Below are 66,930 nucleotides of genomic sequence, written 5' to 3' on the forward strand. Positions count from 1 at the left end.
AATTTCCTGACAAATGAGATCCATACCAGAAGTGACATCTGCCATGTTGTTGGTGGGGGCGGGGGAGGAGTCACGACATTTACATGACTTCTTCCATTGCCCAACATTCCACAGGTGTAATTACTGCAAGCAATATGCTCCTAGGGAGGTATATTGTGTGCCGATGAGTCTGGTAGAAAAATGCTTCTCCCTTTGGGTAAGGAAGGAGTAACAATGCACTGACTGAAAACTGAATGGAATCCTCCAATAAGTCATGATGACAGCCTTCCAGAAGAGATGTCAATCACAGTCAAAACCCTTTTGGTCCGGGGGGGGGTTAATAATAACAACAACAACAACAACAACAATAATAATAATAATAAATCACGCATCCTGATTAGGCATGGGTAGGCAAACTAAGGCCCGGGAGCTGGATTTGGCCCATTGTTCAGCCCGGACACTGAGATCCAGCGCCGAGGGCCTTTTGGCGGTTCCCTCATTGCGAGAAGTGAGGTTACAGGGAACCAGACAGAGGGCCTTCTCGGTAGTGGTGCCCGCCCTGTGGAACGCCCTCCCTTCAGATGTGAAGGAAACTTTCTGCATTAAAAAGAAAAAGAAATAATGACACTTGGATTTGAGGATGCTTTATAGAAAGTGGCTTTGAAGGCAGTTGCACTGGAGTGGTTGAAGTGAATATTGTTTATATACAGCAGTCAGATTAAGAATTGGAAGTTGTTTAATTTCTGAACTTTATTTTTATCTCTCTTTTTAATCTTGTCTATTTCTTTTCTCTCTCTCTATATATATATTTCCTGCTCCCCCCTCTTTTTCTCTGTTTTTATTTTATTTTATTAAGATCAATGTTTTAGTTCTGGACAAAAAAATGGTATTAAGCTTTGTATTTCTCTATATAAATTCTAATGAAATGTATTCAAAAGGAAGAAATAAGGAAATAAGGAAAGAAAGACAGCCCTTTTCCTCTGTCCATTCGCTGCCGTTCAACAGTATCCCAAAATCTACTACCTGAGGCAGCCTGTCTTGCTTTACCTACTGGTAGCGCTGGCCCTTAATTATGTTCTAATATCTTCTACAATTAAGCCCTTAGCTCAGGAATCCTGATAGAAGAAAAATGGTTCTGAGTTCTGTCACAAGAGCTGGGAAAGTGCCAAATCATCAGATAGTTGTTTCACCCTATAGCTGAGCAATCATGACATTTCTTCAGTCAGAATGACACAGCCTTTTTTTGTGTGTCCCAAGATACTACGAGTTGCGTAACTGCCACATAATCACCTTTGTGTACAGAGGGTCAAGTGCAGGCTTGCTTTGTCACAGTGCTCTCGTCCTGAGAAAAAGGTGCGGAAGCCAGAGATATTTCGACTGCAATCCTTAACTTGCTTTCTTAGGAGTCACCTCATTTTCCCAGAGGGGTAGGCACACATTTTTAGTTCACTGTATCTTAATGGGCCTGCCCTTCACGCCCCAGCTCTGCAACATTATCTTCAACGTGCACATGTAAAAACAAAATAACACATGTTTCCATTTATGCAAAGGTACAAAGTACATGTTTTTACCCCACCCAGCAAGCGGCCTTTGGCATATGCATATAAAAATAACTACCATGCAGCCAGATCCCTGTAGGCCTAACTTTTTCAAGTCTTATTAGTTTCTGACATTAACATTGTAGTTGTTGTTCTGATTTTTTAGTTGCTTGGATATACAATTTGCTCTGTAACTTTCTGCCTCGTCCCTTTCCCTGACGTCCTTTCTCCAATAGCCAGCAGCTTATCGTTGCTGCCGTTTCGTAACTGATCTCCTATCATTGCACTGTCGTAATTTCATTTGTATGAGGAAATTCTCATATCAATTTTTTTTTAAAAAAAATCCTTATAAAGGTAGATAGATAATGCATAATCCTATACTGAAGATCTGCCAGCGGTATTCTTCGTAATGGGCATGAGAGGGGATACTTCCCCCTCTTTGCTAAGTGTGGGGTTGTACGCTAGATTTGATTCTGGGAACTGCAGTGTGTAACGCATGAGCTATTCCACTCAGCTAGACCTCCTCCTGGAGTTTCTCTGCTTCTGGCATCTGAAACCAGATGTTGGGGCAGCAGGGAGACCAATGCCCCATGATGCGCCTGCTTGCTGTCTGCTGCTGCGACTCAATGGTTAGGGAACTGTTCTGTGGTGTTTGTTTGCCTTGTGGGTTTGAATCCCCAAAGGACCTCTCCTTTTACCCCTGATAATGACTGTTTTTTTAAAAGTCCGTACAAAGGATAAGAATCTTTTTTTTCACTCCCATTCCTCTGGTGGGGGCTCAAACCCCAGCTTATTCAGTTCAATGCCCTCAGGAGTGAACCACTGGAGGCTGTTGCTACCACATCTATCTGATTTATTATTATTATTATTATTATTATTATTATTATTATTATTATTATTATTATTTTGTCCTTGTGTCCTAGCACTTCTCCATTGGCTACTTGTCAAAATAATCTTTTCCTGGGTGACATCTGAACCTTTGTCTCAGGAAGGCTAAGTGCGCTCACTTCCAGTCATCTTACCTAGGCCACATACCTAGGGAGAAACTAGGCTTTATTTCACCCGGGTCAAAGACCCAATTTGGCACACACTTAATTGCATCCCTCTGGAGGCTCCCCCCCCCCCCCGGAAAAAAACCAGCTGGCCCCTCACCCCACCCCATAACTCTGGCTCTGCCACATGCACACCATACACTGCTGATATTTTATGCTGCCTCAGATATAGCTCTTTGGAGTGTATACATTTTATGGCATCACTTTAAACAGTCATGGCTTCTTCCAAAGAATTCTGGGAGTGCGTTAACGATCCTCAAGTTGCACTGCTGGAGCTACAATTCCCAGAGTGGGCTAGCAAGGGATCCCTCTTCACAAAGAACTCTAGGGATCCTGTTGATGACAACAACAACAAAAACGGCCCACAGGCTTTTAGTTATAATATCCAGTATGTGTAGTGGCGCCCACCTTGTTGAATGCCCTCCCATCAGATGTCAAGGAGATGAGCTGTTATATATTTTTCAAGAGACATCTGAAGGTTTTTTAAGGTTAAATGTTTTTCCAGGGACGCGGGAGGCGCTGTGGGTTAAACCACAGAGCCTAGGACTTGCCGATCAGAAGGTCGGCGCGACGGGGTGAGCTCCCATTGCTCGGTCCCTGCTCCTGCCAACCTAGCAGTTCGAAAGCACGTCAAAGTGCAAGTAGATAAATAGGTACCACTCTGGCGGGAACGTAAACGGCATTTCCATGCACTGCTCTGGTTCGCCAGAAGCAGCTTAGTCATCCTGGCCACAAGACCTGGAAGCTGTATGCTGGCTCCCTTGGCCAATAAAGCGAGATGACCGCTGCAACCCCAGAGTCGGTCACGACTGGGCCTAATGGTCAGGGGTCCCTTTACCTTTACTTATGTTTTTGCAAATGCTGGAAGCTGTGCAGAGTGGGTACAATTATTATTATTGTTATTATTGTTATTACTACTACTATTATTAGATCAATAAAGCAACCTATTCTTTGCAGGGGGCTCGAGGGGGTGGGTGGGAGAAGAAAAACAGCCACGCAATTTCGATTTCCCTTTTTCCTTTCAGGGAGGCGCGCGGACCGAGCCGAGGCGTCGGAGAAAGTGCTGAGTCACCGCCCCCGGCGCGCCGACGGTCTCCCGCTGCGCTCGCTTCCCTCCTCCTAGCCACACACACGGGCGCGCGCCTCGCCTCGCCTCCCTCCCTGCGCCCGCCCGCCGGGGACAGAGGGCGCGCGCGCAGATTGCACGCACGCAAACGCCCAGGCGCGCGCGCGCACCGAGAGCAGCCTCCTTCCCCTTCCCCCTGATCACGTGCCCCACTGCTGCCGGGACGGTCACCAGCACCACCCCCTCCCTGCATCTACACACACACACAACACACACAGAGCCGCGCAGCTGGCCTCTCTCGCTCCGTCCGCAGCCGGCACAGGCGCTTCCCCTCCAGGAGCCTCGCGGGGAAAGAGGCGCGGCGGGGAGGAAGAGAGAAGTAGCAGCCGCAGCCGCCGATCTCCTGTTTCTCCACCGGCGGGGGATCCTTCTCATTCCTGCCGCCGCCGCCTGGAGGTAGCTTTTCTCCTTGGCGCTGCCCCGGCCGGCTCTCCCCTCTCCCTTTCCCCGCCGCGCGCCCTTGCGCCGCTCCCCCCCCCCCCGGGGAGGCGCCATGGGGCTCCTGTCGCAGGGCTCCCCTCTGAGCTGGGAGAAGACGCAGCGCCACGCGGAGCACGTGCGCAAACACGGCATCCTGCAGTTCCTGCACATCTACCGGGCGGTGGGCGAGAGGCACAAGGACGTGCTCAAGTGGGGCGACGAGGTGAGTGGGGGCCGAGGAGAGGGAGCTGGAGGCCGGATCCAAGAAGCTGCTTTCCTTCCTCTCCTCTCCTTCCTTCTTTCTTTTTTTTCTTTTCTTCCGTCCACCCACCATGGCGCGCTTTTGCTGCTGCTGCTTGCTGCTTCAACTTCAACACAACAGCCTTGGCAGGTAGGCCGCTGGCCGCCCTGCCCTCGCCTAGCACCCTGCACGGTACACATGTTGCATGGGGGGCGAGTCGACGGGGTTTGCTCCTGAAAGGGAAAGTTTGGGGTTGTTTTGGTGTTATTGTTGATATTTGTTAAATTTGTTTGCTGCCCTTGGATCAGTTCAGGACATGAAAAAGCACCTCATACCGGTACATAATACGGTGGTACCTCGGGTTAAGTACTTAATTCGTTCCGGAGGTTTTTTCCTAACCTGAAACTGTTCTTAACCTGAAGCACCACTTTAGCTAATGGGGCCTCACGCTGCCGCCACGCCGCCGGAGCGTGATTTCTGTCCTCATCCTGAAGCAAAGTTCTTAACCCGAGGTGCTATTTCTGGGCTAGCGGAATCTGTAACCTGAAGCGTATGTAACCCAAAGTACCACTGTAAAAAGAAAAGCAAACCAATAACACACACACACACACACGTGGGTTCCCTTGCACCCCCAATTCTGCTCGTTTACACTCAGCCGAGAACATTTATAGCAGTGTGAAACCTGTGTCACCTTGGAAAGCCACAAGCGCTTCCGATTTAAAGCTTGTGTCTCTCTCAGTCGGTTTCAGAAGTGGTTTAAAAGGCTTGTATAGCATCCCTTATGAAAATGCCCTTTAGCTTCCCTCATGTATGTAACAGATTGTGCCTGGGTCTTCCCACATTGTGACTATTCAGTAGGCATGGTGCTTGTTTACTAATTAATGGGTTTGTATATGCTAGTCCTATCAGAAGGGCCAATAGGTGGTTGTAAGTGTGAATCCGTTCATTTACACCAGTGCCTATTATCCCGAGTTAAAATGATTGAAGTAGTGTGTGCCTATATTTGCTACAGCAGTTAATACCACCAGCGTTATGAATGAGGTGAGGTGGGGAAAGAGATAAAGACAGGTTTCCCTACACTTTTCACTATCTTGGGTCATTTCATGTTTCTGTTATCAAAATGCAAACAAAAATGGTTTGGGGCGGCAGTAGAAAGAGTTTTCAATATTATGATTTCCAGAATTTTGTTCATTAACCTTTTCTAGAAATTGAGTGAGTGTAACCGATATACCTCTTCCAAAGTGTATGATGTCAAAGCTGAAGCTTTCTGTGCTCTTGTGTTTTGGCACTCTTTGAGTAATGCTGGAAGTTCAGGCAGCAGAAACGAAAGTTATGTCATGAGGAGTTGCACAGCATTACTAGTTTATTCTTTGGATCTGCCTTAAGATAGTTCTACTGTACATTGAAGCACCACCGTATACATAATGTTCAGAATGTAGATGAATGTCATATGTAAACCAAACCTTTATACACACTGGGCTGGACTGGGCATGGATTTCACTTCCATCTTTGGGATGCTTCAATGTGGTCGCCCCAAGTACAGCTTCTTAGTTGCTGGCCCAGAGGATGCTGGACTCTATCAGCAGCAGCAGTTCTTGAAAATTGTCCTTGAAACAATGTTGAATGATGGCACGTAAATTGTGTAAGAGAAATAAATACAATGACCTAATAATGAGTGGCAGGTTTTGTATATTATAAATCCTTAAATAGCCTTGAAGTGAAAGTGAAGGGTGGAAAAGCGTTATACTTGAGATACAGAAGTGTGAAATGCATAGCTTGCAAAGGTTACTGTAGGCCAGGGTGATTTAGCAGACAACTGAGCAAGGATTTGCATTTTGTGCACCTCGAGGTGCACAAAAGTGTGCTTCATTGAGCCCAGCACATTTCTAATATGAATTTGTCAGGTGCTCTTAGACACAACAAACTTGAGTGTTTGCTCTGCCAACTCGGTTGCAAAATAAGTTGCAAGAATTTGAACACCAAAGACACAAGTCGATTGTGCCTAAGAGGTGCCCCCCCCCCCAAATAATAATATTCATTGTGCTTCTTCTCTACTGCATCTGGTAGGTTGGGCTGGTTGAGAACATTATGACACTTTTCATCCTCAGAGGTTCCAACCTGTTTTTTTTTTTTTTTTTTCATTTGCAAGCTAACGTGAGTATTTGTATCTGAGGAAGGTAGAAGAAAATGTTCAATGTGAGACAAGTTTTAATCTTTGCAGCCTACTTCGTATTGGGCACTTTGGCAGATAGATGTTGTTTATGAAAGGCATCACCCTGCAGTTTTTAAAAGGTAAAGGTAGCCCTGCCCGTACGGGCCAGTCGTAACCGACTCTGGGGTTGCGTGCTCATCTCGCTTAAGAGGCCGGGAGCCAGCACTGTCTGAAGACACTTCCGGGTCACGTGGCCAGCGTGACGAAGCTGCTCTGGTGAACCAGCACCAGCGCAGCGCACGGAAACGCCGTTTACCTTCCCGCTATAAAGCGGTACCTATTTATCTACTTGCACTTAGGGGTGCTTTCGAACTGCTAGGTGGGCAGGAGCTGGGACCGAACGACGGGAGCTCACCCCGCCGCAGGGATTTGAACCGCCGACCATACGATCGGCAAGTCCTAGGCACTGAGGTTTTACCCACAGCGCCACCCGCATCCCTTGCAGTTCTTACGAGCGTGCTAAAGAATTTAAATTAATGGGAGGAATTGCCATGCAACTTTATAACAGACATTCCTGTGATAATTGCTCCACACACTGTGGATTTCATAAAGCATCTCCAGACTTGCGCTGCCTAGGGCCATGGTATCTTATAAAAATTGAAGATGATTGCCCATAGAAAGCTGTTATGTTGAAAAACATTCAAGACTCGTTTGTTAATTGTTTTTTATATATTGAAAAAAATCAAACTAATGTAGCATGTTCCTAAGTGGAGGATGAGATATTTACAAGTAATTTAACTCACCAGAAAGGAAGGTGGAGCTAATATTTAGGAGCTACTTTTGGCCTCTCCCATCTTCACTTGATGCTTGTGTAAAAGACTTTTATAAGAATATCCTAGGTTTGCTTCATTCTTAGTCTTAATTTTCATGAAGATTAGGAACATCTTATATTGAGTGAGACCATTGGTTCATCCAGCCCAGTATTACATTTGACAGCCGCTTTCAAGGGTTTTAGACTGAAGGGTTTCTCCCCCCCAGTCCTACCTGAAGATGCCGAGATTCAACCTATTAAATGCAAAGCATTTTCTCTACAACTGAGCGTTGGCCATCACCCAAAATCTAACACCCAAGACCACAGAATTACATGGTTTCTTGAAGCTTATCTTGTATACTAATGAGCCGCATCCCTATTAAAAGTTGAAAAGTTACATATCATATCGTTATCTACACTGCATACAGTGTATGTATATGTTATGTAGACTCTTAACATGTCTCATCAGGGGAAAGACAGCTATTCGACACTATCAAAGTAAAAGTTTAATCTTGTCAGGTTTTATTTATTAACCAACCAGAAGAAACAGATCTTCGTTTGGTTAAATCTGTGAATCTGCTTGACAACAAACCATATTTGTTATTCTTGTTTTCTCTTGGTGGTTTGTAAACTCTGTATTTTGTTAACGTTTACAATTGTAGAACAGTATTGTTTAATTTAGCATGGGGGGGTCTGTTGTGCACTACATATTAATGCTGTGTCCAGCACACACTAAATTGTGTGTTAAAAGTTGAATCATAGAATTGTGGAGTTGAAGGGGCCACTAGTGCCATCAAGTTCAATCCCTTGCATCGTTCTGCACTAGGCTCTGTTCTTTCCAGACTTATACTACACACTTTTTTTACTTAGAAGTAAGATCCATTATTTTAAAAATAACAGGTACCCTAAGGCCAACTTTAATTTGTAGAACTGTAAGTCTGAAAAAGAAACAAACACACATCTCTGCCATAGTTGAGCACGTCAAATCCTACTGACTTCAGTAAGAGTTTTTGCCTCTGGGCTAATTTGGTTCTGGAGCGGCACTTCAAATGAGTCACAACTTTTCAAAATTAATTTAAAGGTTCTTACACTTTCTTCTGATTCTGGAAAAAGGCAGCTAACTTGAAGCTTTATGTTATATGCATTTATTTAAAGAAGTGTTTGCTTTTAAACATTATGCATGGTGTTTTGTAACCTGCCCGTCACCAAGTGATCCCAAATTAGGAGTACATACATCACGAAAATAATACTAAAATGCAGTACACATATACAAATCTTTAAACTAATAATTAGAAAAATGTGCATCCCTGTTTTATGGAAGCAGGTGAATAAATAATTTCAAATTAAGTGACTTATAAGAGTAAACTTCCCCTGACAGTATTAAAATACAAGTTTTATGAAAAGGGTTAAGGACAGCAATTAATGTTCTGTTCTCCAAGTAAAGATATGCGGACAACATCTTTCCGTAATGTTGTCTATGCCTTACATTTTCCTTTTCCAAATTTAGAAACATTTTCTTGAAATCTTACGTCAAGCTTAGAAAAGAAAGTATAATTTTACAAATGCTGATTTGATTTTTTTTTTTTTACATACTTACATTTTCTATTGCTTTTGAATAACAACTAATTATATTCCTCCTTCTCCCTTGGTCTGAATGTAAACATTTACTTCTCCTGTATCACTTTTACTTCCGTCGGAGGTGTTTGTTTACTGAAAGAAAGGACCTCAGACAACTGAAAGAAGAGGATAATGAGACATTTGTTCTTCTGCCTTGGAGAAGTTATTTCATATTATTCTACCTTGGTGCAAAGAAAGGGGTTTCGGCTCCTCCTCATGACACCCTGCCTGGGAGCATCCTTCCAGTCTGCAAACTCAGGCTGTGTGGAGGTTCCCATTTACTCTGCGTCCAGTCATCTCCTGCCACTAATTTGTGAAGCCATGTAGGCACAATATTAGTCACAATTCAGAGTTATCCCTTAGTTTCTTGAGTAATGCTGCATTTGGATTCATTTCCCCCAAAACCAGTTTTGATCTGATTTCAAAACAGATGCCATATGCGAACACCTCCTCTCTTGCCCACTGGTGTGGACAGGCAGCAGGAGATGTGGAACACACATGAAACTGTTCTGGTGTGGACAGCGATGTGCAGATGTGATACGAAACAGCAGTAAACAACCTTTGCTGTTCTAATACAGTAACGTGCGCACAGTCTTCGGTTGTGTGGTAAACATGCTTCATTGCCCACTCCTTTGGCCAAGGGAAGGGAGAAACATGACTGTATTTCTCCACAAAGAAGCTTTTGTTCTTCTCATGGTTATTTGCCAGCCTATGGAAGAGCCCTAATGAGTCCCCATTAAATAAGAGTTCTGCGGCATGGGTGTTTGGTGGGTTTGAGCCCAAGAGACACAAATCTGCAGGCTTTGATGTTCATGCATATCTGTGTGTGTTTAGGTGCTTCCTCTGAGCAAGGGGGAAATGCTCTCAACAGGCGGTGAGAAGCCCATGATGTACTTTCTCTTCACAGAAGAGAGCAGGAAACCTCTCTGTGTTTCTCCCTTTTGATCACACCCAAAACTGTATTACGAACAGACCTCCTAAAACTTCAGAAAAGATTGTCGTACTTTTCAGTGTATAAGATGCCCCCATGTATAAGACATTTTTTGGATTCCAAATAGAGAAAATGGGGGGAGATTGCCCAGAGTTGTTGACCTTTTTTGGGGGGGTTGCCGAAAATCACTCACCCGCAGGAACGCAACAGCCAATCGCACACACATCGGCAAAGACACCAATCGTCTGCACGCTCGCCAAGCACAAGCACCAATCGCCCACCTAATCGCCGCAGCAGCCAATAGCCAGTGGACCTTTCGGCACCCACCAATCGTCTGTAAATATGCCACGGACAATATCCTTCTCGCAGCAGCCACCAATCGCCCATCCCACCTCTCCACTATCCGTGTATAAAACAACCCCAAGTTTTTAGCACAGTATTTTAAGAAAATAACCTAGTGTACATGGATTTTATTTTTTTACATTTGAAAAATAGCAGCACATGCCATTTGGCTCCAAAGTTTTAGACAGTCATACCTCGGGTTACAGATGCTTCAGGTTGTGTTTTTTCAGGTTACGGACCCGTGGAAACCCGGAAGTATTGGAACAGGTTACTTCCGGGTTTCGGCAGCCGCGCATGCACAGAAGCACCGAATCGCAACCCACACGTGTGCAGACGCGCCGCTGCGGGTTGCGAACGTGCATCCCGCATGGATCATGTTCACAATCCGAGAGTCCACTGTATCTCGGTTTCTAACCCTGATCACAGTGTGCTATGGAAATCCTGGTGGACTATTACACTCCCTGTTCTTCTTTCAAAACTCATTGTGACAAAGCTTACATAATGCAAGAACTTCCAAAACATCATTCTGTTCTCAGTTGGTATCCTACAGCATTCACACATTTGAAGCTCAATCTTATGACTCTTGACTCAGAAACAAGTAGCACTGAAATCTCTGCAAAGTCTCTAGGATCACAGCCTTAGACCAAGGACTTAATAACCTGATTGTTATTAAGGATTTTGCAGCCTTTGCTTTCTGTTAGTTAGTTGGTTGGAGTAACAAGCTTTAGGTGCCGGGCTTTATTTTATACCTGCAATTGTGTGTCTAATATTGTTCTGGACGGAATAAATACATATATGCAGATGACTGGAAAAATAATGTTAATGCGTGCAACCAATTTCCACACGTCTCTAATATTATTCCCCTACCCACCCACTCCCCCCAAAATAAAAGTCACTAAGTTTGTTCCCTAAACACAGCTTTGGCAGAATCTGGTAGCCTTACCAGCGGACTCAACAAACACAAAAATATAGCCAAACAGTATTTAGGAGTTCAGTCTCTTACTACCACAGTTGCCATGCATAGAGCTTAGAGGTGGAGATGAAGATGCAGGGAGTTTGGAAAGCTTAGTGTACAGTTAGTTATCAAGGATTCCTATTTTAGAAAGGTGTATTGTGTTTTCAGTTGGACAAAGCAGTACTTCGTACTGAATTTGCCACAGGGATGCCACTGATACCACTAGCAGGTATTTTCCCATCCCTGCTGTGACACATAGAAACAGACTGGACAATCAAGTGCCATGGCTTGGTGAGTTTCTATGCCTGTGATCTGTCACTGAAACTTACTGTAGGATTACATCTACTCACTGTGGCTGGGAAGAGGCAAATGTACACTGTACTGGTGCAGTCATTCTTTAACAGATGCCTCTATCACAGCTTGCTTGGGTCACATAATGCCTGAGATTCCTCGCTTGTCAGAATTTTTCTAAAATGCAGATTCCTTGAATTAGACGTTTTAGGTTATTTCCCCAGTATTTCTCCTTTCTGCATTGTGTATATTTGTGTCTACAGTCAGTAGCTCATGGATAGTGACTAAATCCCATTTGGCTGAGAATATGTTTCAAATTAAAACCTCAGTTTAGGACTTCAATGTTAGTAAATTGAATCACATATTTGTAAATTGAATCACATGTTTGAAAAGTGAAGTAGGAAGAGGCCTCCCCCCCCTTCGTGAATTCACAAGGGAAAACAAATTGAAGCATAATAGAATTCTACAAAAGCACACATAAACAGTCCAGTTAAGAATCCCTTTTGTGTATTATGGGTTCAACCATAATAAACATCACTTTTTAAAAAATTGTCTGTTTTTATAGTATTGCCTTGCTTTGCGGTACACTGTTCAAAGAAAAGCACACTTTGTTCTCTATAATCTATCACATTTTTTCCCTTTAGTTGTGTACAAAATACTGTAATCTCTAGGTTTAGTTCTCTATAGTAAATCTAAACCCCGCTTCCTGGTTTGTGGTATGTGTTGCACATCCTTTAGTTATGTTAGACCACATGACACAGATTAGGGCACATTGCTCTGGTACAAATAGAGGGGAAATGGCTAACAGAAATACCTATGGCCCATACAGAATTGCTTGTACAGTGGTACCTTGGGTTTCAGACGCTTCAGGTTACAAACTCCGCTAACCAGGAATTATTTGCTCCAGGTTGAGAACTTTGCCCCAGGACAAGAACGGAAATCGTGCGCCAGTGGCATGGTGGCAGCAGGAGGCCCCGTTAGCAAAAGCACGCCTCAGGTTAAGAACGGTTTCAGGTTAAGAACGGACCTCTGGAATGAATTAAGTTCTTAACCCGAGGTACCACTGTACTACCATGCAATATATAGATTCATGTATGCATATTTACAGTTGTGTGTCTCACACCAGTAAAAGCACATCAGGCATTGAAATGAGTCTTTTCCCTTAGCCGTGTGATTATGTAACAGGCTAGTGCATCTATGAGGAAGCAACTCTTAGGCTTTTTCTGGTGTGTTTTTGAAAGAAACAATAATCTGAAAGGAATAGCATTAGTGCCAAATTGAATTTTCACAAATAAGGGAATGGAAGACAGCAGATTAGTTCCCCAGGGAGGGAAATTCTCATGGGTGGATCCCCCCTGCCCCCCCCCCCCCCGATTGAAAACATCTTGAGGATCCTGAAAAACTACAGTGACATCTGCTGAGTATTGTCGCTTGTGGCTTTAGGGATTTGCAGGTTTGTAATCTTATTTGTGATAATGAAAGTTCAATAAAACACCTGAGATTCCTACCTACAGAGCATTGCCTTGAACCCGTCAATGTGTTTACAAATGATGGCTAGCCTGCCGTATTCATCTAGTGTGCTAAATGTTGTGTGTTCGTGTTTTTGCACATAAGGTGGAATACATGTTGGTAGTATTTGACCATAAAAACAAGAGAGCGCAGCTGTCCCTAACTGGAGGAGACGTTCTTCATACTTTGCAAGAAAAAGGAGAAAGAGTAAACCCAAAGTAAGTAGCAACTGTCCTTAGAATTGGTCCACTTATTTCCTGAAATTCAGGTGATTTTCTAAGTCAGTATCCAAGCGGTGAGCAGAACGTGGTTTGTATGTTATTTGCCACGTGGCAACTAGCGTTTATCAAAGTGGTCAGCTTTGATACAGGTTGTCATTTTGCATGCCAGAATACTGTTAATGCTGATGTCTCTGAGCAGTATTTCTCAGTTCGGATGATTGGGACTCCCAATAGGCTGGTTTCACCGCCTGTCAGCCAGGAAGACAGGGGACATGTGACACACAGCAATGTGGCCCTCCAAATGTTTGTCACATGCTTCTGGGTCTGGGTAAAGGTAAAGGGACCCCTGACCTTTAGGTCCAGTTGTGACCAACTCTGGGGTTGCGGCGCTCATCTCGCTTTATTGGCTGAGGGAGCCGGCGTACAGCTTCCGGGTCATATGGCCAGCATGACTAAGCCGCTTCTGGCGAACCAAAGCAGTGCACGGAAACACCGTTTACCTTCTACTTGCACTTTGACGTGCTTTTGAACTGCTAGGTTGGCAGGAGCAGGGACCGAGCAACAGGAGCTCACTCCGTCGCGGGGATTCGAACCACCGACCTTCTGATCGGCACGTCCTAGGCTCTGTGGTTTAACCCACAGCGCCACCCGCGTCCCTCCCTGGGTCTGGGTAGCAGGAGTTAAACCCAGAATATTAGAGACATCTCAGCCCATGTAGAAAGAACCCTCACAGCAGCATTCAAAATTCGCCAGGCACATTTTGCACCTGGCTATCGGCTACTTGCGACCCGGATGCACCATCTCTAGGTGCATGCCTGGGGATGCTTGTATCTTCACTGTTTTCACACACTAACAACACATCCTGTAGAATCCTATCCATGATATTTTATCTGCACAGTCTGAATGGATTTCAGGAACCAAAAAGTTGTATTGAAAAATACGACTTTCAAGCCACCTGGCCCCAAATGGCAACTAGGCATTCCGTTTTGGCAACCATAACCCTGGTTTAAGGAGCCATTTGGTGCCCAGCTTAGATATCTGCTTCATGGTAGGTGGCCAAAATTCTCTTTCTCATAAAGATGATGGTCTTATAAACCTAAAGTAGACTTAGTCCACTGTGAGCAAACTGATCCAGCTGAGCAGGTTCATAAGTCTATGGAAGAAAACACATGATTCCAAGCTAAGCATTCATTCTTATATTCGCCCTTTATACCTGACTTCATTTAGCAATGTTTTCTTTCGAAATGTTTAAAGAATTTTTTGTTTTGTTAACTTTGCTTGTGTTAAATATGTGTTCTGCAGTTGACCTCCCTTGTAATGTTTTACTTTGAAATCTTTTAAGATAATATTTAAGTTGCCTGTTAATTTATGTTGGCTTTGACTGTATGCTTTATATTTGACTTTCTTCAGTAAAGTTTTATTTTGGATTGTTTTATTTGATGATTCAAATGTGCTGTAAATGGCTTTGAGTTATTTTAAAAATATAAAGCGGTATAGAGATGATGATGTTGATGATGATAGACTTACAGCAGTGGTGGCCAAACTTGGCCCTCCAGCTGTTTTTGGACTACAACTCCCATCATCACTAGCTAACAGGACCAGTGGTCATGGATGATGGGAATTGTAGTCCCAAAACAGCTGGAGGGACAAGTTTGGCCACCACTGACCTACAGTCACAGTTGTATGCTGTCCTTGCTGTTGGTCAAAAAGATTTCAAATGCACCATTGCTTCCTTCACAGCCATCCAACTCTGTGGAGGCCAGAATATGGAAGCTATATGATTGAGGGGACCCCTGGACAACCCTATGGAGGGACAATGTCTGAATTTAACACTGTGCAAGACAACATGAGAAAGCGACGCCTGGAGGCTGCTTCTGTACTGAAACAAAACGAAGCTGTTTGCACTGTGACATCATTTCCAAGGTTTGTCTCCATCCTTCTAATATGGGCTGAAACAGCGTTAATCATGCTGCCCACCAGGGCTGAGTGTGCCTTGCCACCTGGTGAGAGATTCACAGCAGCCTGAGAAGCCCAGGAATAGCAGGCATTCCTCCTGCTTTTTCTGTCCTCCTCCACGGTTTCTTGCAAGCCTGGAAAGCCATGGCCTCTTCCTCCCAACTCTGCACAGAAGGAGGATGTCTTATAGCTGGTGACTTATCTAACAGGGCTTTCGTCAAGCCCTCTATCTGCTTCCTAATCTGGAGATTAGTGTATTTATACAGTGTACCCGTAACTATTTCCACTTCTGTCCATGTGAGAAAGTTGTGCCCAACCCCGAAGTATTTTGTCTTTACGTTACTTTCCTTTTCGTTTTGTTCTGACGTGTTTGTAGTAATTTCCAGCTTTTATATGTTTTTGACTATTTTTAAAAGCCTTTCATGGTTTGCTTTGAAATGTGTAGACTGGGCTGCCCAGGATTTACGATACCAGAGTGTGTGCCTACCCCTGTTGAGACAGGAGCCTCCAAGTCTCTCTTCTTCCCGGACGAAGCCATTAACAAACACCCTAGGTTTAGGTGAGTACATTTCAGAACGAAGAGAGTTGTCCTTTCTCTCTGGATGTGCAAATCGTAGAATAGCATTTCCCTTTGGGGTGGAAAGCAAAACTTAACCGGAGGGTGTAGTGCTTTTGAAAACAAGCTGCGTACTGCCCTCCTTCTGGGTGCACACCAGAACTTCTTTTTCCTGTGTGCCCCCTAAAACTGTTCTGGAGCTTTTTTTCTGAATTGCTTTTTTCTGAATACCACCTGAATAAAGTGTACACTCATTGATACTTATAAACTCCTTCAGGTTTAAATTTCTTTGCTCAGTAGTATACTGTATTTTTCACTCTATAAGACGCACCAGACCATAAGACGCACCTAGTTTTTGGAGGAGGAAAACAAGAAAAAAAATATTCTGAATCTCAGAAGCCAGAACAGCAAGTGGGATCTCTGTGCAGCCTCTTGCTGTTCTGGCTTCTGGGATAGCTGCACAGCCTGCATTCGCTCCATAAGACGCACACACATTTCCCCTTACTTTTTAGGAGGGAAAAAGTGAGTCTTATAGAGCAAAAAATACGGTATGTAGAATATGTATATGTTGACTGTGGCCAGCTTCTGGTACAGTTTTATTGACATCTGATGAACGTTCCTTACATTAGGAGCAGGTAGTTGAGACTTGCACACCCCTTTCTCCTCAGAGGAATTTCTCTATTTATAAACTGGTTGAGGCTGTGCAGAGGTGTGTGTGCGTGTGGTGTGAAGACCCTGACGGCTTGCTGCCTCCTGGCAACTGCTGCAGCAGCAGAACATTAGATTATAGTTGAAGATAAATAAATTCTGCTCCCCCGGCTTTCTCGTACAGCTTTCTGTCATAGTTGTAGCAGAATAACAATGACTACTTGCTACTTTGCCAAACCTTTATATTAGGCATCACAAATATAGTCCGTCATAAAACATCCATATCTAAAATTTTAAAATATATACAAATAAACAGCCATGTAAAAATATGTCATAACGAGGATTTCCATGGGAGTTTCTTCCCGCTAAATAGTGCCATTCACTACTCTGAGAGATACTGTTGATAAAAATTTGCAGTTACTTCCAGGTTAATGTCAGACAGATAGAATCTGATATTTTCATTGTGCCGTGATGTTAGACTACCCAAAAAAAGGGGGAAGCACATGTTTGTGTAGTTGGTTGTACCATGGACAGTAGAAAAGAATATGTTCTGCTGTGTCCAGCACATTCAAAAAAACATCCGCAATGTCTATAGTTTCTGGGGATGTTTAAACAACTGCCCTTGACAAAAGTTGAGGGGAAAGCGTTCAGTCGGGCTAATTTTGAAATGTAAGTGACCCTGTTATCTGTTGTATTTAAACCATAGAACTTGGGGGAGCAAATTGTATTTACAGCTAACTCAATATTTTGTTTTTCAATGTCCCTTAATCTGATTGTAATATTACAATAATTGTACTGCTCACTTGAATTATACAAGAGTTCCAAGTCAATACCAATAGATCTGATTTTTCTATGTAAGAGTTGGAACCATCTGGATTTATAAGAGTCCTTAAATAAGTCAGAAATCAGACTCGAAGGCTGGAAATCGAAATTGCAACGCAACCAGTATTTTATAGTGCTAGCCCACACCCAATATTCCATCGTGTGTATACCTAGTTCTACACACATCGTCTCATACTTGATTGAACTTGGGAGCCCCAGGATATGTCTCAAGAAACTTGAGCGTTTCTTATCTAAATCACTATTGTATGCTTGTACAGTGGTACCTCAGGTTAAGTACTTAATTCGTTCTGGAGGTCCGTACTTAACCTGAAACTGTTATTAACCTGAAGCACCACTTTAGCTAATGGGGCCTCCTGCTGCTGCCACGCTGCCAGAGCACGATTTCTGTTCTCATCCTGAAGCAAAGTACTTAACCCGAGGTAATATTTCTGGGTTAGCAGAGTCTGTAACCTGAAGCGTATGTAACCTGAGGTACCACTGTATCTGTATTGGGATCCCAAATAGTTGCTGGGACACCACTTTAGCTTGAAAAATTTGAATAACGGTTGGTATAAATTTGTTACCTTTCTGAAAATAAAAGCAAGCTATATATAGTAGCAGAATATAACATTTCTGCTTCAGAGGATTCTTCATCCAGGGAGTCCTCTGAAGCAGCAGTGCTGTTCTGATACAAACCTAGCCGAGTAGGAAGATGGTCCGCAAAGGAAAATCCAGAAAAAAATAAAAATTAAAAGTTTACACCTAAGTTTAAAAAATAAAATAACATTTTGCTAATCGCTAAAAAGGGTGCGGCTGTTGTTTGTTGAGATGGCATTTCAGCAGGTTCCTTTTCCGTTTTAGTACTTTAACAAGAAACATTCGACACAGAAGAGGAGAAAAAGTAGTGATAAACGTACCAAGTAAGTGGGCAAATAATTTGCTTTTCAAAAAGGGAAGTAGGACCATTAGCAACGGGTTTAACTTTTTGTCACCCTGTCTAATGCAGTATTTAAAGACAAGAATACTCCGTCGCCGTTCATAGAAACATTCCCTAATGATGATGGTGAAGGAGCAAGAGCAGTCAAGCCTGACCATGTCTACATGGATGCCATGGGGTTTGGAATGGGCAACTGCTGCCTTCAGGTAAACTCGCGGAGACAAATGCTTTAGCAAATATATATATTTTTGCTAGTGCTTTTAAGCAATATTAACTTCCATATTAAAGCCTGCAGCTCCTGCTTACATAAAGTGATTGTATAGCCTACTGGCTAGCCATCCCTAGGAGGAAAGTGAGCAAGGAACTGCTTGGGAGACCATACTGGGATTTCCCATTACAATTGCGTCTTCATATCTGCATGAAGGGGTTGGTTGCAGTTGGTTAAAATAGTGCAAGTGACCATAGGCTTTTGCAGCTTTGGTGTCAGGGGGAAGTTGGTTCTACAGCTTGCTAAAGTGACCGTGCATATTTTATTTCTTTTGGTTTAATAGCGGTTGGCTTGATATCATCCTACAGGTAACATTCCAGGCTTGCAGCATCTCTGAAGCAAGATACCTTTATGATCAGCTAGCGACCATCTGTCCCATCGTGGTGAGTGAGTGGTAGAATTTATTCCGCCAAACATTATATAATTCATAAAGAAAATCAACATAAAGAAGGTCAAGTAAGTGTGTGTGTGTGTGTGTGCAGGTCAAGTGAAATTGTGTATAACTGAAACCCATTGAAAAATCCTGCAAATGCCCCACTCTGCCCTTTTAGTGACGTTTCAGTGATATCTTTGTGGGGTCACTTCAGGGTTCGGCACGATGCACATATGCACGGCCACACACATATTGAACGTGTGTGTGTGTGTGTGTGTGTCCACATTCTATTGAGTAGAACAACCTTTGAGTTTCAGGTTATATTGGCCTTAACGGTCATATCTCTTAATTAGATTTTTGTCATAAGTAAGGATAATTTTTGTTTTCAAACAAGATATTACAAAAAGTTAATGGCTTCCACCTAGCTTGTAAGTGGTGTCACTGCTGCGCTTACCAAAGAAGTTCAGGTAAAATAAGAGTTTGAAAAATCCTATTTTACTTTCACAGCATTTGTGAAACCGGCACTTAAAGTTGAACTCTTTGGTGCCTCCTCACTGTGGAAACAAAACGATATAAGGAAAGTGGCGCTGTTTTAGGAAGTGGTAAGGGAAGACTGGTGGTGAATGGCAGTAGTCAACAACGAAATTATGTATGAATTATTATTTTAGTAGATCATGCTTTATCTTGTGGTCTGTGTTAATTATTATAACGCATTTCGTATATTTTATAAATTTTATTTGTAAGGGGAAAAATCAGCAAGAGAGGCAGGGCAACAGAATATTTGTTGCAAAGGCCCATGTACCCCATAAGATCCAACCCTAACCTTATGGTGTTCAAATGCACAGGGCTCTACACAGGTTTTCTGAATACTACCAACTTGGGGGCACTTTGCAAGAACTGATGGAGGATGAGAACACAGGGGTTCAGAGAAGTGGTCCAACCACCCTAGAATGAGATTTGCAGAGCAATTGGTGCGCGATGTGTTGCGTTATGCCAATAAAATGCTCTCTTTGGAACTGGGTATGCTTGCACAACTTGCTTGCCTGGGGATAAAAAAAGCCCTGTCCTGATAGGTGAAGTCTTTTTGCCAACTGATGGGCAACACCGAACGAAACCCAGTTGTCATTTTTTAAAAAATAGAATAAGGTATTCCTCATAGGACTCCCTCTGTATATGCTTCTGAGAGCCAGTGTGGTGTAGTGGTTAAGAGCGGTAGTCTCGTAATCTGGGGAACCGGTTTCGCATCTCCGCTCCTCCACATGCAGCTGCTGGGTGACCTTGGGCCAGTCACACTTCTCTGAAGTCTCTCAGCCCCACTCACCTCACAGAGTGTTTGTTATGGGGGAGGAAGGGAAAGGAGAATGTTAGCTGCTTTGAGACTCCTGAAGGGGAGTGAAAGGCGGGATATCAAATCCAAACTCTTCTCTTCTTCTTCTTCCTGGAACATAAATATGCAGCTGTAGTACACTGAATGAGATAGTGCATGCTAGATTAGGAAGAGGGAGACTATATTAGAGAATGCTAACCGAAGTTCCACATTATATGTGTTTTATTAGCCAAAAATGTGCTGCTATTCAGTAAGATACAGCTCTTGTAAGAGTTCTCTGGTTGAAGGCAAGTTGGGGCGGGGGGGACGTGCCTTGTGTTTCGGAACGAAACATCTTTAGATTTAAATGGCGATACATTAGCAGCTTTCTGTACTTCCCGACGCTTTTCTTTTAGATGGCATTAAGTGCGGCAGCTCCCTTCTACAGAGGCTACGTGACAGATATCGATTGCCGTTGGGGAGTGATATCTGCCTCCGTAGACGACAGAACGAGGGAGGAGAGGGGATTGGAGGTAAGTGCACACAAGGACCTGAGCGATAATAATAACAGCCTGTGTAGCAAATGCTTCTGCAGTATGTATTAAGAGTTTGCGTTGCCTTGGGGCAAAGGCCAGGGCAAAACGTGAGAAGTTTTTTGGGCTTGCTGGAGATCTCTGTAAAGGAGCATGAGTCAAAGCGGGGACCTCTAAAGTGCTTTGTGGTGCCTTAGCTGTCCAGGCACTTTAAAAAAAGGGCTACAGGCACTCAGGAAAATGACCATAATCCACTCTGGATTGGGCTGTACAGTAGTACCTTGAGTTACAGACACTTCAGGTTACAGACTCCGCTAACCCAGAAATACAGACTCCGCTAACCCAGAAATTGTACCTCGGGTTCAGGATGAGAACAGAAATCATGCAGTGGCGGCAGCGGGAGGCCTCATTAGCTAAAGTGGTGCTTCAGGTTAAGAACAGTTTCAGGTTAAGAACAGACCTCCAGAACGAATTAAGTTCTTAACCCGAGGTACGTGTGCATGTGTGTGTGTGTGTTTATCATCCCTTTTAGCAAAAAAAACCAAAGCAAAAAACACTCAATGCCATTTTTTAGCTTTCTGTTAGTGAAGGGGAAGGAATGATTGGACCCCTTGAACTGGGTCTTCCAAGTCAATTTGGGCTGCTTTATGAAGCACCAAATTGGGATTCAACCCAAATGGCACGGTCAGTGCGCATTCCTAGTATATAGCCTTAGTTACAAAATGGTTGTTTTTAAAAATTCATTTAAAATCAAGTTTTAAATTGAATACAGATTTGGCTAGTTAACAAAGGTTTCACGTGGGTTTTTTGTTTTTTTAAAAAAACTCTTTTGGCACAGGAATGGGGAGCTTGTGGACCTGCACACCTTGTTGGACTACAACTCCCATCATCCCTGACCTGTTATGATGCTGGCTGACGACTGCTCCCAGCAGTTTTCCATAGATACTAAATAGGGTTTGTAATAAAGTAGTGCAGCCAGTTTCTACGCTCTGAAACCACCCCCTTGAAACCAAACCACGGTTTAGGATAATGCTGTTGTTGATGGTTCAAGAGCCGATGAGAGATCAAGCAGAATTAACAGGGTTGCGCTCCTGTTGTCTTGATAAAAGTCATCCATTGACAAAGGTCCAGATCACAAGCAGTAACCAAGGTTTGTTCTTGTGGGTTGCTTGGTAGAAACACCATGAGCATTGGTTCAGACAACAAAACATGCCAGACTGGGGACTGTTTCCTCTTTGTGGCGCAGCAGTGAGTGGGGAAAGAGGGGGAATTTTTAAATAGCATACACCAACTCAGTGCTTGTTCACGTGAAATCATTGTTTGTTGTTTAGTGTGGCGTGAACTGGGCCTGCTTTTGGTATCTATTGCCAGGTAACATTTATAATTACTAGATATGGTTACTATCACTAGATTCCCACCCCCCCCCCTTCTTCTTAAATTACACAGCCGTTGAAGAACAACCGCTACAGAATCAATAAATCCAGATACGATTCCATAGACAGTTATCTCTCTGAATGTGGTGAAAAATACAATGACATTGATTTGACGGTAGATAAAGAAATCTACGAGCAGTTAGTAAAGGAAGGTAAGTTTATTTGAAACTGTGTGACAGTGACGTTTATGTTGATTTCTGTCTTAACAATACATAATCTGTAAGAAGGGCTTCTTGTGATGAATTTTGCAGTAGCTGTGCTTGAAATACCATGGCGCGTAAAGTAGGATACTTATTAAGGAATTTTCTGAAGAGCACACCTCATCTAGAAAAATTTTGTTCTTAAGTAGTAGGAAATAATGGATTAGCAACAAATAGCAACACTACAAGCCACAAACCATAATTCCCTTTATATTCGCAAAAGCTCATAGGTTTATGGTGATTATTCCACTTCTCAAATAATTCTTAGTGAAGCAACTGCAGGCAAATATGAATTCACCTAGTTATCATATTTGACAGGCCAGTTTTCTTCTTAATATTGAAAAGTGTCCCAATTTCTTGATTTTTTTTATAGGCATTGACCATCTGTTGGCCCAACACATTGCTCATTTATTTATCCGTGATCCTTTGACTCTGTTCGAAGAGAAAATACATCTGGATGATGCAAATGAATCTGACCACTTTGAGGTTGTATCTTATACTAGTGTCCTAATAGTAAAAGCTGTATTTTTTTCTGCTTAGTGTACTGTGGACTGCTGTAGAGCATGCAACATGCAACTACATTCAGATAAGCCAAGTGATTTGCAGTAGTTTGTGGTCCATGGGCATTTCTTAAATTACAAGTGTATCCATGTTGGAGACATAGAATAGACTTCGTTGCCCATTGTCTAAATTTAAATAATCAGATATCAGCAGAAGCGCAGAGTGAACCAAAAATATCTAAACGTACGGGTAAGCATTCAGAGCAAAAGTCAGTATTGACTTGGAAAGACTCCTATAACTCATCTGGCACAGTGCAAAAAGCAAGTGAAAGGACAGACAAAGTGTGCTCTCACTGGAACCAGCATCCTGTCTGAAGAGCTGCATCAAACTCTACTGAAGAAACAATAGTTTAAAACGACAGAAATGTGCTCACAATCTTAGCTTCAAATTATTGCTCTTTTGTTGGGGTAGAATAAAAGCCACATGGTGTGCTAGTTAGAATTTTAGACTAGAACCGGGGAGGCCTGCGTTCAAATCATGACGCTCACTGTGTGGCAAAAACAGTTTAATTACCACTCTTGAAGCTGTTAGAGGTCATAGCCTTAATGTGTATTTATTGTCTCTTGCAGAATATTCAGTCAACAAACTGGCAGACAATGAGATTCAAACCACCGCCTCCGAATTCAGACATTGGATGGAGGGTTGAGTTCAGGCCAATGGAGGTAAGTAAGAAGGATGTTTCATAGATAGTACTGTTAAACCACAAAGCCTAGGGCTTGCCGATCAGAAGGTCGGTGGTTCGAATCCCCGCGACGGGGTGAGTTCTTGTTGCTCGGTCCCTGCTCCTGCCAACCTAGCAGTTCGAAAGCACAAAGTAGAGGTAGATAAACCTTCCAATGGGAAGGTAAATGGCGTTTCCGTGCACTGCTCTGGTTCGCCAGAAGCAGCTTAGTCATGCTGGCCACATGATCCGGAAAAACTTTCTGCGGACAAACACTGGCTCCCTCGGCCAGTAAAGTGAGATGGGCGCCGCAACCCCAGAGTCGTCCACGACTGGACCTAACAGTCACAGGTCCCTGCAAATGAAAACTTTACAGTCCAAAGCATAGAGTTTGAAGGGGTTGTAGCTGTCTATTCACATCTGTCATGTATGTCTTTTTAAAGAAACATCCACGGTTTTGATAAGGTGTGCAGTTCAGCTTCACTCTGATCAGTGGTGATTCTTGCCGCTTGATTTCACTGCCTGGTGTGTTCCACCCAGTCTCTGTCCAAACACAAGTAATAGGTATGGACATCTTAAAATCATGAAGGACAACTGCTTTTATATCATGGCTTAATTTCCCCCCCAGAATATAATCCACAAATGTTAGCTTCTGGGTATAGAAAATAAAAGTGAGTGCGTGTGTCACTACTTGGCTAACGCTACAGTAATGGAGACTGTTAGTCCTGGGAAGAAATTGTGTGCTGAGGGGAAGCTCTGATCTATAAATCACTTTCCAGCTTCTAACTGGAATTTCCTTCACTCTGGGGCAGAGGCCCCATGTTTGCTTGAATGCAAGATTCCCCCCCACCCTGCAAGGTAGAATCCACTTAATCTAATGGGTTGAATCCTTGCAGGCTCAGGGATATTCTGTGCCCGAGAAAGTATGGGGTGCCTACTGTTTTTGCTCCATTGTGGAAGAGGGCACAAGCCCAAAGGCCATTCCCAGTCTCCTCACTGTTGTGTGAGTTTCAGAGCAACAGAGCAAAAAAGATTTCAGACTGTGAACTTGCTGCTCAACCATGTTAGTGGTTCTTCTGGCACACCTGTCCGTCTTATATTCGGTGATTTCTCAATCCCTAGGTCCAGTTAACAGACTTTGAAAATTCTGCCTACGTTGTGTTTGTAGTGTTGCTGACTCGAGTCATTCTCTCCTACAAACTGGATTTTCTCATTCCTTTGTCCAAGGTAAGAGGAGCATTTTCTTCCTCAGTCTAATGTATTCAAACCGTGAAAACATTTCCTATTCTCACCTAAGGTGAGAATTGACTTAAAATACACATGCTCCCCTTTGTATGTATTACAACTTTTTGCAATTTTTTTAAAAAATTGCTTTTGTTAGTTTTTTAAAAATTCTGTTCATGGTTTGGAATCCAAGGTTACGTCAACGGAAGGCAGCTCACACAACTGAATTTTCTCCATTCTCAAAAGGCTTCTCTGGAGTGTGCCTTGCAAATGGCATAGGCTGTGCTTGAAGAGGGATCCCTTGAGAATAGGGAATTGCCTAAATGTGTATGGAGGCACTCTGTTGGCACAGTGGTCCTCTCTCCAGTTCTGCGACTATAGTTGCAGAAGTAGGGTTCCACTCCAAAGTATAGTTCTGTTAGCTTTCCTAATATTCTGATTTTGTGGTTTTCAGAGACCCTTGCCCAAATCAACTTCTTTGCTAAAAAACCCCCATGTCTTGCAGAAAATTTTAGGCTGTGTTGTAGGATGTGCACTTGGCCTGGAAAGATGCCTAATACTTCCTGGAATCTGTAGTTTCCTGTAATAGTTTTGCAAACCTCGCTTGACAGGGTGAGCACTGGGAACGTAGGAAGCCACGTTACGACCAGGTGGAACGTTTCTCTGTCTAGTCCAGTATTGTCTGCACTCACTGGCAAGATCCCAAGCAGAAGTCTTTATCCTTTTAACAGGAGATGCTGCGAACTGAACCTGGTGCTAACAAAGCACGTCAACCCATTTTGCATTGAACTTCCCACAAGAAATCAGACTTTCAAACTGAGCACTCTGGTTCCGTGTGAATGTTAAGCTGTGAAAAGGGGAAATGTCTCTCTGTGTGTGATGTCTAGTTGCTTTCTATATATTTAAACTAGTATGTAAGTGAACAACTCAAAGCCGTCTCAAATTGCTAAATTCCTCCCTATGGTTGTGTAGATGAATAAACAAATGTGTGCCCAGAATAGCTTATGAGGTGGCAACCATTTTTCATCGTAGTTGCTGTCGGAGGAACTGCAGTTGTGACCAAGTAGATGGTTTGCTGATTCACCCTGAAGTTTTTCCCAAGTGCCACTTGTGTAAATGATCGCGTTTAGGAAGCCAGATGTGTAAGCCAACCCTATGAAATGCAGTTTCCAAGACTCTCAGACCTAGACTGAACATTTCCCTTGCTACCACCATCTAGTATATAACCTTTCTCCCCCACGTCTCCATTCGCTAGGTGGATGAGAACATGAAAGTAGCTCAGAAACGGGATGCTGTTCGGCAAGGCATGTTTTATTTCAGAAAAGACATTTGTAAAGGTAGGCTCCTGTCTGTGTGTCTGTCTGTCTGTCTGTTTGCTGGTTGGCTTTATTAGACACTTGAAGTATATACGATGACCAGTGATTAAGTTAATTCTATGAGAAATTTAGTTTTAGAAAACTGTTACAATGATATACACTGAAATTCAGCCAGGGGGATTTGAGGAAGTCACTTAACAATGTTACTAAGATTGGATTAAGTACAATTAAGAGGTTTGTTGGTTTGTTTGTTTAAAAATTTTGGAAAATCAATTAAAGGGGGGGGGGAATGAAGTATATATGATGAGCATGAATCTAATGGTTTTCTCTAGCTGTTCTGTGTTCTCTTTCCTCCCCCCCCCCCCGAAATGTGTCTTCGTCTGAAAAGGTGGCAATGCTGTAGTGGACGGATGTGGGCCAGCTCAAAATGGTACAGAGACAGATTCTGAAGAGTATACCTTAATGAGCATAGATACAATAATCAATGGAAAGGTGAGGACGGCTTCTAGATTTTAAACATGGCGGAAGCTTCATATTAAGATCCATAAACAGACTGCAGGGAAGTGTAGAAGCTTTCTCTTGTCTCTCCTAGTCTTGTCTCTCCTTTGATGCTCTGCTCCTTGGTCCAGCAACTTCCAGTCAGCCCAGTACCCACCCTCAGGGAGTTTTCAATCTTGGTGTATGAATAGGGATGGGATGGAGGGCCTTAACTTCCTTAACTGTCTCTGGATTGGGCAGGGGTAGGCTTCAGTAATGCTGTGGGCCTAAAGCATTCAGGCAGGTGTCTCGGATTTGGGACTCCTGAGTTCAGAAGATTAAGGGTGCTGCTTAACAGACATATGTAGATTGGGCAAAGCCCCATCTAGTTCAGCATTCTGTTTACACAGCGACCAACCAAATACCTTCGGGATATGGCAGTGTAGTTTTGTTAATTCGTTTTGAAATTTATATCCCACCTTTCTGCTGAGAATCTCATGGTGGCATACATGGGAACTCCCCATTTTATCACTAGAAACAACCCTGAGAGGCAGGTTAGGTTGAGGCAGTGACTGGCCCAAGGTCACCCAGATCTTAACTGGCTGAGTTGCCTGTCTTTCGTTTTGTCTTGGCCTCTTGCCCTCTAAGATGTCATTGGACTACAACTCCCATTATTCCATTGGCCATGTCTGCTGGGACAGAAGGGAGCTGGAAGGCCAGGACAGGTCAAGTTTATGGGGTCTCGAACTAAATTTTCTTAGACTGTTAAGACAGGTTGAGAATCCCTTGGAAGAGGAAACCTTGGGTTTGAAGTATTCAACTAAAAGGAAAAACCTTTTATTTCAATTATGATCTGCCTCTTGCAGGAAGGAGTATTTCCTGGATTAATTCCAATTTTGAACTCTTACCTTGAAAATATGGAAGTGGATGTAGATACAAGGTGCAGCATTCTAAACTACCTGAAACTCATTAAAAAGAGAGCATCAGGTAAGGAAACGCTCTTGGCATCACCAGCGATACAGGTTTTTGGAAGTATTTGAATCAGAAAGCTTTTAATGTCCTAAGTAGAATAGTACATGATGCAGCCTGCTTTGGTTTTAATTTAAATTTACTTTATATGACCTTCTCTTTTGCCAACTCCTTTTATCACATGCATGTCTATTTATTTGCAGCGGCCTAAAAGTTAACTACAACTCTGACTGCAAATCACCTTTCCATTTTATCCAATTGTTTTTGCTAAATAGTTCCCCCCCCCCCATAGAAGCAAAACCTTCAGAAATTTAAAAACTCTGTAGAAAAACAGGAATGCAAAAAAATGTTTTTGTGGATGATGATAGGGAATGATGATAGAGAAACTTGATAGAACTTGTTTTATTTACAATGTGGTTTGAGATGTACAGTCGTACCTCGGAAGTCAAACGCCTTGCGAGTTGAACGTTGTGGCTCACGAACGCCACAAACCCGGAAGTGAGTGTTCTGGTTTGTGAGTGTTCTTTGGAACCCAAACATCCGACACAGGTTCCGCAGCTTCCTGCAGCCAATTGGAAGCTGCACCTTGGTTCCGGAATGGATTCTGTTCGACTTCCAAGGTGTGACTGTATCTGAAATTGGTGTTTTACTATTGAAACCCAATGAGTGCTTTACCTGTATTCCTTGCGTTGGATATGCAGATGGTTTGAGACAGCACCTTGGAGCTTGTATTCAGTTATAAAATGGCCTTGCAAAGTAAGTTACCTCTTAAAACAGAAAGCAAAGGGATGGGTATATATTCTCACAGTAGATAAGAAAATGTGAATTTGTGTGATGTTTTCTTCTCCCCCAGGAGAATTAATGACAGCCGCTCGATGGATGCGAGAGTTCGTCGCGAACCACCCAGCATACAAACATGACAGTGTGATTACCGAAGAGATTAATTACAGCCTGATTTGGAAATGCTACCAAATCGCCGAAGAGCAAGTTGAATGCCCTGAACTGCTTGGTAACAAAGTAAAATACAGCGGAAATAAAACCAGCACTTTTTGATGAAAGGTTTTAATCCATTGGGGGGGAGCGGGCATTCTCTGCTAAAGCACTAGCTATATTTACTGGTGTGAATACCTGCAGTTTCATAGTGTAAAGACCAAAAATGGTTCTACTGCACTATTAAGATGGGCCAATCTGCCTAATATTCTCTTAAAACTTCCTACGATAGGTGTATTCTTATATTTAAGGTTTATACTGTGTACATGTAAATAGTAAAATATTTTTTTGATTTAACATCAATGTATTTTAATAACATTATACTGAAAGTCATTGTGAACCAGCTTGTAACTTTTTATATGCTTATTCTGGAAGAAAAAAGAAAAAGTCCATGTTCTCAAACAGCTTTGCAAAGGTACTGTATGGGTACTTGTATATTATCAGCATTCCAGACCTTGAATGTTTACTCTGACTTTTGTTACCTGGGATGCACTGAATCTACTGTACTTAGAAAAGAAAAGAAATCAGAACCCGATTCACATCGATATATCTTCCCGTTCTGCCAAGAGAAGAGATAACAGCAGTGCCGATCCTTCTGCCATGGAAGGCGGAATCAGTAGATATTAATTCTACTATTGTAAATGAAATACGGCAAATCTAAAATTCTCCCTCCTTTATTCACTTTGGGTATAAATCAGTATGTTCCTATACTAAGAGTGCTCTTGCCCTTTTTGCAAAACTCTTGACACCTTCAGTTAAATGGGAACGTGTCACTGATGTGTTGCTTCCTAATAGACAGAGAATTTTTTAAGTTCCTTCGAAATCACTTGTTGCAGAGGAGTAATTAGTAACTGGCACACGCCTCCTCTGTGGGTGAAGGCAACATGACCCTAGTAAGGATAACAGAAGTTACCATAACTCCAGTATGTTCTTACTTCGCTATTTTCTGGCTCAGTTCATGCAGTGGTGGCTTGTAACCTGATGGTCAGACTCAATCAGCAGACTGGGGAAAGAAGCAATTTTTTGGTGATTTCTCTCCCCCCCCCCTTGCTCCAGAAGGTCCCTTCAATAGATTGTGGGGGATGGAGCTGTACAGGGCAAGGGGGGAGGGAATCAACAGTTGTACACCTCCATTTTGCTGCTGCAGTCTTTCCACCTCGTGTATTTTCCCAGGGCATAAGATCAGGAGCCATGATGGAGCGTCAAGCAAGTACCTTACCCCATTCTTCAGCTCCACTATACTTGCAAGCAGCTCACTGCATACCTGGAGAGACCCCAATCGCACATTTATTCGCTCTTTTAAAAGCTTGAAAGGAAAACAAGAGCTTCAGTTCTGTCTTAAAGTCTAGACTTGGATGCGGCAAAAAAAAATAAGAGGATATTAAATTGCAGCAAACAGATTGCAAGATAAGGTTTTCTCTCTCTTGGTGACGCAGTTAAACGTGCCCGACATTTCTTATAACCTGCATCCTCTTTAGTATATAACTAATGATTTCAAGAAGAATCATGAAATGCACTAATATATCTGTGAGTCAGGAACCTCTGAAACATAAAGGAATTGTATAGAATTTAAAACTAAAGACAATGGCTGTGATTTGTACATAATAATAACCTGAGATTTAGAGGGAAAGAAGAGGCTTTAATATTAGCTGCTTAAAGTAAGACTACAGTAAGTCACTTTTACTGTATGATAGGTTATGAAATACTTAATAACAAGCGTATATAAATATCCTAAGGTGTAGTGACTTACAAAGAGTCCGTGGGGAAAAACTGCAGTAAAACTGCGTTGATAACCATATGCCTGCTGAGAGATTAGAACTCATTTGGTGTTCATAAGTGTGCATTAGGAAGTGCTTGTATCAGGTTGCAGCTGAGGGGGCAAAGGCTCACTCATCTGTGGAATGAACAGAAATTTGCAATATATGGTGGATGTCTGAGTGTAAATCTAATTCATAGACATATTTTCCACAGAAGTTGAAAGCAAATAAAGATTTTTTAAAAGAACCTAAACCGTGTTGTCTGTTTCCTTCTTGCACCCTTCTGCCGTTGGCTTAGCAGCTGCACTGCCACCACTGCTGAGGAAAAGTGAGCTGCTCCTATACGAAGTTACAGTTCGGCTTCTTTGAGCATCCATGGAAACTTGAAATGTCATTATTATTATTATTATTACTACTACTACTATGTTTGTTTTGTTTGTTTCTACCCTGCCCATCTGGCTGGGTTTCCCCAGCCACGCTGGGTGGCTCCCAACAGAATATTAACACGATAAAACATCAAACATTAAAAACTTCCCTAAACAGGGCTGCCTTCAGATGTCTTCTAAAAGTCAGATAGTTATCTGACGGGAGGGCGTTCCTCAGGGCGGATGCCACTACCAAGAAGGCCCTCTGCTTGGTTCCCTGCAACCTCACTCCTCGCAGGAAGGGAACCACCAGAAGGCCCTTGGCCCTGGACCTCAGTGTCTGTGCAGAATGATGGAGATGGAGACACTCCTTCAGGTATACTGGGCTGAGCTTTAAAGTTCAGCATCAACACTTTGAATTGTGCTCGGAGCCAATGTAGGTCTTTCTGGACCGGTGTCATGTGGTCTCGGCGACCACTCCCAGTCATCTTCTAGGGATAGGAGGATTGCACTGTGGCATAACAGTTACAGTGTTGGACTAGGACCTGGGAGGGCAGGGTTTGAATCCCCATGCAGCCACGAAGCTCACATGAGTGACTTTGGGCCAGTCGCCATCTCTGGGCACCTAACTTAGCTGACAGGGTTGTTGTGAGGATGTAATGGGGAGAAGGAGGACAACCCAGAGCACCTTGAGATCTTTGGAAGATAAAGGCAGTATCGAAATGAAATGAATATATATATGGCAGGAATGAGGAAGCATAACTGTAGTAGGGTGAATGGCTGTGGGAGAAATTACCGTATTTTTCGCACCATAGGACGCACTTTTTCCCTCCTAAAAAGCAAGGGAAAATTTGTGTGCGTCCTATGGAGCGAATGCAGGGGGGAGGCAGGCGGGAAAAGACCCCAAGAGCCCCCCCTAAAAACTGGGTGCGCCCTATGGTCCGGTGCGCCCTATGGTGCGAAAAATACGGTACTTGGGCAAGCAGTTGAAGTGGTGGCAATTGTGAGTTGGAGAGCTGGAGCAGGGGAGGTTATATAATAGAGAATCCAGAGGAGAGCTGTTCCGTGCTGCATTTGATGTGAGAGAAAGGGCAAGCGCTGTGAAATGTTTCGACATCCATGTTTTGTCATGATTCCAACATACCTTTCACCTGATTTGTGAAGAGCTCAGGGTATAACAGCGTGGCATGTTTCAAACATTCCTAAACTTGCCCTAGTACAAATGTTGAGGCACTTGACATCAGCATGGCTGCTTGTTTGATTGCCTGAAGGGGAAGGGCAAGACTGGTTGATTTAAACACACACACACTGAAGATTTTAGCAGATAGCAACTGCCTTGAGGTGCATCAAATTGGCTGGCATCTAGGTGTGGGTTGCTGAGGCTCTCAACTAGCAGAGAAGGTTCAGAAGGTACATGTTGTCTCGCTAAAAGAGGGAATGGTGATAGAGAAATAGTAATATATGGTTAATTCTACTGGTAGCAAATAATTGCCACCCCGTGGAAGCAGCAGGTAGTCTCTCAGTGTTAAAAGTGGAATGGACTTTTCTGATTTCTTTCAGGCAGTAGTCTTCAAATTTTATGGACCTGGGACTTTTAACCACATATGCATGTGAAGACCCACTTCTTAACGGTAAAAAATAAGGTTAATAAGGTGGGTTTGCAACAGTAGCCATTACCATCTTGGATCAGGCCATGACCCACCAGCTGAAATCCAATTCTGTAAACCAGTCTTTCCCAAACGTTGAGTCTCCAGCTGTTTTTGGACTACAATTCCCATCATTCCTGCCAGCTAGGAATGATGGGACTTGTAGTCCAAAAACAGCTGGAGACTCAACGTTTGGGAAACATTGCTTTAAAGCAAGAGAGGTCCTTCAGCACATAGGCAACTGTACTGCTCCTACTCCCCTACACCCAGGGGTCCTTTACCTTTACATCAGGATCATTTCATTTCCCTGCAAGCAGTCACCTACATCTCTAATCCCTGCAGTGCCTCGTATCTGCAAAGGAGGAATTGGCCACCCCTCATGCTCTTCTCGCAACCCTTACCACTATCTGCCTTTTGTGCTTTTCGCAGTGGAAGGTGGTGTCAATCTTCAGCTCATCTACGCAGTGTGTAGCGGTCAGCCGAAATACTGTGCTAGGAATGAAAATAGTTTAATTTCCTGTACGGTGAGCCAGAAGAAATGATGACAAGCTACCAGGGGGAGTCTGACCCTTCCCTTTTGTTCAGTGGGCTACATTCCGGCCATGCTGAAGTCAGAGATTTCTATGCACACAAGGCCTCGCACATCTTTCCATCCAGCCAAGCAAGGGGCATCATTGCAGTTCAGAGACACAATCCAACCAAGCAAAAGTCCTCGGGAAGGATGCAAAGCTGGGCCAGTGAGAGATGTGGCCTGTGGCCTGGACAGAGTCCCCTGGCCTGGATGCAGAGGTCCCCCAAAGGGGTTCTCCACCCCTGCTGTATAATGGCTTGAGCCAACTGGGTAGAGCACCTACAGTACTATTTGTTGTTGGGCATACGCTGGCACAGAATTCCTTGAACACACTGCTCCTATATGCCATTGTGATGAGCCATGAGATTAAACCCAAAGGGCACTTAATGGGACAAACTCTTGAAATCAATTATTTCAACGACTGAGTATCAAATTCTCTATTATTTTATTTGGGCTTGCTGCTGCTCAGAATCAACCCCCCCCCCCAAACAATTCACAGATAGGCCTTATGATACCTGGAATATCCAGCTGGTGGCAGCAGTGCTTTTCTTAACATAATGCAGTGGAATACCCTCTATCCTGTGAAGGCGATGGGCGGATGCAGAACCTTATTTTCAAAACGATGACCAAGGGCAACAGTCGTAATTTTGTGTGTGCGTCCATACGTTCCTGTGCAAATTATTCGTACCTGCTATTGTCTCTTAATTTTCACAGTGAGTTCGTTTCCCCCCAAACTTTCTGATGCGAAACATTTTAAAACTAAAGCCTGAAGTTTTATTACACCACCCAAAACCACGAGGCTTTTGCTCTGAAAACCTAAGATCTGGTGATTCCAGAGCGAAGGAACATAAAATATACCGTATGTTCTGGCGTACAAGATGACTTTTTATCCCTGGAAAATTACCCCAAAAGTCGGGGATCGTCTTATACTCTGGGTATACGCGTTGGGAAGGAGGAGAGGGAGCCGGTGAGCAGAGGCGCCCCTTTTGCCGTCGCTCCTCCTCCCTCCCCACAGAAGGGGATGCGGAAACTCCTTCTGAGCGTGGCGCTCACCTGCCTGCCCACCATACACCTTGCCTCAGGCTGCTGCTGCTGCTGTGATGGCAGAGGCAGCAGAGTAGTGCACGCTCTGCCCCTGGCGGCACTCAAACTCTATAACTCTAAAACTCTAAAATTGAACAGCAAAAGTTGGGGGGGTCACCTTATACGCCCAGTCACCTAATATGCCGGAATCTACGGTACCTTTAAAGCGCAAAGCTTCCCCTCAAGGAATTATGGGCACTGTAATTTATCCATCACAGAGTTACTATTCCTAGCCTTAACAAACTACAGCTCCCAGGATTCTTTGAGGAGGGGGGTGGAAATGTACTCGGAAAGTTACAGTGTGTGTGTATGTAGCCTCAGGACATGTTTTTGTGCTCTGGTGGGGACGTCTGCCAGGTCAGCTTCCATTCTTTAGAAATGAATCAAATGAATGTTTGGTCATTGGACAATGTGTAAAGGGAGCTTTGACTGAGTAGGTGCTGCCTTTTCTGAGCTTTGCAAAACTTTTAACTTGTTTAAAACATCCGGTTTTATCAGCAAATTATAATTTACTGAGGTTTTATGATTAAATGATCTATAAAACATGATAAAGAAAAGGAAAAGAAAAGCAGCAAGCTCAAAGCCCTGTGCAAGCATTTGATCTTCACACTGTTCCAAATTGGGGGGGTGGGGGGAGCAAGGCTGCACTTGTAAAAAAATCCATGCAATTCAGAATCCTAAAGTCACAGGATTCCAAAATGCGGCAGGACACTTGTCATGCTTCCTGGTTTTACGCCTCACCCCTCCCACACTGCACTGGAGCCTCCACAGTTTAGCAGGGTCAGCAAGCATAACCCTCCTCTTCCCTTCACACATGTGGGATCAAAGGGTTGAACACCCAAACGAGGTGGTGATGACCCACCATCAAGTTCTTCCATGAAGGCAGGAACTCCCGAGCACCTCATTGTAGAAACTAAGCGCTTGGCTGAAATGCATTTAAGATTGCCTCGCGAGAGCCTTGCATTGTATCACAATTGGAACTAGAATGGACTAAGGCCTTGTAGTGTTTTGCTTCTCCTTTCTGATTGTCCAATACTGTACTTTGTTGTTGTTTAGTCGTTTAGTCGTGTCCGACTCTTCGTGACCCCATGGACCAGAGCATGCCAGGCACTCCTGTCTTCCACTGCCTCCCGCAGTTTGGTCAAACTCATGCTGGTAGCTTCAAGAATACTGTCCAACCATCTCGTCCTCTGTTGTCCCCTTCTCCTTGTGCCCTCCATCTTTCCCAACATCAGGGTCTTTTCCAGGGAGTCTTCTCTTCTCATGAGGTGGCCAAACTATTGGAGCCTCAGCTTCTTTTTTTTTTTTTTTTTTTTTTTATAATAATATTTATTAATTTTCCAAGTGTACAAAAAAGAGAAAAGCTAGAAATAATAATAAAAAAGAGGTACATACAATAAGATAAAAAAAAAAAAAAAAGGAGGGGAAGAGAAAGCAGGGGGGAAAAAGCAAAGCCAAAATATACCCAAACAAGAATCCCACACCCTCCCTCCACCCTTCCCTTCAAAACATACAAAAAGAACATCAAAAAACAAAAAACAAACAACAACAACAACAACAACAAAAAGAATAAATCTCCATCATTCCACATCTATTTTCAAATAACTTATTTCCTTGGCCTCCTCCCCTCTCCCCTTCTGCATTCCAGTTATTAATCAGATCAGCAAATTCTTTCCGTCTTTTACTGCTTACTCACTTATTTACTTAATCCATTTATATCTTATTATCTTCCCAGTTCAAGTAAGCGCCTAAAAACAAATTTAACTAAACTCCAATTCCCTAGTTAAAAAGAAGATACAAAAAACAACCACAATAAAAACCTTAAAACTTATACTTTTAACTCATATACCTTTAAATCTTATTCCCTCATTTCCTTATGTTGTTTCCACAAAAGCCGAATGAAATCATTCCACCATCTCCCATTTGTTCTTAATTATACCATATTATTTAAATACTGTTTTTTATTTTCCCAATTTTCCCCACCGTCTCATCTCCCTGGTATCAGGTACTGCCAGTCTTTTTTACCAGTTTTATCAATCTTATCAGTCAAAATTAATTTCCTAACCCGGTTCCCTTATGTCCGAGGCCCTCAAATCATCTCCCTGTACTGCCTGCAAGTTTCTTCTCTGGCCTAAAGTTAAGTCCCAAAGAGCTTTTCTCTCAACGTCTTCTTTAATTTTCTTCAGCACGCTCGCCCAAACTTCATAATTCAGTTCGTAAACCAGTAAGTATTCCAGGGCGTGCTCCACAGTTTCTTTGGGGTAACAATCGTCCATCCTTTCAGACTTTCTCGCAGTGTCCCCGTCCAGCGTGTTTATCATCCATCTTGCGTCACTCAATCCATGAGGGACACTGCTCTGTCTTTCAACCTCAGTGTCCTCAAAGTCAGATTTGTCTCCATCAGTTTGGGACTCTGCTCCTAAGGCTTCCCCTTGCAAAATCAAGGCCGGTTTTAATTGCTTCCTCGTCTTTTCCAGTGCTTGACTTTGTGAATTTGGTTCCTTTTCCCGAGCCTCAGTTATTAATTTGTTCCCATTCTGTACCAAAGTCATTACATTCTTCCTCAGATCAGAAACACTCTGTTCAAAAATATTCACTTTATTTAAAATGTCATTCAGTAGAGCTGTTATTCTCTGAGCCATATCTTCCAGCTTGTTTTCCCAGTATTGTCTGCTGCCTCTCAAGGTCACTTCAGAACTTCTTGTCTACCATCTGGTCAAAATTTTCCATCTGCTGTAACTATGTAACAGTCCCATTATCCAAGCAGGCAACATTTAGAAACTTTTGGCAACAACTTACTCTTCACTTCAGTTGTAAAAATCTGCCTTTCCACTCCTTTTTTCTTTCAAAACCTGCGAGTCGGTGCCAAAAAGTATATGTCTCTGATCCTCTTTCTCATTAAGATATAGTCCATTCCACCATTATTGTTGTTTTTAAATTATACAGGCTGACAGCCCGGTCCCAGGTTCTGAGACGGCGATAATCCAGGTCAGGTTTTCTGTCCTGCAGGGCTCAAAAGATAAAGATCTCCCCCTCTTCCCCTGCTTCCGAGGGAGGGTCCGCAAGCTTAGATGGTAAAATTCCTCGCTTTAAAAGACACCTTTCCCAAGCTCCGGATTCTAGCGTCTTTGCTTTAGTCTTTATGCAGAACGGAAGGTGAGCTTCCTGTTTATACCTTCACGTTCAAATGCCAAATTCAAATAATTTATCGTCCAATTCTGTTACTTACGAGGTCTTTTCGAGTCCAAATGTTCACAGGAAAAGTCGGCGCTTTCTGGCAACAGCTGTGCGGCTTCACTCCCTGAAAACAGCGATTGATCCGATGTGCCGTGCCTACTCACCCCACGTCGCTCCGGAGCCCCGAAACCGGGGTCTCCCCGCGAGTAGGGAGGGCACTGAAGGCACCTACCGAACCCCAAGTCCACGGTCTTCCTCCGACCGTGGTTTTTAGCGGGTCTCCGCCTCGCCGTGGCGGTCAGACCCTTCTTTTCAGGGAGCAGTCTCCTCCGCAGCGGAGGAAATCCGCCATTAGCCAGCGCGTCGACTCGGAAGCTCCCTTCGACTCGGAAGCTCCTCCTCAGCTTCAATACTTTAGGGAGATGTGAAACTAAGTGCAGAAATGTTTGTACAGTGGTACCTTGTGTTAAGAACTTAATTTGTTCTGAGGTCTGTTCTTAACCTGAAACTGTTCTTAACCTGAAGCACCACTTTAGCTAATGAGGCCTCCCGCTGCCGCTGCACAATTTCTGTTCTCATCCTGAAGCAAAGTTCTTAAACCGAGGTACTATTTCTGAGTCTGTAACCTGAAGCGTCTGTAACCCGAGGTACCACTGTACATCTTCTGTGTGAAAAGCAGCCAACCAAGAGTTTATTGGGATTTTTTGGAGTGGGGGAAGGGGACAACCCCTACAGCGCAGACTTTAAAACTATGAACACAAGCCTTCAGAATTTCACACCCTTGAGGTGTCAGCCAAAAGCAGCGCAACTGTTCCTTATTTCAACCGTGCTTAGAAAGTGTCTTGTTTTCTAAGTGTACACAGAACTTAGCTATGAATGGAAAAGATTAATGGGGTGGGCCCTCTATTACAGTGAAACATGTTAGGGCAAGTATTGGCTTAACATTGTGCACGTAATTTAAGTTTCCTTATTTGAATTCATAACCATTGGTCGTTAAGTGGGGAAATGATTGTTTTGGCACATGTTTTGGCACACAACTGCACACAATATGGGGGCAAAATATGTGGTCTAAACTACTGAGCCTCTTGGGCTTGCTGATCAGAAGTTCAGTGGTTTGAATCCCTGCGGTGGGGTGAGCTCCCGTCGCTCTGTCCTGGCTCCTGCCAACTTAGCAGTTCGAAAGCATAACAGTGCAATTAGATAAATCAGTACTGCTGCGGTGGGAGGGTAAATGGCGTTTCCATGTGCCCTGATTTCCGTCACAGTGTTCTGTTGCACCAGAAGTGGTTTAGTCATGCTGGCCACATCACCCGGTAAAGATGTCTATGGACAAACACCAGTTCCCTTGGCCTGCAAAGCGAGATGAGCTCCGTAACCTCATAGTCGCCTTTGACTGGACTTAACTGTCCAGGGGTCCTTTACCTTTTTTTTACCTTAATACTTATGCAAAACTAAACTTAGGAAAATTACTTATCAACTGTGTACACCATGCAGTACACAATGTATAGATGTCACCACATTGGCTACTACTTGTTGTTGTTGTTCAGTCATTTAGTCATATCTGACTCTTCGTGACCCTATGGACCATTACTGCCTGGCTGCAGCACTCTAGGGTGTTGGACATGAAACATTCCCAGTCTGGCTGTGTGAGAGGGAGATAGTTCTGCGAGACTATATGTATGGTGAATGGGCATGTGTACATTAGTCAAAACTGCAGACAAAAATGAATATATTAGGAGAAAATTGTACTGAAATGCTGAGCAATTTTGTGAGGATTTTTAAAATAAAACAATTAGCAAATTGCTGCAGAACTGTGGAGAACTGAATTTAAGATTGGAAAAATGAGAAACTGACAGAATCTACATGGGAATATCCATCCATTCCTTTTCTCTATTATTTAGTGTCTTAGAAAGATAGCAGTGGTGGAATTAGGAAGAAGAAGAAAAGTTCAGTTAGGAATGTTTCAAAAACCACCAGCCTCCTGTATTATGGGTTGAGGAGAAGTTAATCCCTAAGAGGATTCTTTTAAAGTAAGTGAGGCATGAACCGTTCAAACTATACAGCCCCTAGTGCGATGCCTGATAATGTCCTGTTGTAACTTGTCAAATAAAAAGAAAGGTAAATGCTTCAAAGACAGAGACAGGAACTTTTGAGAGATTAGCTCTGATCCATGCATTCAAATTGGTGTGAAATCCATATTTCTCATTACTGCAAAAGGCTGAAGCCAGATATGGGACTGCATGTGGTTTGCCTTGTGTAGCTCAGATCACCTGTTTGGGGCAGGGGCAAGAAGAAATGAACCCAACACTCCTAAAATGCACATGCAACAGGTGTGTGTGTGTGTGTGTGTGTGTGTGTGTGTGTGTGTGTGTGTGTTTCATCCTGTTGACTCAGGGATTTGCTATTCCTAACATTTACGTGATTCTTTGATCATTGATATCACATAGACTTACTGGTGTATATCAAGTTGCTAATATGTGAGTGACCTCAACAAATATCTTAATTGCTATTGGGTTAAGATTTGCTGCTAAATGTGTGTGTACCATTTGCATGTAACTGGAAGTTGATATGGTAAGCTGGCATGTTTATAACAACAGCAAGTTTATGATAATTTGTGCAAAGAGAAGTTATTAGGGCTGTTCTGGTGCTTATTTTTGCTTTTGCTTCAAGGGCTTGTATATTACCCCCTATATTTGGGCATCATTTGGTCTGCAGGACGGATGTCTTTTGCACTTTTATTCTAAAGGCAGACTGTGGTGCACTTTATCTATCTCATTTTATTATACTATTGTATACTTTGATGCGATAAACTAATATTGTTTCCAAGCAGTATATAGCAGAGATATATAGCATATATCATGAAATCAGTTATTAGTAACCCTTTTTAAAATCTCAACAGAAAGTAGAACAGTTGGACGTCATCCTAGAGTGAATGTTTTCAATCATTCCTTTTATGTAACTGATGGGTGGAAAATCAGAAGTCCTTTTTATCTCTCCTTTCTTCCTTCCTTCCTTCTTCTTCTTCTTCTTCTTCTTCTTCTTCTTCTTCTTCTTCTATTTCCTCTCCCCTACCTCCTTTGTTTTCCTTGGTGTACTCTGCTCTGGGTGATTATTGGGGTCCAAAAGTTACACACACTTGAAGGTGATGCATAGTTGGTGAAAGACCCTGAATGAGAGACAGGAATGGGAATATCTCTGAGGTTGAGAGAAGAAAGGAAATATCTGAAATGGAGCTGAGAGGGTTCACCTCTTTCTGTGGGAGACAAGGCTTTGGAGCTACATTTGAGAGAGGACTCTGCCTTTTCTTTTCTCTTTCTCTTTTTATTTTGATTAGTGTATTTTCTTGTTTTATGAAAAAGCTGTAGGAATAACAGAGGACGGCGGGAGGTTGAATGCAAGTGAGCTGTGTACAGGCAAGCAAACAAGATGCCAGCTAGCTCTGCCGAAGCTCTTTTTATTAGCACAATATGCAAAACCAGTCAGATACACTTTGGACTGTGACCTTTACGCATCTTCCAATCCCGAGATTGTGGGGTGGTACAAAGTTATTTGGGCACCTGTTTCCACCACATCATTTTCCCCTTGAACAATGTATGACGAAGGAGACAAAGGTCATGACAGACCACTAAGAGAGCAAAGGTTAGATAGAGGGCATGATGTTCAGACAGCTGTGGCTTTGTCTGCAGGTGGAAGTGTGCTCCACACCTGGCAATCATTCCTTCAAAATCTGATGGGGGGGGGACTCACTTAAAATGCCTATTGAAATAAAAAGGTATTCATTCACTAGACACTGGAAGTTCAAAAAGAAAGGGATCTGTCTGTTCTGAACCAGGAGGAACAGCTACAGAGTTGGACCCGCAGTACTGAGTACATGGCTCCTAGTGGGTACAGATGCAATGCATCTGATCCACAGAGGACCCCTAACACTGACTTCCCTGAAAATCTCAGCGATTGGGCAGGAATATAAAGTATCTGGTTCGCCTTACAAATTATTAAGGTTCTGAGTCTTTTTTTGACCTATTGTCAATCAGGGTCTAGATGTAGGCTTTGAAGTGAATTCAACAGCTACAACTCTGTACCACAGGCTACCATGTAAAACAGAAGGGCAACCAAGAAAACTTAGGATGTGCCGTTGCATGCCTTTCCAGGGGACTTGAAGGTTTCAGTCTAAACATGTGCATGTTTACTCCATGGGCTTGCTCCCAAAAAATGAGGCAAAGAAGAACTGGATCTGAGCTTTTGCTGAATTGTGCCCAGACCCCAATGAGCTCAACAAACATTATAAGGACAGAAGACACATTTTTCTCCTTGTCTCCTTGGTAGGGAAAATGATTTTATTCAATGCGTGAGAAAGTGTTGATGCTGCAGGCATTCGGTTTCCAGCACACTGTATCTTGGACAAGGTCAGAAAAAATACAGATGATAAAACAAGGAGTTGGGAATGAGATTTCCTTTTGCCTGGGTGCTACCGATAACTTACCCTTCTGTGGGGAGAGATTATGGCCGTTTATAAGATGCAAATGACTTCAATGACAACAAGAAAACAATTCATGACATTATGCTTGGGAGACTGGCTTTTTTCAGAAAATAAATAAATTGCAGTTTGAAACCTTTGTGTTTCTAAGAACAATGTTGCATTCCTCTGCTTTTCTTTGTCTTCTTTGAAAGCGCTCACTGTACTCTGGAACAAAATGGCATCTACTGTGCTTTTCAGCGGAGAGATAAAGACTTTCTTCGGTTCAATGTGCCAAAGCTCATCAGTCTTATCTTAATTTCTCTGACCATATTTCTCAGAGCTTGGATACATGCTGAAGAATATGACGATTCAGACGAAGGAGTTTTAGGTACGGGGAAAAAGATGGTGGCTGGGATCTAAGGAGCTGGTAAAGTGGAATTTTTGGCTGCTTCTTGTAGTCAAAAGGCAACTGACTGCCTTGACAATATATCTCTAGTTCCCTGCGTTTCAGAGATGCCTTGTTTAGGTGAGTGGAAACACTTTCCCAGTGAGTTTTGAGGCATGTCCCAAATTTGTCTGGGATCGACTATTTTCCCTTGTAAACCTTCGTGGTTATCAGATTTCAGACATGCAGGGACAAACGAGACATAATCATCATTCTGTGACGGGAATTCCCAGTACCGTTTTTCTGTTCCAAAATGCCAGAAGAGGAGGGAGATTCTAACCTAATTCCTCTGTGTCGCAGCCCTGATCCAAATCCTACCCCTCCCCAAGCAGTTAGTCATTGAGAGACATTTCCCCCTCCACTACTAATAATGATTGCTTGAGCAGAGATTTGGACTGGAGCCTTCTGTAGCTATTGGGGGGTGGGATTTGGATTGGGAGGTCTATAGCACGGGGGCAAGGAGTTAGACCCACAGCAGGACTGTGATCGAAATTGTGGAGGTGGGAACTGCTGCTTCTAATTAAGGGTATTCCAGTTACGAAGGCCTCATAACACACCTGCTTTGATCCTCACTGTGCCATATCTAGTTAGCTATCTGTTATTCTGTTTCTGTGGACTGGTGTTGGAGCAGATGAGCAAATAAAAGAGATGCTTCTTTTGGAAGGGAAGAACACTTTTAAGAAATTGGAGGACAGGTTTTTCATATAACACACACTCTCACTCTCTCTCTCCCCCCCCTCTTTCTTTCTTTCTTTCATTCTTTCTTAGATGACCTTAGCCTCACTAAATGACTGTTAACAGACTGCTGAGACATCATTTCCTTGCATTCTCTCTCTCTCTCTCTCTCTCTCTCTCTCTCTCTCTTCTTGTGGGAATGGGGAGATCTGATCTAATGTGATCTGCAAAGACCTGCTAAGATGCTTCCTGGCTTCCCAGTAACAGCCCTAAAAGGACCAATTAAACCTATTATTTTAAGGATATTATCTGTGCCTGCTGGATCAGTTTCCTCCATTAATTGTTATGGGTCTCGCAGGAACAGCCATCCAGCACACTTTAAAAGAATGGATGTGCTCCAAAAGAGCTGGAATACATCTTCTGTATGAGCGGCTTTTTGTTTCGGATGAATTTGCATGCAGTCAATAACAAGGCTGTTCAACTGGAGCTGAAAAACAGCCTTACAATGCCAGGCCCTGAATGGATCCTCTGTTAAAGAGGATGAACCAATTAAGCCACGGGAGCACATGAGAACTCTGATTGGCTTCCACAGGATTGGACCAATCCATAAGCATTTTCTCACTGGCTTTGACCCCCTCGGGCTCTGCTCTCAAGTTGCGATGAACACAACTTGAACTGCGCTGGAAAGGGGGAGTGGAGGCAACAGCAGTAGCAGGATCTCTTGGCTTTAACAGTGATTAAAAATATTAAATTTCTAAATGTTCAGCAGAAAACGTTCACTTTTCTAATGGCTAAACGAATGCCTTTGTACCCCCTGCGTTGACAGAAAACAAAATGCTACCAAGGTGAATAAAATCAGAATTTCTCCCAGCATTGAATCAAAGCATCCAAAAGGCTAATTACTGTATTTTTTGCTCTATAAGACTCAGTTTTTCCCTCCTAAAAAGTAAGGGGAAATGTGTGTGCATCTTATGGAGTGAATGCAGGCTGCACAGCTATCCCAGAAGCCAGAACAGCAAGAGGGATTGCTGCTTTCACTGCGCAGCGATGCCTCTTGCTGTTCTGGCTTCTGAGATTCAGAATTTTCCCCCCTTGTTTTCCTTCTCCAAAAACTAGGTGCGTCTTGTGGTATGGTGCGTCTTATAGAGCGAAAAATACGGTATTATGACAAAGGTGTGTCAAGCAGGGTGCAGGTCACCCACTGACAGGGATGGCATACTTAGTGCTTCTCACAGTGATGACCTCAAACACACATTTTTACTCTCCTCACCGCCACCGTCCCCCCAAACGGATGAGCTGCAGACTTCCATTCATGCAAAAGGAATGTACTCAGAAGAAGAACACAACTGGGACTGAGTCTAAACCTGCTTTACAGACCCCAGCTGCTCCTTTATTTTGTTATTTAGGTAGCTTATGCATCAGTTAGGTTGCTCAGTTCAGATGGACACTGATTTTGCAGGGAAAGGCATAAAAATGCAGCATGCCATAAGAAATGACAGGACAGGTATGGGTTGTGGGGTGACGTGGGAGAGATTCTGCTTGAACAATGCCCAGAGACCCTTGACTCAAAACAGACTCAGAATCACAGGAAAGCCCAGAATGGATAAGGTGATGGTTTGCAATGTCAGTTTCCTGCCATGTGAGAACCATTAAAGTCAAATACAGTACAAATTCATGCCCATAGCCATCGATCGGCCCATGAAAGTATTTTTTGCAAACTCTGTCATGTGGGCCTGTGCTACAGCTTCTTTTGAAAAGGAAGTGCTTTATCATGCTATCATTCCTACAGACAAACCTTCACTTAGTGAGATTACACAGACAGGGGAATAGCTCAGTTGGTAGAGCAGGAGACTCTTAAGCTCAGGCTCGTGGGTTCGAGCCCCAGGTTGGGCACAAGTTTCCTGCATTGCACAGCGTTGGACGAGATGACACTTGGGGTCCATTCCATCTCTACAGTTCTGTGATTCTATGACTCCCAGAGAGGAGTTTGTAGTTACCGAATTTTTCGCTCCATAAGACGCACCCTTTTCCTCCTAAAAAGTAAGGGGAAATGTCTATGCGTCTTATGAAGCGAATGAGTGGTCCCTGGAGCCGAACTGCCCATTGGGTCACCCCAAATTCACCATCAGATCACATAGCATGTCCATGACTACAGCCTGCACCCAAAAAAAAAATCACGCATCCACTGTTGTGTGGGGGCCACAATGGCACAAAAACGTGGTTACAAAGCATGGATCCACATGGATCCTCAGGATTTTTGCATTGGGTCACCCCAAATTCACCGTCAGATCACATGTCTGTGGCCACAGCATGAACCACAAAAATCATACATCCACTGTTTCATTCAGAATATTTTTTTCTTGTTTTCCTCCTCTAAAAACTAGGTGTGTCTTATGGTCAGGTGCGTCTTATGGAGCGAAAAATACGGTACTTTGCTTTCCCCAGAGTTTGGCTTAGTGTGACATCTGAACCTGGACTTCTTGTTAAGCTCTCTTCTGTTGCTGAGCCCCAGCTTCTGGTTAATGAGGGGAGAGCTTAGCCAAACAACATGCTCAGCTGCAACTGTTCTGCACAGCTGCAGAAAGGACCATAGAGAAGCCAGGCATCTGCAAGCTCCTTGTTTGCATGGTCTCACCATGCCACGCTTTGCCTTAGCTGGTGCTGTGAACCAGTCCATTGTGGCTGCAGGACACAGTCAAAGAGAGACAGAAACACAGGCTCCTCCTTGCCGCAGGAGCACCACACAGGCATCGTTGCTCAAGGATTTTTTGCAGCAAGGGCTTTTCCTTGGCCTATTTGCATATTTTGAGATGCCATTGAAAGTCATTCCGCTGCGTTAGGGAACCTGCTCAGTAGACCTGGGTTTCACAGTTTTGTGAATTAGGGTCTTTAGACAGTGGCAATTTGTTCAGATTTATCCATAGAATCATATAATTGTAGAGTTGGAAGGGACCCTGAGGATCATCTAGTCCAACCCCCGGCAATGCAGCTGTCCCATACAGGGATCGAACCTGCAGGCTTGGTGTTGTCAGCACCACGCTCTAGCCAACTGAGCTATCCAGGCTGTGCTGCATCCAGTAGCTTACATTCACATAGTTCCCCACTCTGATGGGGTTTTCTCTTGTGGACACAGGTGATGATATTTATTCATTAGCTAGGTTTATTAGATCCAGACTTCAACAACTTGATTATTTCTATTATTATTATTATTATTATTATTATTATTATTAGGGTCATATTGATTGGCTTGAGTTGCCCAAAGCTGTATGTTATGCATATGATTTGTGACATCACCTCCCATTTTAACACCTTAGGTTACTCCCCCCCCCCCTCCCCACAGGTCTCCTGCAACCTCTTCACTTGGACTGCAAAGTGAACTGAACCGAAGCCATTTTAAAATCCGTACGGTATAGGCAATATTGGGGCAGAGCATTTCCCAGGCTCATGTAGTTGGCTGTCAGGCTCTTGTTAGCTTGTCAACAACTCATCACCAAAAGCGTGCTTGTAAAATACGCAGTTAAAATTTGCATCAGTGCCGGGCAGAGAGGAGAGGAATGCCATATTGTCGTTTGGTTTCTGAGTTTTCAGATATGAGTAAGCAGTTAATAAAATAACGAATCATCGTTACCGGATGCTAGCTGGCAGCCTGTTGGCACAGTACAAGATGTTTTAGTTAATTAAGTTGTGCAACAGTATCATCTTCACATCAAAGCATATGGTTTTATTTGGGTGACAACTGTAGGTAGCGAGTGTCATGCTGAAAACTTATCATAAACAATGGCCTTAAAACCCCACTATATACAATGTAATGTTTCTGTTTCATTCTGGCCACATGTGGCAGCTTCTCAGGTAAAAAGGTAAAGGTAAAGGACCCCTGGACGGTTAAGTCCAGTCAAAGGCGACTATGGGGTTGCGGCGCTCATCTCGCTTTCAGGCCGAGGGAGGCGGTGTTTGTCCGCAGACAGCTTTCTGGGTCATGTGGCCAGCATGACTAAACCGCTTCTGGCACAACGGGACACCGTGACAGAAATCAGAGCGCATGGAAATCCTGTTTACCTTCCTGTTGCAGCAGTACCTATTTATCTACTTGCACTGGTGTGCTTTCAAACTGCTAGGTTGGCAGGAGCTGCGACAGAGCAATGGGCGCTCACTCCGTTGCAGGGACTCTAACCGCCGACCTTTCAATCGGCAAGCTGAAGAGGCTCAGTGGTTTAGACTACAACAGACACCTGAAGCATAATAGAAAATGATTCATAAAGTAAGTGATATTCAATATCACTATTAAATCTCCATAGCAGACAAGAAAACCGACCTGATCCAGCAGCCCCTTTCTGCATGTCAAGGGTGATAGCCAACTGAGTTCAGCTCAAAAAAGACCTATTAAAATTAATGGATCTAAGTTGTTCATATCCAGTAGTTTCAATGAATCTACTCTGAATGGAACTTTATTAAACATACATACATACATACATACATACATCATACATACATACATACATACATACATACCCCACCCATCTGGCTGGGTTTCCCCAGGCACTCTGGGTGGCCCCCAACAGAATTTTAAAAACACGACAAAACATCAAACATTAAAAACTTCCCTAAACAGGGCTGCTTTCAGATGTCTTCTAAAATTCAGACAGCTGTTTCTTTCCTTGACATCTGATGGGAGGGTGTTCCACAGGGTGGGTGCCACCACCAAGAAGGCCATCTGCCTAATTCCCTGTAACCTCACTTCTCTCAGTGAGGGAACTGCCAGAAGAATTGGATACAGCTCTGAGTTCCTCAATGCACAAAGGAAGTAACATCTCTCTGTAGGCATCCTTTGGCACTGTCATAGAATCATAGAGTTGGAAGGGACCCTAAGGATCATCTAGTCCAATCCCCTGCATTGCAGGAAGAGGCAGCTGTCCCATACAGGGATCAAACCTGCAACCTTGGCATTATCAGTGCCGTGCACTAACCAACTGAGCTATTGCGGAATGTGTCCCTTCCATTGAACTGATTGGGGAACTCTGCTGGCGTGGAAATCCACAACAAAAGTCACCATAGAGCTCTGGACATGGTCCAGCATGTGAGGTATTAATTAGATTCCATTTAATTGAGCCTTGCTTTTACAAAATGGTAATAGAGTAGAGCTTCTTTAAGTTCTTTAGATGGCTGAACCAGTTTAATTAATTCCCTCACCTGTGCAAGCAACAATTATTGCCCAGAGCAGAGGGTCACACATTCTCCCTCATCCATGTTGCACAGGAGCATAATAACAACAACAACAACAACAACAACAACAACAACAATAATAATTTATTTATACCCCGTCCATCTGGCTGAGTTTCCCCAGCCACTCTGGGTGACTTCCAATCAAGTGTTAAAAACAATACAGCATTAAATATTAAAAACTTCCCTAAAAAGGGCTGCCTTCAGATGTCTTTTAAAGATAAGATAGCTACTTATTTCCTTCACATCTGAAGGGAGGGCATTCCACAGGACAGGCACCACTACCGAGATGGCCCTCTGTCTGGTTCCCTGTAACCCCACTTCTCGCAATGAGGGAACCGCCAGAAGGCCCTTGGCGCTGGATCTCAGTGACCGGGCTGAACGATGGGGGTGGAGACGCTCCTTCAGGTATACAGGACCAAGGCTGTCTTGTACAAAGTCCAATCACTGGACCATTTACCTCGAGTAGTCCATACTGGCTAAACAGCCAGTCTCCAGGTTTTCAGAGATGAGTAATTCTTAGCCTTACTTGAAGTGGGGACCTGTCACATGTCTTCTGCTATGAGATTCAGCACTGGTATGATGGAACCCCATGCTGACTGTCTTCTTCCTCTCCTCTGGATCAAACTGCAAGGCTAATGTAATAAAAATATGAATCAATGGGATCCAAAGCACCAGTTATTCTGCTCACACATGGTCCACCCCAACATTGGGAGGGCCCTGGAGTCCATGAGACTGCTGAGGCCGACACAAAAAAGAAATATTTGCCCCTCTCCTCTTTCTACTTATGCAACACGGTGCTGTGAGGGTGTTTGATCCCAGTCATAGGCAGTAGTTCCCATTCAAGCGCACTGACTCAGAAGATTAAATAGGATTTATGAATCTTGTTTTATAAACTCTAGATCAATAATGAGAAAAATAGCTACAGAGTGTCTCCTCTAAACCCTAGTAAATTGCTGAGAATGGCAAGGCAGGTTTGCAACACACAGGAAACTGGAAATTTTCTTTCGGTGCGAAAAACTTGAATTTGCCTTTGGATAGGTATTTATAATGTTAGCACTAAGAAGAAACATCCCTGCCTTGTTTCTGGAGCATTTTCTTTAGAGAGGTGAGTCCAAACAACATTAGGGTGACAATTCTGAGCATACAAACTTAGTAGGAGTGGGGAATCCCTTTCTCAGCCCATTTTTGATACCATAAAATGGACGTAAATCCCACTTGGATCCCTGGAGTCCAAAAGGGCAAGCTGACCAGATCATATACAGTGGTACCTCGCAAGACGAATGCCTCGCAAGACGAAAAACACGCAAGATGAAAGAGTTTTTTGTTTTTTGAGTTGCTTCGCAAGACAAATTTCCCTATGGGCTTGCTTCGCAAGACGAAAACGTCTTGTGCCTTTTTCTTAAAACCGTCAATGCATTCCTATGGGAAACCGTCAATGCATTTCCTATGGGAAACCGTGCTTCGCAAGACGAAAAATTCACAAGACGAAAAAACCCTCAGAACGAATTAATTTCGTCTTGCGAGGCACCACTGTATGTGGGGTCTTTGATGTGTAAATATACCTTGCTAACCTCTCTCACTACCAAAGGAACACGAGCAAATAGCAAAGAGAATCTGTACAAGCGCCGCTGACACAAAACCCCACACATACATTAAGTAGAATAGAAACATCACCACCCAACCCCACCCTCACTCACCATGCCCCCCCCTCCACCTCTTCCCCCCTTTTCTTCCTAATATAACACTAATGTCTCAACAAATGAAACTGATCTGGAGAAAATGTAACTTGGAAAAAGAGACATTGCGCATACTTTTGTAAACCAAGAAAATACATTTTAAAAAAACCTTAAAAATGTGGAGTTCATTTTCGATTCTTTCCTGGGGGTGCTACATTTTTGAATTGCCTGTCGAATGCTAATTGATCTTTCTCTGTCCTTAATAACCCATCTTGCGAGCGAAACCTAAATCCTGTTAGAGGAACCTAATTGAAGCCATCCTTGTACCCATTATTAATATAATGAGGGGGTTCCAGCTTCAGAAGAGTTCCCATAAGAACCTTGCCTTGGAGGAATTGGCAGATGAGGAACATGGAGAGAGAGACATAGAGAGTTCTTTCCACTCCAGGAAGGGCATATAGAAATGCCCTGCTTCTCCCTACATTAGCGAGCTCTTGGTGCCACCTTTGCTTGTGCAGTGATTACACCAATCCCTCCTCTCATCTCAGACCTATTTGCTTATCAAGCAACCAACATGCACCACACAAAAGAAAATGGTCAAAGAATCCCATGGTTAACAAACCTGGAAGGAAAGGGCAAAGAATGAAGGTAGGGAGGAGTAAGACCAACCACCACAACACCACCTTACATGCTCCCACCATATTAGTGGGTATTTTTGCTAGTTTCGTATATCCTTATGACGTTCGAGACATGCATAGTCCTGAAAAGGCTGGGTTCCATTAATTAGTGAGAGGTACATAGTCAGTACAATCTGCATTGTATTTCTGGCTGTGCAATAAATCACAAGAAACAGAAGCTGTTTCTAAAAGCACACCTATCTGTATTCGAGAAAAAGGTGGGTGCAACGTGGCTGAGCATACAGCATACAGCAGAACAGAGAGTTTCATCCTTCTGTTGAGTCAGCAATGATTGGGTCTGGAGTATGCTCCATTAAAGCAAGAAAGTGGAGTTTCTGCAACTCTCAGCTTGCTTTAATTATAACGTCAAGGTAATGCTGTGCTGTATGGCACCAAGAGAGTTTGCGTGCATCTGTGATAGTTACCTGAAATGTTCACAATGGGTTGGGTCCAGACCCAAGTGAGTTGAACTTGGAGCCCATTGAAATCAGTGGGACAAGGGAGTCGTTGCTTAAATTTGATCCCATCAGAAGCAGTGGGACTTGCGTTCAACTGACTTAGTGTAACCCTATGTTTCAGATATGTTACATTTTTAGTCCAGCATCCTATGTCAACCTGCACCGTAGCATCTTCTCTGCATGCCTTACCCACCAAGCCACCCCTGAGCCAAGGAGATAAGTAACTATACAACCTTTAGAAGACATCTGAAGGCAGCCCTATATAGGGAAATTTTAAAAAATGTTTAATGTTTTATTATGTTTTTATATATGTTGGAAGCCACCCAGAGTGGGATTGCCATATTTCAAACAGTGAAAATCGGGGCAGAAAAGTTATTGAGATTTTTTTTTTGGCAAAATCGCAAAAATAAATGCCGTTTTTGAGCTATTTTTATGGGAAATTGGCAAAAACTGCACTGCCTTACGTCCAGATTTTCCCATATATTTCTTCTGATTGGAGCCCAGACACTGCTGCCGACTCCACTATTCTGGATATGTCCAGGAAATTCTGGACGTATGGCAACCCTAACCCAGAGTAGCTGGGGTAATAATAATACAGTGGTACCTCGGGTTAAAGGGACGCGGGTGGCGCTGAGGGTAAAACCTCAGCGCCTAGGACTTGCCGATCGTATGGTCGGCGGTTCGAATCCCTGCGGCGGGGTGCGCTCCTGTCGTTTGGTCCCAATGCCTGCCAACCTAGCAGTTCAAAAGCACCCCTGGGTGCAAGTAGATAAATAGGGACCGCTTACCAGCGGGAAGGTAAACGGCGTTCCGTGTGCTGTGCTGGCTCGCCAGATGCAGCTTGTCACGCTGGCCATGTGACCCGGAAATGTCTGCGGACAGCGCTGGCTCCTGGCCTATAGAGTGAGATGAGCGCACAACCCTAGAGTCTGGCAAGTCTGGCCCGTACAGGCAGGGGTACCTTTACCTTTCCCTTACCTCGGGTTAAGTACTTAATTCGTTCCGGAGGTCCATTCTTAACCGGAAACTGTTCTTAACCTGAAGCACCACTTTAGCTAATGGGGCCTCCTGCTGCTGCCACGCTGCTGGAGCACGATTTCTGTTCTCATCCTGAAACAAAGTTCTTAACCTGAGATACTATTTCTGGGTTAGCGGAGTCTGTAACCTGAAGCGTATGTAACCTGAAGCGTATGTAACCCGAGATACCACTGTAATAATAATAATGGAATAGGACATCCCCACTTTCATCAGAGAAATGTTGGAGAGTATGCAATGCCTGCTGTGTACACAGACCAGCTTGGGACAATTTCCACAGTCATCCGGTTTTCTGAGAAACATTGGTGACTGGACATGCTTGTTCCGGTTTAAGCTGGCAGAGAGCCTCCACAGATACTTGAGCAGATGGATGGATGTGTCAGTAGTGAAAGCTTTTAAAAAAATATGCTCTGACTCATGGAAAGCTCAAGGAAAGTCTGATTTAACCCACTTTTGAGAGAACTTCCCTGGGTGTGGCCAGCTAATGATGGCCAGTTGGCAGGCAACCGTCAGTCGCACCACGAGGCCTGAGTGTGTGGAGCTAGTCAACCAATATGTTCGGCTATGTCAGGCACCGAGAAACCTCAGCTCATGGGCCTTATCTGGCAGTCCAGATCTGACTCCAGATCTGGCAGTCCTCCTAGACCACACCTAGATTTCCTTCAGGGGGTTCCTTTCTGCAGAGAGCTTCTTTCGAAGCACATAGCAAGGAAATGAAGTGTGCCTCACCATCTCTCGCCAGCTTGCAGTGTTTCCTGCCTCACCGGCTCACTGTGTTTTCTCTCTCCTGAGGAGAAAAGGAGGAAGAGGGTTGGAGAAAGGAGTGGGGTTGGGAGCACTTGTGTGTGGCACAGAAGAGCAGCTATGTGGTGATGTCATTTCTTGCACACCTTCTGAATTTCTAGATATTCTGAACGTGTGGTAAAAATGAGCATTTGGCCTTGTGCTGTAGAGGCCTGGACCCCCACAAGCTGTTGTATGTGAACCCTAGTCAGATTGCAGGTGGCTGGGCACCGTGTGGAAAATGCTCACTTATGATCAGTGCTAATTTTTTTAGAGAAAGAGGTGCCAACCAATAAACTGAAACTGACACGGGGACAAATAGAAGGCGATACCTTCACCCTGGTATGGCTCCCCTTCATCACATACACAGCCCAACAAGACCACAACAAGAATCCACCAACAGCATATGAATCAATATGGCTAACCTGACTCAAAAACACCCACCCACCCCACTCCCACACGAAAACAAAGTTCAACACAGCCAATCACAAACAAGCAACCGCACCCTAGGCCAACCACAATTTCTCTCACCACGAAAGGAACACAAGCGAATAGCAAAGTGAACCTGCACAAACGATGCTGGCACAAAAACCCACACATACATTAAGCAAAATAGAAATATCGCCTCCCGACCCCATCCCCACTCACCTGGGCCCCCTTCACCTCTTCTCCCCTTTCTTCTTCCTAATGTAACCCTAATGTTTCAATAAATGAAACTGACCTACGGAAAATGTAACTTGAAAAAAGAGACATTGCGCATACCTTTGTAAACCAAGAAAACTTTAATAAAATATTATTTTAAAAGAAAGAGAAAGAGTTGTCGGAACTCACCATGGCAATGGTGCCCACCTGAGAGGTGCAGGAACTGAGTTCTGGTGAGTTGCAGCTGAAAAAAAGCCCTTTTTATGATGAAATACTCAGGTGGAACTTTATATGTGCTGTAGGGGTGAATGAATGGATCTGTCAGCTTTGGTTTCTCAATTTCTTGATCTTAAATTCCATTCTCCATATTAGTTTGTGATTATTTTTTTCTTTATTTTTTTAAAAATAATATTTATTAGATGTTTTATAGTTATAAAAAGAAAAAAGGTTGAGAAAAACAATACATAGATTCAACAGACAATACATCAACAATAAAAAAGATACAATACAACAATACAACAACAAAAAACATTTAAACACACATCCAAGTTTCATATCTATATCTTTCATTTGCTTATTTCCTCGACTTCCTCACACCTCCCTTTTTTGTATTCTAGTTCAAGTTAGCTGGTTCAACAAATCCTTTCCCTCTTCTTTAATTTTTGTTCTGTAATTTATCCTAACACAATTTAACTTTAAATTTTCCACTTTGACACATTAACAATTAATATTCATATAGTTCTTAATAACAGTTCTGCTAAAACCATATAACTTCATTCCAATATTCTTCTAACATTCATTAATTTTGCAAGATTATTTTTTTCTTTAATGTCCTCTTTTAAAAAATAGCATTTCACTGCACGTTTATCCTCATGTACACATTTCTGCAAGCGACATCCCCCAATCTAATGCATTTTGTATGTTGCTTTCACCAATTTATGCATTTAGATGCACACTTTTTTAAAGGTATGCAGTGTTGTACCATGCAAAATTCAGAGAAGGGTGGCTTTTTAAATTTAAAAACAACAACCCAATACTTTCTTTCTTTATTTATTTAAAAATAAACTTTTATAATTTTTTAAAATAAAGACAAAATACAAACAAATTCAAGCACTCTGACACAAAAGGGGGGGATGAAAAAACAGGAATGGCTAGAAGGGAGAAGGAGGAAAGATAATACCCTATATTAATTCATGTGATGCTCCAATGCATTTTTAAAGAAAAAACATGCCAGAGCTCACCATGAACTTCTCCCTTGTTCTTTCAGAATAGCAATGGTATCCACCTGAGAGGTGCCAGAAACGAGTTCCGGTGAGCTGGGGGGGGGGGGGAGCCCTGGATGCATCTTTTATAATCAAATTCAATACGTTGAGAAATCACTTTTATCCTAATCTTCTAAAATATACGTTCTCCACAAACGTAACTGAACGATGGGGAGGAGGGTCTGTGTTCCATCTCCGTTGTAGCGACGTATATCAGGAATTTAGACCAAATAGCATAAAGATTCTCCCCTAGTTATTTTTCTTCGGCACCTGAGAGCATTAAAATAACAATGAAAAGAAAGAATAACAACAAAGGAACAAGAAAGAAAAATGAAAAGAAAGGAAGGAAGGAAGGAAGGAAGGAAGGAAGGAAGGAAGGAAGGAAGGACACCCCCCCCCCAAAAAAATTATTTTTTATGAGGTAATGATTGAGAAGGGTGAATTTTGAAGCATAGCCGCACTTCAGTTCACCAATTGTGCTGAGGAAGTGTGAGCCAGGTAGGCTCATGCAGAAATGTCAGCCTGACCACATTTCTCCACATTTCTAAGGTTCCGCTGGTGATTCCCTATAATGCATAATTTGGGGGGAGTTTTCCCTAAGAAGAACGAAGAAATGAAACCAATACCTGCACAAACTCCATGAGGGAGTTTGAGCTGCTGTTCTACCTGCATGACAGACAAGGAAGTAAACCTCCTCACAAAATGCAGCGAGGATTAAAGTATTGAGGGGGGAACATTCTTCACTGCTAAAGGCAGACAGTGGGGATTTAAAACACAAAGCATACCTGTTGGCTTTTATGTTTTTATCTGTGTGGTTGTCATCCCATTGCCACCTCCACCCCCACCCCCCCGCTCGCTGGAATTATGAACAGGCCGGGGTGTTTTGTTTTTTGTTTAGTAAAAAATAAACAAACCATGCCACCACTTATAAGAACATTTTCCTTCTGACTTGCCCAGATTTTGTTGGCATGAATCACTGGCTGGTGTAATCCTATTGCTTGGAACAAACAGTGTGGTTGGACTAGCAGCAGTTACAAGGAAGGAAAAGGCTCCGGGCCATGGATTTTCAGCTAAAGAGGTACAGCTGGCATTGAACAGAAAGTGAGCGCTTGGTGTCTGTAGATCAGGTGCATGGCTCTCAAAGAACCCCTAATGCAGGCTTCCTCAACCTTAGCCCGCCAGATGTTTTTGGCCTACAACTCCCATGATCCCTAGCTAGCAGGACCGGAGGTCAGGGATGATGGGGAATGTAGTCTCAAAACATCTGGAGGGCCAAGGTTGAGGAAGCCTGCCCTAATTTTTCCTTGGGGGCAAAGGAGCATGTAGGGAAGGACTGTTGTTTGGTGGTAGAACATGTACTTTGCTTGTAGAATCTGGTCCCAGGTTCAACAGAGTGATGATGAGCTTGATGCATGCAGCGACATATGCGCGAGACAAATTGTTACCTCCACTGAGCTCAATGAGCAGGTCTGTTCACAAAGCTGTAGCCTCCCCCCCAACCCCAACCCCCCAGATAAATGGGCCCTCCATTTGCAATGTTTACTTAAAGAATGTGTACAAAGGGAGCATCTTGTGTTCCTGGGACAGTGGTTTAAGTTCACCATTGCAAGATTTAGTGCTAGATTTTGGACATCTGTCCATTGCATGGACCCATGATGAACCATATTCTGTGGGTGGGTGTGCGAGTAAAAAATAGTGATAACACCCTCCAAAGTGGGAATAGTGCTCAGGAAGCTTCCTACTAACCTGCTAGCCTTAGCCAGCTGCTGTGGTGCTTAGATCTAGGGTTCGTCTGTTGAGTCACGGAGCAACCTTTGAAGGTGACTCAGAAACTACAACTAATCCAGAATACAGCAGCTAGACTGGTGATTGGGAGTGGTAGCCATGACCTTATAATACTGATCCTGAAAGACCTACATTGGCTCCCAGTATTTTTCTGAGCACAATTCAAAGTGTTGGTGCTGACCTTTAAAGGGCCTTGGCCCTCTATACCTGAAGGGGTATCTCCACCCCTGTAGTTCAGCCTGGACACTGAGGTCCAACTCCAAGGGCCTTCTGGCAGTTCACTCACTGTGAGAAGTGAAGTTACAGGGAACCAGGAAGAGGGCCTTCTTGGTAGTGGTGCCCACCCTGTGAAACGCCCTTCCGTCAGATAACTTTTAGAAGACATCTGAAGGCAGCCCTGTATAGGGAAGTTTTTAATGTTTGATGTTTTATTGTGTTTTTAATATTCTGTTGGGAGCTGCCCAGAGTGGCTGGGGCAATCCAGTTAGATGGGTGGCATATAAATAGAAGAAGAAGAAGAAGAAGAAGAAGAAGAAGAAGAAGAAGAAGAAGAAGAAGCAGCAGCAGCAGCAGCAGCAGCAGCAGCAGCAGCAAAGGCTTGGACTTGCTAGTACCTGCCATGTTTGGAGTAGAGCAGATTGTATTATCATTCCTTGTTTTTCAAGAGCCATTAAACTATGACAGTTCCTGGACATGGTTTGGAACAAGTATAGAGGTACCTTGGTTCTCAAACTTAACCCGTTCTGGGAGTCTGTTCGACTCCCAAAACTGTTCAAAAACCAAGACATGGCTTCCAATTGGCTGCAGGAGATTCCTGCACTCGATGCGGAAGCCATGTCAGAAGTTTGGCTTCCGAAAACATTCGCAAACTGGAACACTTACTTCCGGGTTTGTGGCGTTCAGGAGGCAAGCCATTTGAGTACCAAGGTACCACTGTAATATTTTTTCGAAGGCATTTTACAACTGCTTTCAGATACTTCAAGAGACTCCCTAAAGAAGAAGATCTGAAACTATTCTGAAAGTAAGGAAGAAAGTGGGTGCTTCCAGGTGCAGAAGACCACCAGGTTCCATTGTTCGTTAGCTGCGAAACTGCATCAGACCACCCACCCCATCACAAACCCCCTGCCAGCGCATATGAGGATGCAGAAGGATGACCGCAGACACATCTAGCCCCAGACTGATGTGGAGACACACTGTTGTCATGCTGGTCAAGAGTGATGGATGGATGTTCTGCGGATGCACAATTGCAAATGGGGGGGAGGAAAGTCACTCTTACAGTATAAGGTTGTTTTTCGTTGAGCTCTAGTGTCACCCAGTTCATTATGCACGTTAGGACAATTGATTGCGGTTGCCAGAAGTAAATAAATAATCTTTGTGACTGAGCAAATAAAGGAGCAGTTCTGTGCTTCTAAAACCATAGCCGGGCATCCAGTCTTACAGAGCTGAGAGCAGAAGACGATTTTGGAGGATCAGAGGCTGATCAACAGTCCTCATTGTTCCATTGATCCCCGTTTTGAGAACTTGGTTCAGAGCTCCGAGGGACCGTTGGCCAATTAACACCTTCGTCTGGGGCCTTGCCAGTAGTGCTGCTGTGGTGCTTGGATCTAGGACTTGCCTGGTGAGTCATGCGGCTTTCTGCACCTGACCCTCTGCCTCTGGGGATTTATAAACAGAACTTGGCTTTATACAACACTGAGTTATCATGTGCCAAACAAGGCTGTCACCTTAGTCACTGTGGAGGAACAGTGCTTTACTACCCTGAACGGCTTCTGTATTCTATGGGAATACACATTGTTGCCTGTGTGTGCACTGCTTGTGCATACAGTGGTACCTCGGGTTAAGTACTTAATTTGTTCCGGAGGTCCGTTCTTAACCTGAAACTATTCTTAACCTGAAGCACCACTTTAGCTAATGGGGCCTCCCGCAGCTGCCGCACCACCGGAGCATGATTTCTGTTCTCATCCTGAAGCAAAGTTCTTAACCTGAGGTACTATTTCTGGGTTAGCGGAGTCTGTAACCTGAAGCGTCTATAACCCGAGGTACCACTGTACTAAAGGAATGTATGGAAATGTCTTGTTGCAACCTGCAGGGGGAGTAGAGGGATAACCGTACTATGCTATGCTATGTATCTACCGGTATATCAAACAAACAAACAAACAAACAAATTATTTATACCCCACCCATCTGGCTGGGTTGCCTCAGCCACTCTGGACAGCTTCCAACACACACAAAAACATAAAATATAAAAAACATAGTTTATCTATAGATACAATATTGATTGATATTGATGGATTGTTTTGTTGGTATTTTTAGTTATGCTTTATGTATCGTTTGTTGATTTTATCCTCCCACGTACTCTGTCTTGCTAATTTTTTTGCAGAAGTGCAGATTATAAATGCATTAAATCTGTAAAAAATACTGAAGAGTCCTAGCGTGTGTCCCCGAGACATCATCCAAAGTGCGATGTCATATATCTCCCGCCGAGAGAAGGAAATTTAAAAGCTCTAAACTTCCTTCAGCAGATGTCCCAAAGCAGATTGTGACCAGTTCCTCCAGACTCACAGCCAGGCCTAGGAGGTGTTGCAGGGCATCACAACTTGGATGTAGTGAAGGGGAGAGGCAGGAGGGTGACGAATGTTGGTCTTGCAGAGGATGCTGCTGAAATTCGAAAGACGAAAGCCTGTCCCTGCCCAAGCTTGACAAGGGAAGCCAGTAAAAAACAGATGGAACCAGGAGGGCCTTCAGATTAGGTGTATCTAACAGAATAGACAGAAGTTTGCTGAGCTTGGCAGAACGGCTTTGAGAAACAAAGGCCTCCTTGAACTCAAGGCGGTTCTCAAAATGATACAGATTGCTGAGCCTGGAAGAGAGGCTTCAAGAACAGAAAAGTTACTTATAAGAAAGGTTCTATGAATACGGCGTGTTCTCAGACTAGGGTCAGAAGACTTGCATTTCTCCCATTTTTGGTGTGTGTTTTCCTCCAAAGGGAACATTTTAGATTGCTGTAACTTGAGAAATGGCATTGCATTTCTTTCTATGTAACACTTGCATGTCTTGTATTCCTTTCTGCAGAAAACAGCAGAGAAGGGATAGCAAGGACACAGCAGCCTTGCTGTTGGTGACAGCCAAGTAAAGTCTTAGGGAGCTTCTGTGACATCACAGCAGCATAGCTAATGGTGGTGTGGCATCCATAAAAGTTTACTGTGTGCCATCAGAGCAGATCAGCCAATGATACCAAGCACAGCTGCAGGTGAAAAGGTAAAAGGCTGAGATTTTTAAAGAGAAAAACCATAGTACTGGTGAGTCCTTTGCTAGTTATACATTTATTGTGTCCAGGCATTTTGTGTTCTTTCATTGTGCCTTCAGTCATGGAGGACATTGGCACAGGGAGAATAATTGCTCCTGCCTTCAAAGGCCCAGATACTTTGTTTAAAAAATGCAGTCTCAGTCTTTTAAAAATGCCTTACTTTTTCATACAATGGCATCAGTGGTGGGGTTGGGGAGAGAGCTGACACCATGATTCTTATGCAACGACTCATTGTAACAAATATTCACGGTGAAATCCTATACCTATTTACTCGGAACTAAATCCCACTGAGTGTTACTCCTAGCATCGAGAGCGTAGGATTGCAATCTCAAGGACTAAAAAAACTGAATCAGAACTATCCTGTTTTAGACATTTACTCAGCCCCCACTTCTGAGCATTTACAACCTAAGCCTTTCTACGCAAGCTTCCCTTTCCTCCTTAAGCTGATTCTTCCAGGGCCTGGAAGAATCAGTATTTTTGAGCCAGGAAAGCAATAAGGTGTGGCCTGAGCTTTAACCATATTCTGCCACCTACTTTGGCAGCTCTCTTTAGCTTGTGTGTTTTAAAAAAATATAAAACAAAAAAATAAAAGAAAGCAAAGCAAAAGTCGTTCCTTGACTCTGAATGATGTTATAATGGTGCAAGAATCAAATTCTAGCTACTGAACCCCTAAAGGTAAAGGGACCCCTGACCATTAGGTCCAGTCGTGGCCGTCTCTGGGGTTGCAGCGCTCATCTCGCTTTATTGGCCGAGGGAGCCGGCATACAACTTCCGGGTCATGTGTCCAGCATGACTAAGCCGCTTCTGGTGAACCAGAGCAGCACACGGAAATGCCGTTTACCTTCCCGCTGGAGCGGTACCTATTTATCTACTTGCACTTTGACGTGCTTTCGAACTGCTAGGTTGGCAGGAGCAGGGATCGAGCAACGGGAGCTCACCCCATTGCGGGGATTCGAACCACCAACCTTCTGATTGGCAAGTCCTAGGCTCTGTGGTTTAACCCACAGCGCCACCCACGTCCCATCCACTGAACCCCTAGAAGGAAACTAATTGAAGGTGTTTTGAAGGTACATTCCCTGCAGATGTGCTGGAAACAGCAATCTGCGTGGGACCCTTGTCTGTTTGCATCTCAGAGGTGGGGTGCCTAGTGCTTCCCCTCAGGGGGTACTCAAGGATACGCAGTACCGGCCCGTCTTTTTTTGGATGTTAAAAAGTCTGGCACTTACTGTAAAAACTTCATGGTGAGTACCAGCACCCATTATTCTAGAAAAAAACAGTGGGAATGTGCATGTGTGTATTTTGTCCTATGATGAACCTGCGTTGAAGCTAGATGGGTAAACCGCACTGCGTTCAGCGGTGGAGGCGAGGGCGGGGCAAGCTGCCCGTAGGGGCGGGTGAGGGTAGGGCACTCCACAGTCTGCCTGCCTTCTCCCACTCAGCTGCCCTTCAGCTGCAGGGGGGGGGAGGCAGGGGGTGGACTGTTTGGGCAGCACAGAGTCTGTGTGTGCTCAAGCCATCATGTCTCTCCCAGGAAAGACGTGTGGCTCGGGCACGCTTCAGGCCCCGTGGTGAGTGCTGCCCAGCATTTTGTCAGCCCCCTCAGTAGTGACACCCGGGGTGAACCACATCCACTGCACCCCCCTTCCTCCATCCCTGACTGAGTTCCCACTGAAAGCAGTGAATTATGATTATATTTTCACATTTTGGGGAGGGGGATCTAACAGCCTGTATCCAAACCTACTTTTCTTTGGCACTTCTCTGTTTTTCCATTCATTCTGGCACCTTATGGTAAAGGGCAGATAAGAAATCTAAAGAAGTAATGAAGATTGTCTTCTCCATCATGGAACAGGGGTGAACCAGAATAGACCAAGGGATTGGGATTTTTCTTCTCCATCTTATTTCTCTGAGGAAGAAATAAGGGAGAGGATGTGGGTTCGGCTGTTTGTCCGACACTTTCTTTCAAAACTCCTGTCATTAATAATAATAACAAGGTGCTTGGGGAACAGGGGAAAAGCAATCGAATTAAGCGGCGGTTTCTACAAACCAAAAGGACAGTCTGTTCTCAGCTGGTCTTGTTCTATGATCTCATAATAGAAGCCATGGTTTCAGCACTCTCCTCTGTATAATAACTGCCAAGCAAGGAACAAAGAATCAAGAAAAATCTTGCTCAAAAATCCCTTTTCTCCACATCAAGGAGAACGATTAGGCTGCTAGTCAAAACAGCACAAAGAGAAGCATTTATTTTACTTTATTTCCTTTGTGTGGCACCGAGGAAGACGTCACACATTCAGAACAGAAATTAAGACCTGGATTCGCCTTTTCACCTGCCGGTTCCTCTTGACCCGACTGTGTGGTCGTCACAAAACACTTGTGTGGAATGCACACAGGCTGGTCTCCTTTGTGTCTGCTGGGTGAACCGGCAGATTTCAGTACCTTTCTCATGGATAATGGGAACCGGTATGGCATTCCCTTGTTTTGTGGGTGGAGCAGGAACCACTCAGCGGTGGAGCTGTAACTTGTTACATTCCAATTCAGTGTGTTAGGGCTAGCATACAAAGGCCTCAAATTGCTTGGGACCCAAGGAGCACCTTCTCCAGGATCACAGGAAGGGAGGCCCTGGCAGCTGCTGGGTGCTGCCCAGTTGGTTTGGATCTGGGTGGGACAGGGCCTCCTTGGTGGTGGTCCCCTGTTTGTGGCATGCAGTCCCTGGCGAGGTGCCTCCTTCTCCTTTCTCCTTCCAGGAGGAATTTCAAAACATTCCTGTTTTAAAACAGGCACTTGATTGATGGTTGAAAGAAAGAGATTTGTGGAACGCCAGCCAGCAATAGGCAGGTATTTCTGCAGGGAGAGCACTCCACAACACTGGTGCCGTCTTGATGTTACCACAAACTGATCATCCTCAGGTCATGGCAAAACCGACCGAGTTCCATTAGCTGATCTTAATGCTCTTGCCGGATGGGATCTCAGTCTCAACAAGTGGAATGCCCATCAATGGCTATGCATTCAGAAAGATAGGCTATGACTGAGAGGGTGGTGAACTTCCGGTTCCAGCTTTGCCTTTTTAGGCCTGTGGGAACATTTGGATTTTTGTGTGGGCACCAAGGGCCCCACTTCTGCCCCCCCCCTCCATGGATCAGTCCTCTTGAGAGGGTGGGGGAATGTGTGCGCGCATACACACAGAATTCTCTTTCCCAGGAGATCTGTGTAAAATTCAGATCAGGGAGAATTAACCTGAGCTTTGAAAACCACCTAGAACTGGGAAGAGGAAATGAGAGTGTGTGTCTCACTTCCTCTGTGCATACTTTTCAAGGGAAACAGAAACCCATGCTCATAACCAAGAGATTAGTTAGGGGGGGGGTGGCACCATGGCACCATGAGACCCACAAGTACAGTGGTACCTCGGGTTACATACGTTTCAGGTTACATACGCTTCAGGTTACAGACTCCGCTAACCCAGAAATAGTACCTTGGGTTAAGAACTTTGCTTCAGGATGAGAACAGAAATCGTGCAGCGGTGGCACAGCGGCAGCAGGAGGCCCCATTAGCCAAAGTGGTGCTTCAGGTTAAGAACAGTTTCAGGTTAAGAACGGACCTCCAGAAGGAATTAAGTACTTAACCAGAGGTACCACTATACAGCACTTGCGGCCCCTGTATTAGAAAGAGAAGAAAGAAACACACAAAGAAAACTTGCTCAATCACTTGTGCACCCAGTCTGTCATCTCAGGAAACCCCATTTCTCATCCAGGTCCTATGATTTCTTTTGACCATTCTTCTCCAGTGTGCCCATCAGCAGCATGAGCATGTCTTTTACACAGTGCTGCCCAGTCCATTAGAAAGTCCCAAGTATGCGTTGGTGTGTATACAGAGCTGTGAATCAAAGGTAACCTGAATCAATGGCATTTTCCAGTGAAAGGCAAGTTAAACCACAACAGTGTTTATTTTTGGGGTTTCAAGGGTCACAAGATCACAGCCTCTGCCGAAAACCCTCCGTAGCAAAGTCTGCTTATTTAATGAAGAGCTCTCTAATGATCGTTCCAATCCAATATAGAATCTGGCAGATAAGACCTGGACTCCCACCAACATGTAATTTAACTTCATCAAGCCGGGAGACATGATTGAGAGTGTGTGCCTAAGAACCGACTCTGAAGAGCACTTCATAATTGCAGTGCTAATTGAAATACTCCATCAGTACTAATTTATTTCACATATCTAGAGAGTCTCCAAAATAAGTGAAATGACTTCGCGGCAAATATCAGTTCTGAAGGTCACACTGTTTTAAATCCTCTTAACTTACTCGCAATGTGGGAGAAAAGGGCAGCTGCTGCTATCACTCACAGCATCTGTGCAAATCCTGCTCCGACATAATTTGTAGATAGCCAATTTACAGATGGTATGATCTGGACTGGCCACAGTTCTTTCAGAGATCAAATTCCCAGCTGCAAAGTGTAGCCAGTGTCACATTGACGCCATTTTTATAGCCAAGATGTAGCAATCACCTCTCAACAGAATGGCCGCAGCTCAGTGGTAGAACCTCTGCTTTGGCATGTATAATGTCCCTGGCTCAGTCTCCAATATCTTCAGATAGGGCTGGAAGTGTCTCAGTGTCCGAAACCCTGGAGAGTCATCGCTATTCATCATAGACAATGCTGAGCTGGATAGACCAATGGTTTGAGAAAGAGGTAGCCTCCAGGTATTGTTGACTACAACTCCCATCAGCCCTAGACAAGATGGTCAGGGATGATGAGAGTTGTAGTCCAACATCTGGAGGGTACCACACTGGCTACCCTTGAAGGCTGCAATCTCTGTTTACCAGCAAGCCCCAAAGCCCCCATTTGTTCTTTGACTGCCACATGCTGTCTATGAAGCTTCCCTGATGGCTAACCAGAAGCCACAGCTGAAGTGCAGAGGCAGAAGCTCCACATCTGTGCTGACTCTCTGTCCCCTTTCTGGCATAATTGAAGGTGTTGATTTTTACATATAAATTCCACCTAAAAAACGCATGCCATAATATGTAGAAGAGGCTACTATTTCCTCTAGAAGGACAGGGGAGGACATTCTGGGGACGGTCTTGTGCTGTAAATCAAAGACAGCAGAGCATCAAACAAGAAATCTCCGAAGGGGCAGGACTCCTGCACAGAATAACCACAGGTAACAATATCAGGTACCAAAAGTAATTTAGTACAGGGCAAATTCAGGGAGGATGCTAGACTGATGGCTATACAGTGGTACCTCGGGTTACATACACTTCAGGTTACAGACTCCGTTAACCCATAAATATTACCTCTGGTTAAGAACTTTGCTTCAGCATGAGAACAGAAATCGTGCTCCAGCGGCGCGGCGGCAGTAGGAGGCCCCATTAGCTAAAGTGGTGCTTCAGGTTAAGAACAGTTTCAGGTTAAGAACGGACCTCCAGAATGAATTAAGTACTTAACCAGAGGTACCACTGTATACTGTAATAGTACCTCTGGTTGCGAACAGAGCCCCGTTTGCAACATGAGCAGAACGCAACCTGTCTCTGCGTCTGTGGGTCACAATTCGCCGCTTCTATGCATGCGCATGACATCATGTTGAGCATCTGCGCATGTGCAAGCAGCAAAACCCGGAAGTAACCCTTTCCGGTACTTCCGGGTTGCCGCAGGATGCAACCTGAAAATGCTCAACCTGAAGCAAACACAACACGAGGTATGACTGTATTACCTCCATGTCACAACCCGTTGCTAGTGATAGTGGTTTTAAGGTAGTATGACTGATTTGGCCCCACTGGGTGCTGTGCTGCAGAAGCAGCCACAACAGTGATGTAGAATGGAGGCAAGGGGCACTGAATTTCAGCATCACACATGGCACTGCTGAAATATAAGAGCCCAAAGTCTGCCACTGCTGATGATCACAATACATAATGTGCTATTGTGTTCAGGCCCTGCTTGTGGGCGGGGGTGGCAACTTGAATAAAATACTGGGGAGGGCCCAGATAAGCCCCGCCCTGCATAACTGATCACTGTGCACATGCACACCATTTGAATGGCAATGCCCATCACCTTTGGGGAGCTCCCTCAAATCTTTTATTGGGGAGGCCTGAAGGGACCTCAACCCCTATGAGTTGGCTCCTATACTTTGGACTTCCTATAGCCATCAGGTTGACCACTGTGGGAGATGCAATGCTGGACTAGATGGGCCTTTGATCAGATCCAGCAGGGCTCCTTCCATCAGTAGTTTTAAGATCCGCGAAGCTGAGACTTCTAACAAGTCCATTTCATCTAGGCACGATTTGTGGACGAAAAGGGCACACTGAACAGCATTATCCTCAATGGCTCCACTTGTTATGGAACTCCAGTGGAGGTTTTCCCCCTCCCTCTCCTCCTTCCTAAAAGGTCTTTCTGTGCTTAATCAGTGCTTATGGCCAGCCGAACTTTGGAGGGTTTAAAAGTGAGGTTAAAAAAGCATGACATTATGTAAGTGCCACATATCCCCTTTGGTCCCCTGCCCTTTTCTTGCAGGGCAGGCTAGAGACTTTGTCCCTTTGATTTCCTAGGAGTCAGCAAAGGTTTATAACAGAGAGATAGTTTTGGAGATGGCTGTGTTTGCACAGGATTAAAATCTTTACCCTCAAGTGGCCTGGGTGATGTTGACCGAGCCACAGATAACAGTTGTGAAGGTAATGATGGGTCTATGCATATTGCATAGGTATGGTGCCTGCTCATACACCCTCAGAGGCTATCCCTGGCACCTGCATAAGAACAGAAGAAGCGGCTTTGGCCCATCTGACTCCATTGTCAGGGCTGGAGTCAGGTGCAGGCCACCAGCAAAGCAGTAACTCACCCCAGGCCAGTGAAGTTAACTCTTTATTCAAGGAAACAACCACAGTTCTGGCCTAGTGGCCTCTTTCTAGGAGAAGAAGAAGAAGAGTTTGGATTTGATATCCCGCTTTATCACTACCCGAAGGAGTCTCAAAGCTGCTAACATTTTCCTTTCTCTTCCTCCCCCACAACAAACACTCTGTGAGGTGAGTGAGGCTGAGAGACTTCAAAGAAGTGTGGCTGGCCCAAGGTCACCCAGCTGCATGTGGAGGAGCGGAGACGCGAATCCGGTTCACCAGATTACAAGTCTATCGCTCTTAACCACTACACCATGCTGGAGGTCTTGTCCTGATGAAGCAGTTGCGAGGACTGAAGGTCCCCACCTTCCCAGTGACCCCCTAGGACTCCTCCTCTCCAGGGCCTTTCCCACGCAGTCTCAGGCTGCGTCTGTGCACAACCACCCTCTGCTCTGTCTGCTTCCTTTCTCTGTGAGTTTGAGGGGACCTGAAGGGAAGGCAGCTGGTTGCAGCAGGAGGGAGAGACTCCCTTGATTCTTCTGCAGCCTGTCTCCACACTGCCTCTTGGCCTCCGCTTGAAACTCAGAGTCAGAATCTGAACTGTCACAGCCTCTTCCTGTTCACTAAACCCTGCCACCTCTTCTACTTCCAACACTTCCTCCTTCCAGTCTGCTGCCTCTTGCC

At 43.9% G+C, this 66,930-nt stretch overlaps 1 protein-coding gene across 1 annotated transcript; it reads left to right on the top strand.

The window, feature by feature from the left end:
• Positions 1–3,833: 3,833 nt before the first annotated feature.
• GCLC (glutamate-cysteine ligase catalytic subunit) lies at positions 3,834–30,419 on the top strand. Its single transcript, XM_083431661.1, has 16 exons — positions 3,834–4,338; positions 13,070–13,182; positions 14,926–15,108; positions 15,587–15,700; positions 18,029–18,087; positions 18,174–18,310; positions 18,681–18,755; positions 20,468–20,584; positions 22,031–22,169; positions 22,591–22,703; positions 23,348–23,440; positions 24,562–24,666; positions 25,919–26,000; positions 26,368–26,471; positions 27,323–27,443; positions 28,279–30,419. Exons 1-16 carry the CDS (start codon positions 4,189–4,191, stop codon positions 28,476–28,478), a joined length of 1,905 nt encoding a protein of 634 aa, XP_083287787.1. The 5' UTR covers positions 3,834–4,188; the 3' UTR covers positions 28,479–30,419.
• Positions 30,420–66,930: the final 36,511 nt, after the last annotated feature.

This window comes from Podarcis tiliguerta, assembly GCF_965153285.1.
Source record: "Podarcis tiliguerta genome assembly, chromosome: 3".
NCBI classification, from domain to species: Eukaryota; Metazoa; Chordata; class Lepidosauria; order Squamata; family Lacertidae; genus Podarcis; species Podarcis tiliguerta.

Bases quoted from the DNA above. Each gene is read 5' to 3' on its own strand.
- GCLC (XM_083431661.1), top strand. From the start codon at position 4,189: ATGGGGCTCCTGTCGCAGGGCTCCCCTCTGAGCTGGGAGAAGACGCAG. The intron at 18,311-18,680 runs GTAAACTCGCGG...ATCATCCTACAG, and splicing joins TGGGCAACTGCTGCCTTCAG to GTAACATTCCAGGCTTGCAG. The intron at 24,667-25,918 runs GTAAGAGGAGCA...TCCATTCGCTAG, and splicing joins TTCTCATTCCTTTGTCCAAG to GTGGATGAGAACATGAAAGT.